The sequence below is a fragment of the Protopterus annectens genome, chromosome 13.part0 (genome assembly GCF_019279795.1).
Source record: "Protopterus annectens isolate FY-2018-M chromosome 13.part0, PAN1.0, whole genome shotgun sequence".
Lineage (NCBI taxonomy): Eukaryota > Metazoa > Chordata > Ceratodontiformes > Protopteridae > Protopterus > Protopterus annectens.
The window spans coordinates 994,689,051-994,761,139 of record NC_056747.1 but is presented as its reverse complement, the minus strand read 5'-3'; positions in this window follow the sequence as shown (position 1 = coordinate 994,761,139).

The window sequence follows — 72,089 nt, the reverse complement described above, 5'->3', positions numbered from 1 at the left end:
TAAATTTAAATATGTGTGTGCATCTCTCTCTCTTTCTCTCTTTGTATACATTTATTTATTTATTTTTATTTTTGTTTATCTGGGTGGTGCACTGATCAATATTCACCAATTTCAAGGCTCAGCCTGGATAAAATTCAAAACATTTCACAAATAAAAAAATACAGAAATATAAATAATTGTAGTCTATTTCAGACTAATTACATAGAAAAAATGTGTATATACATTCTAGTGAATTAGCATAGTGCAATGTACAATCAAGCAGAGGGTAATGTACAATATATAAATTTGTTTCTAAGGCAGTATGTACACACACATATATATATATATATATATATATATATATATATATATATATACACACACACACACACACACACACACACACACACACACACACACACACACACCTGTGTAACATGATTATATTTAGAAAAGCCAACTGGATTTTCATTGACTCACAGAATGTCAGTCTCAGACCAGTGAACCTCTACTAAACAAAACTCAGGAAATAATTTAATATAGGTATTGTAAGGGGCAATGCCCATAAATTCAGATTTGCTGGATTGTGGTTAATATTCCACTGTAGAACTAATGAGAAAATAAGGATTTAAAAGAGAAACATCTTCTTGTTTGAGTTAGAAACAGCAAATGGGATGTTAATTGGATAGGAAGACAGTGCTTCCATAAGTAACATTTGAATTACTTAAGTAACTGAAAAAGTGGAAGGCCAGGGACATACCTCTAATGTGTTCAGAATTTTATAGATTACCCAAATTTTTGCCTGGTATCTTTAGTCTGCTTCTCATAAAATTTGTGTTTTTTTTTGCAAATCATTGAAGCCGCCTAATAATAATAAACATGTAAGTTTCAAATTTTATTTACTTCAGAACAAATGCATGCTAATGCAACACCTGTTTTTTTAAGGCAACTTTATAAGATATTTTATAAAATCAGTCCCTAGTTTGTGGAATTTGCACCCCCCCCCACATATTATTTTTGGCTTTGTCCAGAATTCTAGTACCAATGCAACAGTGAAAGAGATGTAGGAAGATAGGACTGCTTTACATGTTTGAAAGACAGATAAAGGTCATGTGGGCTATAGCCTGTATATACCGGGTACAACTGCAAATAGCAAATACCTATAGCATAATCTGTCAAGATATAAGGCACAAATTTAAATTATCACTTCCTCTCACTGTTGTGGAATTGAGGGGAATTGTGTAAGGTGAATGAGAAGCTACTGTTTTTTGATAATGACTATTGGATGTATACAAGAAAAAAAAAGAGCATGTGTTTTGGTTGTTATGAGACAACCTGTGTAGCATGAGAAAGATTAAATTTATAATGTATTGTGAGGTGATATTCTACGATTTTTGTCTTGGCTGGATTTAAGATATTTACTGATGTATAGAAAATCATAAGAATGATTCAAATGTAGGAAGTTATAGTGAGTTATGAAAGTAAAATAACTGAAAAAGTTGTGCTTTGCACTATAAAATAAATTGCCTGCAGTGTGAACTAAAATGGCATCTTAAGAATAAATGATTGTTTCTTCAGAGGTTCTGTTTACTTATTTTTTCCTATTGAGTAAATTGCATTTAAAATGAAACAGAAAGAATATTATATGTTTTGACTAACTATGAATGCTTGTTTTTTTAGGCTGGATAATGTGTTTGCCACATCTTACTCTGGGAGAGAGTAGAGGTAGCTCTTGGTTCAGATATATCATACATACATACTATTTATTGGAAATGAAAACAGGAACATTCTCTCTAAATCTAACTGCCGAATCAACAGCAAATAATGTAGGTCACAAAAGGCAGATTATACAAGATCCTTGATTTATCACAAAGTTTTGAGAAATAGGGATTAAGTAAGAATATTTGACATTTCGAGTTCTGGAGTTGCCCTTGCCTAATAGCGCAGATAATAATTTGTAATGCTGGGTGTTTGTTGGTCACATTTTTAGAAAATAATATCTGTATTACTATAGCAGTTAATTAAACAAAACATTTTAAACATTGTTGTATAATTTAATAAAATAATCCAGAAATATGAAAATGTGTTCTGTTGGCTGCATCAATAGTTTTATTCAGAAATAATCAGTGTATGTTTATGAAATTAGCAGTGTCCTTTTAAGAGATTCAAAAGGGACTATAATTTGTATTATAGTCTATCGCTGAATACAGAAGAAGTTACTCTAATCCAATGCCTAGCAGTTAATTCAACAGATTATGGATCTAAGCTGTTAATGAGCTGCCTTCTGTATTGAAGGGTACAGGGCATGATTCCTTTCTTGTCTGTATGTCCACTGTGTGAGTCTAAAAAAGTCACTTAAGAAGACGGTTCTCCCAGATCACCCCTGAAAAGGCATACTTACACCCAGTGACCTTACGCAATCACAAATGAATAAGAAAAAATGGTTAGAAGAAGGGAGGGTAATGTTTGTTGCTTAAAACTTTAATGGTTTAATCAATGCAGTTAAGAAAAAGAAGAGTGTTAACTTATTTAAAAAAAAGCTTCAGTACTAAATAGTAGCCATTCAAGAGACAAATTTGGAAAATTAAGATCATGACTCTACAATAATAGGGTAAACTGGGAATTTTGAGTAGCCTTTTCTTTTTGAAGGGGTTAGAAGAAAGGTGTTATGTCCCTGATCTTGAGGCATTGCCCTTTTGCTCTTGAAAATTTGTTAATAGATGTTTGTGGTTGTTATGTTGGTTGTAGGGATATATGCATAGGGTTATATGGTGACAGTACATAATGCATATATCTCACTTGTCCACAAAAAAAATAAAAAATAAAAAATAGAGGTGATAAAGAGTATGATAGCATTCCATGAAGAGTGAATAGTGGAGACTTAAATGGAATGAATAGTGTGGTAGAAATGACAAGAGGACCAAGAATGTAATCTGTTTCCCAGTACTGGGAATTATTTAGGAATATACATACAGGTGATGGGGTTACCTCATGTTCTGATATAAAGCTAAACTCTATACAGTACACATATTCTTCAAAAAAGTATAGAACAAGTTCCCAGAGAGATGAGATATGGAATAGTAAATGAGCATGTTTAGTTTTGGGGATTAAGTGCATCCAATACAAGTTTTAGATAATGGTTTATTAGACTTTAATATGAGAGCTACAATAACTTTGAGCTTAAAGAAAAGCAGGATGTTTCCTACTTGTTTGTTTGGTTATTTAGTTATTGAGCATTTGATAACCAGATAGGAGTTCTTGTTCATGGACTCTGATCATTCACAACCCAGGCCATGTGACAAAGACAATATGTAAATGAAAAATATTAAAATAGACAGTTAAATACATGTTGAATTAGTTATACAAACTTTAATATAATAAACATGTACATAAAATACCCTGGGATTCACTAATCTTCCATGCAGGAATAAGTTATTCCTGCACAGAAACAATCGTTTAAGGGCAGCACGGCAGTGCGCCATGCATAGTAATGAAGGCGCACTGCCTCTGCTCCTAAATGGACATGGAGTATGGATGAGTGCAGGGGGTCTGTCTGAGAGCAGAGCCTTCACAATACACATGCCCCTGCACTCAGGAAGTGCCGTTCAGCAGTTACAATGAGCAAGAATGCTCATAGGAGGCTGCATACCTCCCAACTGTACAAATCATCATAGAATGTCCAAATTTGTCTCCCATACAGTACCCCATTTGTCCTGGCAAATCACTGAGGTGATCTCAGGATTGAAGTTGGTAAATAATGGCATACATTTCAGTTTCAGACATCAAATCCATCAGAAGATGTATATTAAAACAAACCTGTTACACTAGCAACTTTCCCAAGTTTATAAGAGCAATAATTAAAATATGCCCATAGTTGGACCTCATGTTGTCAAGCTTTGACCACATAATTTCCATGAAGATGTTGAGAGGTATGGGGGTTGCTAGGATGTTTGCCAAATGTGCAGATGCATGCAGGAATTCTCAGCAATAACTGAAACCTGTCCCTTCCTAGAGAAAATAGCAGTAGAGAATTTTTCTTATCACACAAATTAAATTTAACCATAGATGTACGTGTTTGCCCATTGCTTAGCTACGCATACTGTAGCTTAAATAGCACAAGAAGATAAATAGCAAGATACATTCAACAAAAGCAGTACTGCAATAGTGTGAGCAGTCATTCCCAGTTCAATTCTCACTGTATTAAATTCCATTTTCCATGAGAACTCACTTCTTGAACATTTTTTTGCTGTATAACCTATGTTAGGTGTCATTGTAATAATGTGGTAAAATCCACAGAATAAACATAAGTGCCTCATACAGTATATGTACACTTGAAACAGGGCAGGGTACTAAATGAAGATATAATGTGTAATTAATGATAAATCCATAGAGTGTCCAAATCTACCACTTTCCTAAGACCCATGTTTAATTTCTTTCTAAATTAGTGCAGGGGTAAGTGGGAGTAAGTACTATTAAGCAGTAGTAAGTGGGTTTAAGCCTGTTTGCATGGGGGTAAACAATGCACACACCGGTTAAGCAATTTTGAAGCTAACTCTCCGTAAGCATATTTAACTGGAAGTTAGCATTTCTTACCATCATGCAAACCCAATTACAACTGCTTAAACGTGCTTTAATCACTCTGTATCCAACAGCCCCTTTTCTGCCCAGAAACAAAATAAACAGGCCTTGCAGATCTTGAACCCAGGATCCTATACACTATAGTCACAGCAGTTAACCAGTAAGCCATCACAGCCATACATAAAATGGAAGTATACCCAAACAGATCCTCACTATAGCAAAGTCACAATGTACATGTGAAAGGAATCTATAAACAGTTTTATGTTGTATAACCTACTACATAACATATATATGTGAATGGGAGTACTGCATTAAGTCCAGATGTGAGGTGTCATTGTAATAAAGTGGTGAAATCCCCCAGTAAACACAAGGACCCCATACAGTGTAAGTAAACATGAATCACAGATACTAAACAAATATATAACATGTAAAGAACGATAAATCAATGGCAAACAGCAAATATTGTGCAAATTCAAAAATGAGCAATGCTAAGCATTGCACACCCCTGCTTACTAGGTGTAAACAATGCATAGACCAGCTAAATCAATTTGCTCATAGGTATACCTGGTTAAGCAATGCCAACCTTAGGTAAGCAAGTTTACCCATAGCTTAGCATTTTCAAAACCATCCAGTCACAGCAAAGTGTGGGAAATTGGCCCTATTTAAACCCCACAGGTGGGAATACATCTCATAACTGGTTGCAGCTTCGTCCTGTAGGCACTATGGCTGGTGTCGGAGAAGGATCATGTTTCTGAGCGCAGTGCTTGGGCATCCAGGAGTCCAAAGTCATGGAATGACTCCTTGTAAAAGACCATGACCAGAGACTGCTGCAGGACCAGTACCAGGGTTCCTAATAGAAAGCGGAAGCCTGGGACCATCTCACCTGTGACCTCACCAGTGCCACTGGCATCCCTCAAACTGGTAAGCAGGTCAGACATCACTATGCTGACCTAAAAAGGAGGAAGAAGGAGCTCTTGGATCAGTGGATCCAAGAAGCTAGGCAGTTGGGTGATGTCCCAGCCGTGTGTAAGTATCATTCTACTACCTGTTTAATAATTGCCAGATCATGTATATTATGGATAGGTATGGCTAAATATCCCTCTTATGTCTTTGACAGCAGCAGCAGAGCGGGTTGTGAATCAGGAAGCCCATGCCTGTAGGCTGCAGAGGCTGCATTGTGAGGCAGGTTAGTAATAATCTTGCATGTACTGTCATAAGAAATAAATCTAAAAGTAGTAGAAAGTTAATTGCCAGTATAAAACCTGTGTTGTGTATGGCATGTACTGAATAAACCAGACAATATGGCAGGAAGAGTCTCATATAGGTTGTATGTACATAAAAGGGAAACAGCCTGGCAATAAAGATCTAACTCCTGGACTGCTTGTGTTTACTCTGATATCATATTATAATGTAGTGTTGCATTCTCTTAATAGTACTGTTGTATTAAGCACTGTTACCCGCACTGTGCTACATAAATAAAATGTGTAGGAATGTCTGTATATGACTGTTGTAATCACAAGGTCATATTGTACAACTGAGGGAGACTTAGATAGAAAACAGTGAAAAGATAGACAGCATAATCCAAATAGCACACTCAACTGAAACATGAAGTATTGTATTTGTAGCACACACAGCCATGGTTCAAATCCTGGGAGTGGTAGTAAGCTGTATGCAGAATCATACTACACAACTGTACAGATATTGTCAGAAAGTCCAGATAATTGGCGTAATTCTCCTGCCTGTCACCCTGTCCCCCTGGCAAATCAGTGGGATGATCCCAGAGGTTTAGGCAGCAAATAATGAAATACAACTGATTGTCAGACATCATAACTGTCAGAAATATATCTATAAGAAAAAAACTGTCACTCTAGCAACTCACCAAAATGTTATGAGAGTTATAAACAAAGTATGTCCCATCTCCACCACCAATGTTGTGAAGCTATAACCAGAGTGTGTGCAGTAAAGGAATGAGATGTATGTACCTAATAATAATGTGGAATCTGGTAAAATGTGTGGCAACATTCAGGTAGTGTTAACAAACATTCCCCCCACAGGTCTGTCAGATACAAAAACTGTGCCTAGAAATAAAAGATTGAAATCCTGGACTGGTACTGTTTAGTCTGGTATTGTATGGCATTGTTAGTATTGCAGTTTCTCTGAATAATAAGGTATCACTCATCACTGACATCCACACAGTGCTACATAATAAAATTGTCTAGGAAACCCTGTATAAGAGTGTTGTAATTAAAAGGTCAGATTGTAAAATCATGGGAGACTTATAGACATAAATCAGAGAAGATATACACAGCAATATCTATATAGCACACTCAACTGTGATGTACACTGTTTTATTTTTAGAAGACACAGCCATGGTTCGAATCCAGGGAGTGGTAGTTTGCTGTTTGCAGAAGCATAACCCTGAACTGTACAGATTTGTCCAGAATGTCCAGATAATTGGTCCATATCTGTTGCCTATTACCCTGTCCCCATGACATATCAGTGTGATGATCTCTGATATTTAGGCAGCATTTAATGACATATAGCTGACTGTCAGACCTATAAATATTCAGAGAATGTATATAAAAACAAACCTGTCATTGTAGCAACTCACCAAAGATTTATGAGGGCAATAGTCAAAATATGTCCCAGTTTCACCTGCATGTTGTCAAGACTTGCCCAGAGTGTGTGCAATAAGAGATGAAGAGGTATGTGCATAACATCAACCTGGAATCTGGGAATATGTGTAGAAACAGTCAGGTAATGTTAACAAACAATACCTCCACAGGTATACCAGGTAAGTGGTGTATACTCCAGGTAAAACACAGTTCACATATATAGTTGTCTACAAACATACCACTGTCCAAACTAAGGCCATAGGGTAGTGTAATAATACCTGTAAGGTACAGATTACAGCACAGACTAAGAAAGTAATGAGAACTACAGGGATATACAAGTTGTTAATTGACATCTTTCTCCCCCCCACCAAATCTGCAACAATAATCTAAATACACAACTCAATGGGTATGTGTACAATTAAATCTACTGTTGGGACATATGTCCTATTATTTTGATAAATATTGAAATTTGTTTCTATGCATATGCCATGTTGAAATACTCTCACATTGGTGGCATGCTGCCATCAATGTACCTGCATGCTGTTGTAATGGTCACTGTGGTCCCATATATGCATGTGTTCTGTTTGCTATGCAACTGTTCCATTTCATGTGTTTTGGGTTAATGGGAATATCTATGCATGCTGTTATACTTAATCCTGGAATGTGTTAACTATTGCTAACCCACATATGTTTTAACATTGAAACGCCATAGCACATTTAGGAAGACTGGTCCCAGCAGACCCACCTCTCCCACATCATCTGGCCATGGCACCAGGCACCAGCATGTTTGGGGCCCACATCCACTGTTCCTCCACCACCTTCAGGTGGAACCACTTCAGGTGATGGGGCTTGCCCTCCAGGGAGTGGCTGAGGACAGGATACTATCACCTGTCATCAGGTCAGGGGTCTGGTGCATAGCGAGCTCCGCAGGGAGTTCAGAGATCTGCTATGCCAGCTTGAGGGCTGCATGGCACATCTAGGGGGTCAGCCTGCCCATTCTAACCAGTCCCCAGCACAGCCACCTTTGAGGCCATGAAGGTGCAGTGGTGAGTGCCCATGGGTGGGGAACTCAGTCCCATTATTTCCATTTGGGGGCTCATGGGATTCCAACTTCCAAACACCCCTCCCCATCCAATGTTTACCCCACACATGTCATATACAGCCCCTGTATGTTGTCTTGTTTGTCTTTTCTGTCATCCTACCCAACCTACCTCCCCAAATATACCTACTATCCCTCCCCCAACATCCCAACCTAAGCCTAAAAAAAAAAAGGGCAATCTCGCCCCATACATAGCTGTCCATTTCACACACATGTCCACTGGACACATGTAATCTGGTCTAATTGGCTTCACAACATATTATTGTTGTCCTCATCTCTCTCTCAGGGGTATGAGTGTTCAAATCTACCTACAAATCAGTGTATATGCACAGCTGTTACTGGAGAAGAAATGGGCAGATAAGGACCTTCCCTACACCCGTCATACACATCCCTAGCTATTTCCCCTACTGTCTTTACCTCTTTGTGCCCCTTTTTCACTACTTTCCTATCAACCCTTTTTCTTTTCTTTTAAAAAAATTAGCATGAGGGTAAGTGGGAGTAAGCACTTTTAAGCAGCAATAAGTGGGTTTAAGCCTGTTTGCGTGGGTGTAAGCAATGCCTACACAGGTTAAGCAATTTAGAAGCTAAATGAGTATAAGAAACTGTAACCGGACGTTACCATTGCTTACCATCACACAAACCCGCTTACAACTGCTTAAAAGGGCCGTACTCACTATGTATGCAATGGCCCTTGTTCTGCCCAGCAACAAAATAAGCAGCCTTTGCAAGTCTTGAACCCAGGACACTGTACCCCACAGCCAAAGTGATTTATCACTAAGCCATACCAGATATACATATCCCTGATGTTTTCACAAACATATAATCCAGCACAGTCATTCAACAGTACAGGAAATGTATTTATATATGTATGTATATATATATATATATATATATATATATATATATATATATATATATATACATATATATATACATATATATATATATATATATACATATATATATATATATATATATATATATACATATATATATATATATATATATATATATATATATATATATATATATATATATATATATATATATATATATATATATATATATATATATATATATATATATATATATATATATATATATATATATATATATATATATATATATATAAATATTTATATATATATATATATATAAATATATATAAATATCAAAATACACACACACATATATATATATATATATATATATATATATATATATATATATATATATAGATGGATATAAAACAGAACAAATACAGATATGACAAAAGGCACCGTTAATGGGGTTGAGCGGGCCATATCTAAGTACCTCTTGTAATTATTGATATCATGCCCTCCCCCAAAGCCAAACAGATCTGCCTTGCAACACAATATCAACACTTGCAAGTCCTATAACCAGGACCCTACACAACATAGCCATAAGAAGTTAATAGTAATCCATCCCACCTGTACGATGTCAGGATGGTATCAGTAACATATCATGCAGTACAGTCTGTTTACCATAGGGAACGTACAATGTGGAAGCAATAAACATTTCAATGATACATATACACACACACACACACACACACACACACACACACACACACACACACACATATATATATATATATCTATGCAGATACATACATATATATATATATATATATATATATATATATATATATATATATATATATATATATTTAGGGTTCCTATCAGCAGACCGAAGATGCATGTTTTTGAATGCGTCTTGGTTGAACTGACAAAACTGAAGCTGCAAAATATTGAAGTGGCATGTAAGCGAATTCTTTTCCCTGGGAAAGAATTTGCTTGGTCGCTTCTGTACTTTGCCGTTTTTGGCACTGTAGTGTGGTCTCTGATTTGGTATATTTAAGTAGGGGGGGTGTGGGGCACAGCCCCCCACGTCGGGGGTGTGGGGGTGAAGCCCCCCCACTTCATCTCATGTTTTAATGTGCTTTCTTTTTATTTTTTGTTGGAACAGCGATTTTGTTCAGACAGTTTGGTTTTGTAAGCTTTTGCTTACATGGGGTTGATTAATCACCGTTCGCTTACCTTACATTCGGGGATCTAATATAGACCTTATATATATATATATATATATATATATATATATATATATATATATATATATATATATATATATATATATATATATATATGTATATACATACATGTATATATAGATATATATGTAAATACACATATACACACACATATACATATATTACTACATATAGATATGTATAGGAAGATACATATGTAGTGGGTGCACAGCATATTGAACAGCCAGTATTCCTACAGTTGCCACCCTTTAAAATGGATAGTGTATGATGCTCTCATACAAAAGACAAGTATTGCATGAAACATATACCCACAGAACAGTCAAAGGATATGACACCACACACAGGTTTGCATACATAAGAAATATCTGTGTACTATTACAGTTGTATATGTCATACACATAAACACACAAAGACATACTCGGCGGCTCTGATCAAAAATCTACCAAAACAGCAGAGGCCACCAAAGCAGACACCCAAACAACCACCACCTCAGAACACAACACCTGCAACACATAGACCTCACAGTCAGAGTGTCAAACAGTCACAGCCCTTAAGGCCAAACACAATGCTAGACACACTAGTCATTGGTGACTCCATAGTCAGACACACTGACGTCCCGCTCACCAGACTGAGTAAGGAGAAGGTCACAGTAAGCTGCCTGTCGGGCGCTAGAATCCGCCACATAACGCAAGCACTCAGGTCTCTCAACAGCAGGTACAAATATGACTCAGTCATTGTCCATGCTGGGGTAAACGACCTGAGACGTACCTCCTTGGACTACATGAAAAGAGACATTGAGGAGCTCTCTGATTATGTAGCCCAGGCAGGTATGACCCTGACCTTGAGCAGTATCCTACCTTCACCAAGAATGATGCCACAATACAGAGATAAGATGATCAGCTTTAACAATTGGCTTAAACTCTGGTGTCATTCAAAGGGGATCCAATGTCTGTCTGCCTGGGATGACATGCTGGACAAGCCACGCTGCTTCGCAAGGGACGGCTTGCACCTGTCACCCCTGGGATTCCGGATATTGGCAAAGGCTCTTGCCACCCCCATAGTGCCTTTTTTAGGCAAGGCTCAAATTCTAAACCTACCACCCTAGAACACAAAAAGGAAAAAACTAAGGGTAATGCTGCTCAATGCCAGAAGTCTAAATCTCAAAATGCACGACTCGAGGCCCTTCTCAGTATGGAGAACATCGATGTCTGTGCAGTGACAGAAACCTGGTTCAAGGCTCCTGAGAGCACCCCAGCACTATCAGGTTTTACCTCTTATCATGCGTTCCGCCCCAAAATCCGGACAATACCAAGAAAGGAGGGGGTATCCATATTCATCAAAGACACCCACACCTCAAGACTGGTGGCAACGCATGCATCGGAGACCATCCAGGTGCAATTAACCATAGGCAAGACTGCTCTGCAAATTGTAGCATGTTACAGGCCACCCTCACAAACTCAGGAACCTCACATGGCCTTCCTGAAAACACTAGAGGGATAAATGTATCACCAAACACCATCATACTAGGTGACTTCAACTACCCTAATATAGACTGGGAACACTACTCAAGCCCAAACACCCTAGCCCAAAAGTTCCTGGAATTCATAAACTCAAATGCCATGGAACAACTAGTTACCATCCCCACAAGAGGAGATAACATACTTGACCTCATCATCACGAACATGGGAGCACAATGTTCAACACCGAAGTATACCCCTCACTGGTGAGATCAGATCACAAACTAGTCTCGCTGGAGGTCCTCATCCCACCCCACCTGAAATAAAAAGACCACAGTAAAGAACTTCTCGAAAGCCGACTTCACACTTCTAAAGACTAGTGTGGTCTCCTTTAAGGCCCCGAGCACGGATAACAGTACTCAAGCCGCTGAATCACTTACAAATGCCTTCTACCAGCACCTGCAGGACTGCATGGATAAGGCAATCCCAAGCAAAACAAAGACTCTTTGTACCAAAGGCAAGCCCCCACTCTGGTGGACCCCAGCCATAAACAAACTCTACAACAAAAGGAGGAAGCTACTACAAGATAGAGCAAAATCCTTAAAAGGTAAGACACCCTTGATCACTATAAGTAAAAACTAAGAGCTCTCATAAAATCATCCAAAGCAAATTTTGAGAGAAAAATAGCTAAAGACTCAAAAGACAATCATAAGGCCTTCTTTAGCTATGTTAGAAACCTGGGAGGAAACTCCCAGATATGCTCAGAACTAGTTCAAAATGATGTGAAGATTACTGATCCTACAGACATTGCCAACATACTGGCTGACAGGTTCAGTGCAAACTTCTCCCCTCCCCAAAAGGAGAGATATCTATACCAAGCGATTGCAGCCCCCAAACATCTCCAACGCCCAAGTGAGAACTGCTCTCCAAAGCAAAAACACAGCATCCATGGGACCTGATGGTGTCCCCGGCTGTGTGCTCCACGAACTCAACGAGAATTAAACCCACAGCTAGGACAGCTGTTTAATCATAGTCTTACCTCTGGATATGTACCCAGGAGTGGGCACTGCAACTGTGGTCCCACTTCACAAAGGCGGTGCCTCCACCGACCCTGGAAATTACCGCCCATTAGCTTGACAAGCCTTATCTGCAAAGCCATGGAGAGGATCATAATGGACCTCATAAATAAAGACATAGGGAATTTGCAGACTTTGGATCCATCCCAGTTTGGCTTTGTCAAAGGCAGATCATGCCTTCTAAACTTGGTTGACTTTTTGAAACAGTCACCAAAGCCATTGATGAGGGAAAGGCAGTCCATACAGCCTACCTCGATCTGGCGAAGGCCTTTGATACAATACCTCACTCGGGTATCATTGAAAAACTCATCAGCTTAAATGTTAACCCATACATCACAAGATGGGTTGCAAACTGGCTGAGTGACAGAACCCACAGGGTCAGAGTTGCTGGCGCCATGTCAGACTCAAAGCCTGTCACAAGTGGTGTACCACAGGGCTCAGTCCTGGGCCCACTCTTGTTTGGCATCTACTTTTCTGAAGTACAAGCAAACACAGGAGGGTTATGGCTGACAAAGTTTGCAGATGACTGCAAACTGGGCCATAGTAGAAAACACATCTGACACAGATATCCTTCAGAAGGGTCTCACAGAAACGGATAACTGGTGCCAGAGCCATGGTCTAAAGTTAAATGCCAAAAAATGCATAGTCATACCGCTCGGGAAAAACAAGGTTACCCCTAGCTACCAAATAGGTGGCAATCCACTGAGTACAGAAGAAGTTATCAGGGACCTGGGGACCCAGGTTGATAGTAGTCTGTCATTCGACACCCATGTAGCTAAAGTAGTTAGGAAGACCTTCTACATTGCCCACCTTATCATGAAGGGATTCTCATCTAGATCAAGGAGGTCATAGTCTCCCTATACTCATCACTCATCAGACCAATGATTGAGTACAATGCCCCATTGGAATGTATCTGACCCGACACTTGCAGCAGCTGGAGAGGCCACAAAAGTTCCTCACCAAAAGGATAAAGGGTCTCAAACATCTGTCCTATGCTGCCCGACTGAAAGAACTCCAGCTCTATTCAGTCGCCACTTGCTCAGAGGTGACCTTTGCCTAACATACAAGGCCATGTCAAACCCAGATTTGATGAATATGCTTCACCTCAAAAATCTAGATCCGTCAGAGCCACAAGGGCGGAGACTTAAACCTCGACACGCTATTAATAGGACGTGCTGGAGGGATAGATTCATCACCCAAAGACTCCCTATGCTGTGGAATAAAATCCCGGTATATGTGAGGCAGAGCACCTCGCTGGCCTTGTTCAAGAGAAATCTTGACCAATGGATGGGAGATCGCAGATATACCCCAGGGATTACCTCAGTGTCACTGCTCAACAGAGGCACAGCAAAATAATGGGTATAGTTCCCCATACTAAAGGGGTGGCGTAAGCCACAAAACTATGGGCTAGGCTTGTAAATGCCCTCGGGCAGATAGCCTAGTATGAACCTATGAACCTATGAACCTATGAACCTATGTCATATAGTTGTTAGGTGTTTGAAATACATACTAACTGAGTAATGCAACTCTCAAGCTGATCATTTTATACAGTAATCCGAAAGCATAGCATATGTTGCTGTCCAGGCCAAGGCCTTTAAGTAGTATAACAGTAAAGAAAGACTGGACCAGAAGATAACAATCAATCAATCAACAGTAAGTAATGCAGATGTAGTTCAACAGCCTCCAATTACACTCTGTACTCAACCCCTAGGGGAAAAGAATTAAGTTGTCACAATGAAGATGTATCTGTTACATAACAATGCTTAACTTAAAACAACACTATCACACTGACAAACAAAACAGTCTGTATGACAGTAAGCACTAGGCCACCAATGTTCCCAAGGTGAAATGTATGAAAATGTACAGCCATGTACCTTAAGGTGACTTACTACTGATATCCCTCACATGTTGTAACAGCCTAAATTATATTTGGTGCATACCCCTCCCCCATAGACTGACTTACAGGGGCATATAACAGTGTTACATACACTGACCTCTGGAATGCACAAGGGCACACATGTTTTGTCCAGCTGTAGCCCACATATATATGGACCCTACCCCATAGCATGTGTGAGGACTACAACATCACTGGAATGATGGCAGGAATGGCAGCACAACATAATCCCAGGCCACTAAATAACAACCTCTTACTGCATGTCATTTGGACAAAGCCTGATATATAAGTGGAGAACAGAGGCCGGAACACAGGGTCATATTTGCAATATTGTTGTTATACACTGAAAAAGTTGCTGGTGTTACAGGATTGTTTGCAATATACCCTTAGTCAGGAATATGAAGTCAGAAACACAAATGGATGTAGCCATGTACTGATAGCACTCAACAGACAGAATGCCAGTGATATATCTGTGACAAGCCCTGTGTGGTGAACAGACAAAACATAACAGGCAATCCTCTGGCCATCATGTGGATAGGCCCACAGCTGAGAGCTATGCAGACAGACTGCATTGCATACTAAACTAGTATGTACACACAAACCCTGTAACACTAGTGGTATAATGTATATAACAACACTACTCACACTGTCTGTAGGTCTGGAACCTTATACAAATATGTAGCTGGCCTGTGTCTGCAAGTCCTCTTGTAAGAGTTATTGCAACCTGCTGTCTGTAAGACTGCTGGCCACACACAGGAAGGATGTCCTCCATACAGGAAAGGTAAAGGCGCCAGGCCCACATGAATAAGGAATTTATAGTAGTGGATTGCCATGACAGTAATAATTGGAAGTACTACACAGCAGGCTGCATGTCGGTAGCAAGTGGTGGACACTGATTGGTGCAGAGGCTATCACCTGATCATGTGCATCACCTAAAAAATCAATGCTGCAATCTATTAAAGGCCGCTCATTTAGTGGAGAGAGACAGATATATACATATATATGTATATATATATATATATATATATATATATATATATATATATATATATATATATATATATATATATATATATATATATATATATATATATATATAAAGAAAGAGAGAGAGAGAGAGAGTAGAAAAAAATCCATCCATCCACACAGCAAACTGTATCCAGAAGAGATGACATTCCCACAACAGGTATGTGAAGCATATATGCATTTAATTGAATGTAGTACTTGGTCCATAATAATGGGATAGATGATGTGAAATGATATATATGTGCCATCAGGTGTTGTTGTTGTAATGGTGTCCAGCTGGACAATTGCTATGGACAATAGTGTCTGTCCTTGTGGGCAGTGGGCCATAACTGTCAACTATGCAGATCAGCACTGACTGACAAGATGTAAGTCGTCATAGTGTGTGTTGTGTACTGAAAGACATGTATATTAGTGTGGCCAATAGCTGTTGGTGGAAGTAATGCTGTTATGATAGACATGTGAGTATCAGAGCCCACCACTTGCAGGACAGTCATGTTAACATGTAATGTAGCATGCACAAATGCCATAGGTGTGTAATAGGCTTACCTGCAATCTGTCCCTATACATACCCCCCTAATGTTAGGCTGTGTTTACATGTGACACCTCTCTGTGTTGTAACAAGGCAGAACAGTGCAGCTGTGCAAGAAGTAGAGCTAGAGAGTGTGGACCTGATGTCTGAATGCACCCTGGTAGATTATATATATATATATATATATATATATATATATATATATATATATATATATATATATATATATATATATATATATATATATATATATATATATATATATATATATATATATATATATATGGATCTATATATATATGGATCCCCTACATAATGCCGACATTGCAGAATGCCGACAACCATATGGTTGACACAATATGATTGACATTCAGAATGCTGACATTGTGAGAAGTCCACAGAAAAGGAAAATATCATTTCCTTTCAACTGCTAGCAGAGGGTCTACACCCCCTGCACCCCCATGGGGGGCTTTGCCCCACACCCCCCATAACGTTAATATACAAACTCTGAGATCGCACTACAGTGCAGGAATGGAAATCTTTCCATTCTGCACAATAGTGAGATGCCAGTTCCTCATTGTCGGCATTCTGAATGTCAATCATATGGTGTCAGCCATATGGTTGTCGGCATTCTGAAATGTTGGCAAACTGAAGGGGACCTACATATATATATATATATATATATATATATATATATATACATACATATATATATATATATATATATATATATATATATATATATAAAATATATAGATATATATGTATATATATATATATATATATATATATATATATATATATATATATATATATATATATATATATATATATATATATATATATATATATATATATATATATATATATATATATATATATATACAAATATACATGTATGTCTACAGATATACAGACACCTATATGGCCATCTATATATATATATATATATATATATATATATATATATATATATATATATATATATATATATACATGTATGTCTACATATATACAAACACACACACACACACATATACACAAACACTCACACACACACACACACACACACACACACACACACACACACACACACACACACATACAAACACACACACACACACACACACATATTTATATAAATACATGTCCCCTACTGTTGAATGACAGTGCTGCATGATATGTGTGAGGGAACATCACACATATCAATACACACACACATATATATAATATATATATATATATATATATATATATATATATATATATATATATATATATATATCTATACAGCTAAAAATGGGTGCAAAATGGTCGGTTATCTCAGGTGTGAACCCCATGTTGGGAGCACATTGCCCTTGTTTGTGAAGGTGGGATGGGTAATTTGGGAAGGATAGTAGGTATATTTGGGGAGGTAGGTTGGGTTGGAAGACAGACAAGACAGCATACAGGGGTCATATATGACACATGTGGTGGGTAAACACCCAGGATGGGGAGTGTTGTCTGGGATATGGAAGCCCATGAGCCCACATATAGTAACAATAGGACCAAGGTCCCCACCCGTGGGCAGTCACAACATCATCTTCATGGCCCTGAAGGTGCCTTGACTGGGGGCTGAGCAGGAGGAGCATGCAGACCCTGTGAGTGTGTACTGAGGGCCTCAAGGTGCTGTAGCATATCCACCAAGTCTCTGTGGAACACCCTATCCACTAGACCCTGGATTGACTTCAGGTGACAGGATCTTTTCTGTGTGTGCTCCTGGGTGGGGGTGGGGGTAAACACCATCCCCTGAGGTGGTTCCACCTGAAGGTAGTGCAGGACCAGTAGATGAGGAGGTCCCAGGGTAGGTCTCAGATGTGATGTGGCCTGGTAACATAGCCAGATGAGGTGGGAGAGTTGGTTCTGCTGGCAAATGTTTCCAAAACATGCTATTGTGTCACTGTTATAGAAACTATGTGGATAGTAATATTCTACACATTCCCGGATTATGTCTAACAGCATGCATAGATATCCCCATTAACACAAAACAACAGATGTGCAGTAGTCCCATAGCAAACAGAACACATGGATATATGGAACCATAGTGGCCCTTACAATGGCATACAGGTGACATTTTCAGTAACAGGCCACCAGTGATAGTGTTTCAACATGGAACATGACTACAAACACATAGCACAAATTGTTGTACAATATGATATATGTCCCAACGGTAGGTCTTCTGTAGACATACCCATTGATTTTTGTGATCAGATTGTTGCATCAGATATGCTGGTGGGGAGACAGAGATGTGTATTAACAACTATAATAACCTTGCAGTATGAGGTCTTCAGACATGTTTCCCTCTTTATGTCTTTCAGGCAATATGTCCAGGGAATGCCTGCCTGTGTATCATCACATACTTGGTGCAGCACTACAACACCTTGTTTGGGCGTACAGCCCATGATCTGCAGAAGAGGACCGCCCTGTGGAATGATCTTGTTCACATGGTAAACGATGTTGGCCTGCATAACTGCAGTTATGAGCAGGTCCGACACTGATGCACTGATCTACTCCGCCATGCCTGTCGGCATGCTGCTGCGGTTAGGGGGGAACAGCTTGCAACAGGAGGGGTCATGTCATCCAGCCCCCCCCCCAGACACATGTTGATGAGCTCCTTGCCAGCCTCGGGGCACCTGCCCATCCGCAAACACAACACCTGGAAGAGAGCATAGTGGAGGTGGGTGATACCAAAACAATGGCAGAGCAGTGTGCAGGTAAGGCAACAGGGCACATCAGTAGACCACTGCTGAGAATCTATCCACATTTGTCCAGATAGATCATGCATATGTGAGATGAAATATATATAGTCTTATGCTACGTTGCAGTAATAAACAGATGTACATAATCTGTAGTATTGTGGGTTTGTACTGTTGATGTCCTGTAATGTTGCACCCACCCTGTACCAATGCCACAGGAGTGGCTACTGACATCACATCTCTCACACAGTTATGTAGGTCCGTCTGGTATACCTCCAAGGCAGCAGCCTGTAGCTGGTGAGTATGGTGTTTGTTCAGGTTTGCCAATACACCGGTCATGTTATGGCCATGGTATATTCCATGCAAACATTTAACACACCTACCCATAATGCATGCTGTACATGTTCACGTATTGTTGCTGTTAACTGCACTGTATCACAGTGATCACCATGATGGTGTATCTGAAGGGTATGTAAGACTCCTGCAATATAACTAACATCCTGTCATTGCATGATGTGTGCACAGAAATGAATATAATGGTGGGACAAATGGCCTACAGTAGGGACATGTCTGAAACATCACCCTTATACAGTGCTACAACAGTGTATATACCACTATTACAATGGCAACTGTTACAGATCTACACTATGGCATATCACAATACTGCAGCCCACAACCCTTACAACCTGCAATGTGGTCCTAACATGAGCAATGAATGTGTAATATGGAATCTTATGTTAGGGCAGCAAATATGGGGAATACATACCTTCTCAAACACTGGAAGCATATGTGTGCATACACTCCAGATAACATATAGTGGAAGCAGCTTTTGAGGTACTGACAGCATGCATTCTTCATGAGTATGGACCTTCCAGCAGTACAGGCCCCCAATGTCACACCAATAAATGGTTTGCTGTCCAAGATGTTTGGCCGTCAAATGTGCCTACTTACCTGCAACAGAGGCAGCTGTGGCTTGCACACATATTAGATGCCATGGCATGGATCCGATACCCAACAGATAGCACCCTGGAGTTGGACATGTAGAAACAGTGCAGACAGCCATGTATGTGTCAAGGGTGTATGGGACAGGATTAATGTTGCAAACTGATCACGTAGGCTGCCTAGTAACATGCCACAGCACTGAGGGAATTGCAGGAATGTCTAGCAAGTACTAGCTGTGCAGTACCTGTGTCAGCAATTGCCGGAACTCTGCATAAGTGTGGCCCATGGGTTAGGGTAATCAGATGGGAAAGTCGTACCACAGGAAACATCAGTCAGGCCTCTCTACAGATAGGGTATGCTTAACAGCAAAGGTCCCAAAAGGCATGCATTGCTATCTGTACTGGTATACCAAGACCACATTGGAAACCTACAGGCAGTATCAATTAAGATACATGTGCTGCACAACCAACACCTCACCCCACCTCAGGCCCACCATCCCCATCCGTACCTTGTCGGTGCCAGTGTACACCTGTATGCTTGCCATTCATTAGCAGGGACTAGTCTGGTACACACGGTGTTCAGTGTTTGGGTACTGCAAAATGACACACATGTGTAGGCCATAGTTGTCAAGCATTTGCAAAAAGCCTGAGAGTGGGGTGGGGTGTCATCATGACACAATAGTGCACTGAAGCAGGGATCCAAAGAATACTACAAATGGCTGTATCTGAACACAGTTAAGGTTAGGAACTATGGCAGACATAACCCTAAATCCACAGCAATAGTGATGGCACTTATTGACCTCCAAGGGATGTGCACATGAGTTGGCCTTGCAATCATGCAGAGTTGGGGGACATTTGTAGGGCAGACTGACCATATACTGGCAAATGCAGATGGTCCATGCTAGTATACCCCTGTCAGGAATAGTGACTGCTGTAGTACACATAACAGTAGGTGCAACAAACCATCATAATAAGGGTGTGCACACATATGCACTCACAAATTATATGCATCTCAGTCAGCATCTGCACAACACATTTGTTTGACACTGCATTTGATTGCACAGGTCATATGTGACATATCAGGTTCGTGTAATGTTAACATATGCAGTAATGTGATCCCATGGTGTATCAAGGAAGAGGGCATCATATCAATAAGGGTGTGTACACTCCCCATAGCCATGGTAAGGTTTGAAGGTTGTCAGTGCAATTGTATTGTATTGGCCATACATGCACCTCTGATGATGAGATATGTAAATGAGACATTAGGCATTCACAAATGACATCTGTCCACATGTCATCCCAGCTATGTGTCGGACAAACACATAGGGGCTGTGAGCAGCAGCGCAAACATAACTGACACAATAATACACATTCAGCAATGGTGTGTACACCTGTGAGGTATGGTGCACAGTGCATGCCAATGTGCTAAACAGGTGCACAGCAATACTGTGTACATGGGTGCAGTGTGTTACAGGGGAAAGGGCATCACCTACTACACAATCCATGCATCACAGAGATGTATAATGTTGCTAGCAGGGATTGACTATAGCTGCACTGCATGCTGTTGAGTGCCATATGTCATGCATGTTGACAGATGAGTAATGGGAGGTCTGTGTGTAATATCTTTGTGCAACCTCACCTGTAAATGTGTGTGTGGGGAGTGGGGGGTTATTTTGTCTGTAAGTGAAATCTGGTGGAGTGGAGGGGGATTGATGTATGTAGGATGTTATGTAGGATGTATGTGTGGGTGTGTTTGTGTGCGTGTCCATGTATGCACATGTGTGAGTGTGGGGTTGTTCATACTCCTCAACTTCCCTTTGAAATTGTGCAGTACAGGGACATGGACAGACACATGAGACACCAGGAATACTTTTCTGACATGTAATCTCAGGACAGCTGATAGTATAATGATATCTGTAGCATGAAACATGCATTGGGAGGGAAAATAGACACCAAGGATACTGTTTTAATTGCAATAAGCAGAAAGGTGAAAGAATATCCACATATGCAGCACTATAGATGCAATAGGGAATTACTAGACAACACCAGAGAGTGTTTCCAAATATTACTGTAGTCCACATAAAAAGTTAATAGAGCAACAGATCTTGCATCTACTGAACAATAGTTATGGATGACACTCCAGTGTGTGTGACATTATTGAGTGACTGTAGTAGCCCATAACATATGGGGACCATGCTCAAGATGTCTGGACAAACCCAGGGTGAACACTGGATGACATCACAGAGTCTTTGAAAAAACACCTCCAATCAAGTCAAAGAGGTAATGGAGTAACAGGTCATGTTTTGTGATCTCTTTTCTAGGCAATTAGAAGAATGATACATTAATGATTGGTATTATTGATTGTAATTATTCAAGGCTGATGCAGGATGGGGAACTTAAGAGAATAAACTAGGGACAGTCTGTAAACTCAGGGACAGGTAAGTAGTATGGTGGAATGTCAGGATCTGTGTGTGTGTGTGTGTGTGTGTGTGTGTGTGTGTGTGTGTGTGTGTGTGTGTGTGTGTGTGTGTGTGTGTGTGTGTGTACTATTAAGCAATGATGTACAGGTCTTAAAGTGCATTTCTTGTTTTCTGCTCACAGGTGGTGAGGTGGGTCAGGGTCCCTCCTCCAGGCAAGCTGATGTTGGTGTCCATACAGACACTGAAAATGATGATAGGTGTGTTAAGGTACAGGCAGGGTTGTCAGAGGCTGAACCTGCACCACCACATTCTGCTGTTATCCATCCCATCCCCGCACACAGTCACAATGCCTAAACATATCCCATCACTAATGGCCATAGCAGAGGGACAGTTAGCAGTTGGTGGCATGGGACAGGACAGTGTGGTATCTATGGCATGTGTTTCTGTACACAGCAGCCATAGCCAGATGTGCGGTGGGGTACCACATAGGCAGATGTACAGGGGTGCTTATTGGAGGGCTGCTGGTCATGGTGCCCCTGGCAGCAGTGCTGCATCTGGTACCACCAGACGCATGTTTCAGGCTGTCATGGAGGTGGAGGCACATATGGAACGGTACACCAGACAGGCTCTGAGGCTGCAGAGGGCTACTCAGCTACTCATTCAGCTGTTACTGACAACATCCATGATCTTGCAGGTGCCCTCTGTTATTTTTCAGAGGTCATGGATAGAAGGATGGGTGAGATGGTGGGACTCCTCGACCATGGAATTTCCGTGCTCGAGCATGTGGTGGGAGTAGTGCGATGGCCACGTGGATGTATTCCAGCAACACCAACAGCTGGAGGTCAATGTGGACATGCAAGAATACCAAGCCACTCCCATAGTGGCAGTACCAGCCGCAGCACTGCACGGGGGCACTGTCCACACCACAGCACAGCAGGTCACATGCACATGGTCCTGGTCAGTCCCAGGAGGGACCTGGTTCCAGCAGACATATATCATCATCAGGAGAGAGTACCATATCATGGCTTGTACCTGGACATGTCCGTGGAACTCCTGGCAGGCACAGTTCTCATATCTGTGGCCGGAGGCAGTGAACTGCACACCCTGTCAGGTATGGTCTGCAGCTGTCTGACAAACACCTGTATAGGGCAGCCACATTGAAGAACTGTCTGCATGCATACTCACACACAATACAAACACAGCTAGGGCAACGCCATACCTACACACACCACATCACCACTGCCATATCAATAATTAAGCCCCCTCACTCACACACATGGTATCAAACATATGGCTCAGCCTAGGTCTCTGGCAAACCAACAACACACCCGGGGAATATGATGATACCTGTGCCACATCCCTGTCAGCCATAGCATCGATGCAGGGACAGGCAAATATGGTTCTGATGTACATTGTGACTGTACTACAGTGTACCAACGTAATGCTGTGTAACATGTTGTCAGCAGTAAAGTTTAATGCTTACATGTCAGGAAGTGTAGCTGTCCAGCCATGATGCATTATAGCTGTTATTAACACTGAGTGATTGTGGTCTCCATAATTAATCCGTTTGTGTTGAAGTGGTCCATGTGTCAGCAAGATGATGGTCTGCTGTTGTATCCTACAAGGAGTATGGCACTGTGGTGACACCTTGGCTGTGCCATATTCTGGGTACAGGTGAACACATGTCACAGGTCTGTATAACAGTTACTGCATGTGCCACATGGCTGATCTGGTCTGGGAGGAGTTGTGTATACAGGTGAGTGCATGGTGGCTGCTGTCAGCAGCCCTTCTACAGTGGACAATGGTAAGTGTACTGGGTGGTACACACCTCATGTTTGTATATAACACACACAGAAGCTTTGGTGTTGATGCAATACACAGGGAATACTGTACACATGGATGTATTTACCTGTGCAAGGAACACATTGTAGCCTATGTAATTCCACCAAGCCAGAATAGGCACAACAACACATTGGGAAATAAGCAGTCCGCTAGTGTAATGTCATTGACTATGGTACTGGCAGGTGTATGTCCCCTTCCCCAATGTACTGCAATCCTCAACTCAGTAAACATAGGTGTGCTGGTGTGGGTGGCACAGCCCTACCCTTTGGTGGGTGAGAAGTGCTGTAGAACCACAGATAGTGTGATAGACAGCTACCTCACCTGTTAACATGAACTGTACAGTATTACAGCCAGCTAAGCAGTGGGATACACTCAACAGTAACTGCAATTATGGTGGCTGTGTCCACAACAGGCACACCCAGCTATATATACCAACTCCAGTATCGCTGCACACCTATAGGGAAGAGGGCATTTACACATCTACCACTAGTTGTGATGGAATGTATGTCCACAGCACGATACCTGTGAAATGTTAGCATATGCCAGGCAGTTCTCGGACAGATGATCTCCTGGGACATGTATATTCTGCAAATGGAAATAGATTCCTTCACATACACACACACACACACACACTCTTACTTGGCAACACTGGGACTAGACTCCTACCTAGGTATGTAGTTCTACTTATGTGTGTGGCCTTAATTGCACACACTACAGAGCTTTTAGGATGAGGCATGTTCCAGGTTACATGTTATGTGAAGAACATCCCCAGGCCTGTACAGTATGGTAATGGGGGCTGTACTGGTTGTTTTTGGACAATACATAGTGTGATATACTGTCATATACACATTGTCAAACACATAACAGTCAGACACACATCTGAGAGACGTGGGCTTATCAGCGCTAACTACCTTGTCAGTGTGTCCATTGTGTTACAGATATGTTGCACACATCACATGCATAACTGGGCTGGATAGTGTTATCAGTTACCTGTATGGTTGATGGTGACAGTCGTCCCCATGCAGTGGAACATGGGACATGTACCAGGTCTATATTAGAACATCGAAGTTTCAAAACTTTGAATGTTCTAATATCAACACCTATTCAGTGAAAGCTGAACACATAGAACATACAGAACAGCAATTTTTTTTCCTAGGGAAAAAAAATTTCTGTTCCAAAACACATAAACACAACACAAGCACACCAAACAAACAGCAATCCACACACATACACCTAAAATCTTACACCTAACCCTACACTAAACTATACACAAACCACTAACTATCCACTTACCTTGACCCAAACCCTAACCCTAAGGTCCGTCACTATCGCACACTCACCTCACCCATGCCCTAACCCTAACTCACCTACCCCACCCTAACCCTCACATCCACACAATCACACACATACCTAACCCGTGCCCTAACCCTAACTCACCTAACCCACCCTAACCCTCATGTCCACACAATCGCACACAAACCTAGCCCACACCCTAACCCTAACTAACCTAACCCGCACTCAGTCGCACATTTACCTGAACCCGACCCATAACTTTCCACCACAGCTCTGAAAATACCAAAGCAACAGAAACGGACAACCAAATTCTTTCCCTAGGAAAAAAATATGGTTTTCTGTTGCTTCGATATTTTCAGCTTTCGCTGAATAGGGGTCGATATTAGAACATTTGAAGTTTTGAAACTTCGAAGTTCTAATATAGACCCCATATACCGGGGGTACCATGGTGTAAAGAGTGTATACCCAGCACAGACACCCCACAGTGGATATTGTATGCACTGAAACCCATGATAACACTCTGACGTACCCACCATCACACATTGACCAGGACTGCAATACAACCCCTTGTCTATCCCAAGAGTGCAGTACAGTGATATGCATCTAATGCACATGCCACAAGCATAGTAGGGTGATGCATGATCATGCCTCTCCTGCGGTCAGTAACATCACTATCTCTAATACTGTGTGGCAAGGCATATTGTATTAGAAGAATGTGGCCTCAGAATGCTCTACCCTACATATATACACACATGCAGATATACACACACTTGCCAGAACTCAGTGGGTATCCCTTGCCTATCAACCCATTTGTACAACAGTGTCGAGCTGGTACTTCAAGGCCCAGGTAGCCCTTAGGGAGAAGAGTGTAACAAGGTACATGTAATGTCTGGTACAGCAGCAGCAGCCATATCTAACTATGGCAGTGGGGGGGGGGTGCAGTGGGTGTGAAGGACCTCAGGATATTCTCCACTACAGGTCTACAAACACACAGACACTGATATTCTCAGTAATGCACAAATACACATTTGTCAGTACTGGGGTCCATCAGTGCAAGTATTCATAGGTGTGTACCAGGCTATTATCCATGGACAGACGGGAAGTGTAGGGGATGTGTGTACAGTGGTATCATGCCACCTGCCATATGCCAGCAAGACATCTATCAACAGATACCACAGGAGTGATCCTCAGGGTGAGCGTTACATGCATCAGCCAATCATCTGGGTGCCTCTTGCAGAGGGCCAGTGAGGTGCTCCTGTTGACATGTATGCAACATGTATTACATAACATGGTCAGTGTCTGTCTTGGAGACCTGTACCCAAGCATGTTCTGTTGACTGTGGTAGTGTAGTTAAGGTATTCATGGCATGTGGGGCATGCAGGTTGTGGATTCCTAGCTGTGGCATTCATAAAACAACTGGGCAGACATATCAGTGTCAGTCAAACATAGATTGCCTGTAAGTAGCCAAGATGGATACCCGACATTCTGTACAGAGGACAGACAGACATCAGCTAGCCAACTAGCTATGCATTAGGATGAATGTGTTGACAGAAAGATGTCTGACACCGATAGGTATGCCATTACTATATGACAGCAGCCCTCACTGACATGCTATACACACAGTAGTCTACAGTTATGTTCCACATGTTAGATCATTATCCAGTAGGAAATATTTAATGAGACACAGCTCACACACCAGGAACACGACAGTGAAGACTAGGAGTTCATCTTTGCATGCAGGGGTGTTTGGTTCCAGTACTGCAATCTGCAATCTACTCTTACTTGGGAAAGCACTGTCAACAGTAGTAATATAATGATACATTACATGCCAGTGTGACTGCATATAACCTGGGATACTACCCATGCATGTAACACATTCAAATGGAAAGAGTGTTATACAAGCCATATATAGTCAGGTGTCCCAGATGGTAGTCTCACACTCCTAGCTACTGTAATGACAGCACATAGACACATGTTATGTACATGTTAAATACACTTATTAAATATGTCATTACCCTGCTATTTTATCAGACCGAAATGTGAGCACTGGTTACCAGGCCTGAGCCATGCTTAGCAGGTTTCAGCATTACTGCAATATAAATGCTAAGCACATTTGCGCACTGGCAAGCGAAGCCTACACTCTGTAAGCGCGTGTATGTTTAACCATATGTTAGCAGTGCTTACTGTCATGCAAACCCACTTAGAGCTGCTCAGAACTGCCTTACCCACTCTGTATCCAACAGCCCTTGTTCTACCCAGCTACAAAATAATCAGCCCTTGCAGTTCTTGAACCCAGGACCCTGTACATTATAGTCACAGAACTTAACCACTAAGCCATTGCAGCTATGAACACAGTTCTTATTTTTCTAATATATCTGTCAGTACACAAACTGTATAGTTTTAAACAACTGCTATGACTTCTACAATGGCATAGTACTTGTTAGTGATAATACTGTTGAATCATGTATGGTATTATATCTAAATATACACATATTAGATAAATACAGTATGATACATCTGGGAAGGTATACACAGCAGAAATGTTTACACATAACAAGGATATGGATATATATATATATATATATATATATATATATATATATATATATATATATATATATATATGCAGATATATATATATATATATATATGTATATATACATATGTAGATTTATGCGTACATGTACATACACATAAATATTCATATATATGTATTTATATACATCTGTATATTGCATTATATATATGGCCATATATAGATCTCTCTGTATATATACACATATATATATATATATATTTATATATATATATATATATATATATATATATATATATATATATATATATATATTTATGTTCACTTCAAAATCTTAAAAGCCCAAAATTCCGAATCTCAAAATCCTGAACTCAAAATCTCAAAAGCTCAAAATACTGAAAACTCATAATACTGAATCTCATAATACTGAAAAACATACAGGACACCAACACTGACTATATTGCAGCAGAAATACATACAGAAACATATTACTCATCTACAATTATAAACAGGGGGCAAGCCCCCATGCACTCCCCCAAGTGGGGGAGCTGTGCCCCTCACACCCCCTGCTACTTAAATATATCAACTCTGAGATTGCACTTCACAGAAGAAAATGGCAAACATACCATTACATGCTTCATGACTGCCTGTTGTAACCTTAGTCATGTTCCCTTTTAATGTACTATACTACAAAATCATTCATCTTAGTGTAGTGAAGAGCGATCTTGGAGTTGATATATTTAAGTAGCAGGGGGTGTGGGGAGTGCAGCCACCCACATGAGGGGGGGTGCTGTTGGTTTAGACTGATATGGTTTGTCTTTTCTTTGTTTCTGTATGTATTTCTGCTGCAATATAGTCAGTGTTGCTGTCCTATATGTTTTTCAGAATCATGAGATTCAGTATTATGAGTTTTCAGTATTTTGAGTTTTCGAGATTTTGAGTTCAGGATTTTGCTATTCAGGATTTTGAGCTTTCAAGATATTGAAGTGAAACTATATATATATATATATATATATATATATATATATATATATATATATATAAGGTCTATATTAGATAGTCGAAGTTCCTTAACTCCGAACACCTAATGGTCGAACCATTAAGTTTGAAGTTACAGAACTTCGACTACCGATAAAAAAGTAAAAATACAAAGGACAAAAAAAAATTGTTGTATGCAGGGGGGGGGGTAAGCCCCCCTGCACCCCCCACACCCCCAGCTACTTAAATATACCAACTTGAGATTGCACCACCTTGAAGTGAATGGAAACCCCTACTTATGGAGATTTCCATTCGCACGCTCAAACTTTTACAAATTCGAATATATGGTCTTGACCATATGTGGTTCGAACTTGTAAAAGTTCGACTACGTGATAGGAACCCTATATATATACATATATATCTATATAGATATATCTATATAGATATATATATATATAGATATATATATATATATATATATGTGTGTGTGTGTGTGTGTGTGTGTGTGTGTGTGTGTGTGTGTGTGTGTGTGTGTGTGTGTGTGTGTGTAGATATCTATAAATATATGTGCATATATATATATATATATATATATATATCTGTATATGTGTAAACATATATATGTGTGTATATGTGTATACATACATATATATATATATATATATATATATATATATATATATATATATAAATACATATATGTTTAACATGGAGTGGAGTCATACCTCAGCACCAATAGTTGCGACCTTTTAGTGCAAGGGGATGTCATGTAAGTATTGCAGGTATAAATATAGACTGTTGCTACTATAACAGGGGTTGTCTTAACAGACATGTTGTGTGTGGGAGGTCACATCTGCTATTGACATGTACGCCATCAGTTACTGACAGACATCCTAAGATCATCATTGTACAATACCACAGATATCACAGTAATGGTCCTGTGGAGTACAGCAGAGATATGACCAATAAATGTGGACAGTCTGACACACTCTGTTCAGTTCAGAGGTATACACAGAACCCCTTAGTGCAAGACGTGTGGACCAAGCCCGACAATATGGATGTTAGCCTTTTGAATGTGTATATCACATAAATACTGGAATACTTATGCTCACACAGTTTATGAATTCACACACTCCTGTCTGTTCTGACACATAATAACCGGTGGAGCAGAGGTCACAAGCCCACATACCACCCACTAGTTAGTGACATACATCTGTACACCATCCCACTGCTTTGTCAGAAATGGGTTGTTATCAGGTATGATGTCAATAAATAATAGTATACTGAACATATGCACCTCTTACTGCATGACATATGTACAAAGGTTGATGGAGTTGTGGCTGGAGGCACAAACACAGGGCCAATATTGACATGTTGCTGTGATAACCTCATACATTTACTGGTGTAACAGGGTTTGTTGTGACATATGTTTTATGAGGGATATGAAGTCAGTAACTCTCATGGCTGTCACCATGTACTGACTGCAATCCTCAGACTATGCTACTGCATTTCTAAAGATAGGTAATCTTTCAGTAACACAACACATGTAAGACTCCAAACACTGGCCAGTCTGCAGATAGCTCTACAGGTGGGAGTTTCCTCAACCACATAACACTGTCATAACAGGTATTAAATCATGTAGACCAGCCATATCCACACAAACCATGTTAAACCAACATTACTTCAAATGCAGAAGAGCAAGACTTACATTCTGTAGTCATATCTGGAACATCCCCCTCCTGTTTGTTGGCCTGACTCCACAGTGTATGTTGGTAGAGGTATGTCCCACTACCCTCTGTGATGCCTTTTGCCAAACACTGACATGAAATCCTGCTTATAAACTTAGAAGGTTGCTAGAATAAAACATCTTGTGTTACCATCCATTTCTGAAGGATATGAAGTCTGTAACTCAACTGGCTATCATTATTTAGTCAATTCATTCCTCATCAATGTGCCACAAAAATACATAAAATCACAAATTTTATGAGGAACAGAGCAAAACAATGAGGCAAAAATCTTGACATTCTGCGAAAATCTGTACAGTTGAGCCATCATCATTATATGGTGTTTTTAACATATTCTGTTATGACAGTGGTAAGCAAAGTTTGGATGTACAATTTCTTGTTGTGTTTCTAATGAGCAGGTATACCTTAAGAGACAGCTTGTGAAACTAGATGCAAACAGCTGTCAGGAATGCATGTAGCAGAAATGAGATATATGCAGTTCTGAGTTTTCTGACTATGTTATGTACATTACACATTTAAATTGCCATATGCAGACACAAACATAGTTTGTGATATCTGTGTGATCATGTTAGTGAAGAACTGCTGTCCACATTAATTAATACATGTATAAGATAATCGGAATGTCTATTGTCATTATAAAGGTGTACATGGTATGTAACTGTGCAGTTTTGCTATTTATTTCAGTAGTGTGGTTGAGATTTGGGAAATAATACTGACATACCAAGTTTCAAGTGAATAGGCACAGGTAACACATGACTGAGTGTAAATATGTGTTCAGTCATTAAAAAGTGCCTTCCCTTTGGTTGTGTTTTTGCAAGGATTTTAATGAGATGAAGACTAACTGGGCAGTATACATAGGTAATACATGTTAGTAAGTGATTTCCATAGTGTACTGCCGAGCAGCTGGTTTGCGTGATCGATGGCAAAGTGCTTGCATATGCAAGATATACATTTAAGTACATCTACTTGAATTTGAGAAGTACTTATCCACACTGGCTGAAGCAGGCACAACTAACAGATACTATGGTGCTTATAAGTAGTTCATATCGGAAATTTGTCATAAATTGTATAACCTTAAAAAATTATTTAGACTGCTTTCTCCATTTGCATGTAGTTAAGTGATGAACAAACACAGTCTCTGCTTCACTGAGAAACTATAGATTTCCATTGGTTTGATTTCATCCGCTCAAATATGCTAAGTGGAGAGGTGTGGCAGTCAGCAATTTGGACACTACTGAGTGGAAGAAAAACACCTGCTGCCTTCTTGACTCTGTGGCAGGAGGTGTGACAGCAGTGACCTCTTATTTTGACCACAGATGATAAAGGGCTTGAATCCAGCTCTATTTTTTTACCTATGTATTCATGATGTAATTAAATAGCTACATGTTATAATTACTTGAAATGTGATATGCAATATCTCCAGTGAAGTACTCTATGAAAGCAGACAGTACTCGTGATATATGCCAACAGTACACATATGGAGTTACATATTTATATAGTCATCAGACTAGTAAAAAATGTATATGACATTTTTAATATGAATGCTTTTATTCTACTTTAACTGTGTGCTTCCTTAGTACAGCAGGTTTAAGCAGCATTGGGTGCAGTTAACCACACCATGCCATAGGATGTGAAGAGCCATGTTTTGTCACTCGGCATTGGTGCGTGATGTGAAACCCCATTCCAACACATACAACAAAAAGTGAAGGGCTTCATTTGAGGACATTTGTCCATATGTCTGATGTGTGATTCTATTTTTAACCAGATTAAAGGTATGAAAATGGGGCAGATAGGAAAGTGATGAAATGGGAGCAAGCAGGGGGAAGAACAAAGGGAAAGCAATACAGGAATGTGCAAGAGGGAATTAGGAAATTAGGAAAGAAATATAGCTATCCACTTCTTCAACAATATAAAATGAACATTGATAGAATATTTGATGAATTTGGACTGTAACCTCAGCAAAGATGGGTGACAACAACACAACCATGTTGTATAGCCAATTGGACTGAATCAAGTGTGTCGAGAAGACACAAGTGTGAAGGGGAGAGCTTTGTATGGGACAATATATATATATATATATATATATATATATATATATATATATATATATATATATATATGTATATGTATATATATATATATATATATATATATTTTTTTTTTTTTATTATTATTTTTTTGGGGGGGGGTGACAGGTGCCCATGTTTGTATTTTTACTTCAGTAAAAGAGGAATGTTGGGTAAGGGACATAGGTATGTCAGGCTCAGGTAAGGAGAGCAAGTGAGGACACAGATGCAAACAAATGAGACAAGAGACATGGATCATGGACACAGGTTTAGAGACACTATGATTGGGGACAGGGAGGGGATATCAGATGCCCATGCACATCAAACATGGGGACAGTGAGAATCTAGTCCTCACCCTCAGAACTGTCATCATTGTCCCCTCCTCAGCTTGTTGTTAGAGTGCTTGACATTTTCTTTTGCCCAGCATTCTGGTGAGCATCTTCTCCATCCAGCTGATATGTGCACCAGTGATATTCTACATGACTTCACACACCATGCCTGGCATCTCCTGGTGGGTGACAAAATCACCACCTCTCCCAATACTCCCAGAAGGTACCACTGCACCCAGCTGCCAGGTAATGCTACCTGATATTGACATCACAGGTAGTGCTGGAGCTGCAGAGTCAGTACAGCCGGGTTGAGTCCCAAATGTGTTGGGCATTGGTGTGGTATCTGACAGAGATGGGGCAGGCTGAGCCACACTGGTTGGCCTACATCCCTGTGCTGTAAATCATTTTGTGAATAGAACCAAACACCCTAATACTGGGTGATTTTAACTACCCTGCCATTAAATGGGAAAACTACTCATGTCCCAACACCTTTGCGCAACGGTTCTTGGAATTCATAAATTCCAACGCCCTGGATCAACTAATCCATAGTCCCACCAGGGGCTCCAATATCCTAGACCTGGTCATTACCAACATGGGAAATCAATGCTCCATACCTATGGTCACCCCTTCGTTCGTCAGGTCTGACCATAAGCTAATCACCCTTAACATCCACATCCCACCCCCACCCCCCAGTAAAGAAACCACCATAAAAAACTTCTCCAAAGCCAACTTCATGCTACTCAAGTCAGAAGTGACAAACTTCATGACACCCAAGCAGACAGGAACTGAAAGTTCAACTGCTGAATCCTACACTAAGGCAGTGTACGAGCACATCCACTCATGCATGAATCGTGCCATCCCAAATAGAACCAAAATGCTCTCATCCAAAAAAAGGAAGCCAAACTGGTGGTCCCCTGCCATAAACAAACTTTACAACAAAAGGAAGAAACTTTTGCAGAAAAGAGGAAAATCCCAGGATGCAAAAAACTCCCTTACTAGCCTCAGTAAGAAACTGAGATGCCTCATAAAACCTCCAAAGCTAGTTACGAAAATAAAATTGCCAAAGATTCCAAAGACAACCACAAAGCATTCTATAACTATGTCAAGAATCTAAATGGCAATGCTCAGATCTGCTCTGAGCTAAAACAGAATGGCATTAAATATACTGATCCGAAGGATATTGCCAATATCCTGGCAGATCGATTCAGTGCCAACTTCACCCCCTCTCACCCCCTAAATGGCCCATCTCAATACCGGAAGATTGCCAAATTCCAGTAATAACGGCCACACAGGTACAAAACGCACTCTCTAAAGCCAAGAATACAGCATCCATGGGACCAGATGACATCCCGGGCTGTGTACTACATGAACTACAATATGAACTGGCACCTCACCTAAGTGTCATGTTTAATCATAGCCTCACCTCAGGTTTCGTGCCCACTGAGTGGCGCAGAGCTACAGTTATCCCAATCCACAAGGGGGGATCCACCTTGGATCCCGGAAACTACTGTCCCATCAGTCTGACAAGCCTTATCTGCAAGGCCATGGAGCGTATTATCATGGAACTTATAAACAAAGACATTGGCAACCTTCAAACACTGGACCCCACCCAGTTTAGGTTTGTGAAGGGCCGATCTTGTCTCCTGAACCTGATTGACTTCTTTGAATCAGTCTCCAGAGCCATGGACAAGGGTAAGGTGGTCCACACAGCCTATCTAGACCTTGCCAAGGCCTTTGACACCATCCCCCACTCTGGAATCATAGATAAACTTACTAAGTTGGGCATTAATCCCTATGTCACCCAATGGGTTGCTAAATGGCTTATTGATAGAACCCACACTGTAAAAGTAGCCGACTCCAAATCCAGCTCCAGACAAGTGACAAGTGGAGTACCTCAGGGTTCAGTCCTGGGGCCGCTCTTGTTTGGCATCTACTTCTCTGAAGTACAGGTCAACACTAAGGGACTCTGGCTAACAAAGTTTGCAGATGACTGCAAACTGGGAGCCATTATTGAATCCCCAAATGATGTGGATACTCTACAAAAGGGCCTTACAGAAACAGATGCTTGGTGCCAGAGCCATGGGTTCAAGCTCAATGCCAAGAAATGTATTGTTATCCCCTTTGGGAAAAAACATGTATCCATGGATTACCATATAGGTGGCAGTACACTAAACACAGAAAGTGTGATAAGAGACTTAGGGACACAGGTGGACAGTGGTCACACCTTCGAAACCACATCGCCACAACAGTCAGGAAATCCTTCTATGTGGCACACCTCATCACGAAGGGCTTTTCATCCAGAAAAAAGGAGGTCATTGTCCCACTGTACTCATCCCTCATTAGACCCATTATAGAATACAACGCCCCATTTGGTATGTACCTCTCAAGACATCTGCAACAACTGGAAAGGCCTCAGAAATACCTCACTAAAAGAATCACAGGCATAAAGCAGATGCCCTATGCTGGCCGCCTTAAAAAACTCCAGCTATACTCTGTCGCATATCGTCTACTCAGAGGCGATCTCTGCTTAACATACAAGGCCATGTCAAACCCAGAGCTGTTGGACATGCTACACTTAAAGAAATCCCAATCCCTCAGAGCTACACACTCCAGGGATCTAAACCTTGTCATCACAATAAACAAAACATGCTGGAGGGATAGGTTCCTGACCCAGAGACTCCCCAGACTCTGGAATAGATTGCCCATACATGTCAAGCAGAGTGCCTCTTTGGACCTCTTCAAGAGGAACCTTGACGATTGGATGGGAGAAAGGAAATTCACCCCAGGGATCACGTCAGTCGCCCTGCTAGACAGGGGTCCAGGAAAGTAAATAATGTGGGAAGAAATAGCCAGGGAATTGTTATGGCTAGGCTTGTATAGGCCCTAGGGCTGATAGCCTAGTACCAACCTATGAACCTATGAACCTATGAATTGTCAGAAACTGATAACAGCTAAATGTGACCACACATATAAAAATAAAAAAGAGAGATAAGGGGTGGGGCAAAAGACAAAAAAAAGAGGAAGATAATTAGTACTGTCATATGTGACATACCATAAATTACAGTATATCACTGATGATTGCTGTAAGTAATTCTTACAATATACATTTATTGCATATATGCTTGATCAAATAATACAGATTAAGTTAACAGCATGACATGTATTTCAATTTTGTTGAAATTATTATGTAATATTTTTGAATTATTTTATTATATTCTTGTTACCTGTGGGATCTGAACCCACAACATCTGAAGTCACTATTACAATAGACTCTTGTAGTTGGGTTGAGATACAGACTGAAGCATACATGCTTGATTTTATAGTTAAGATATGCATGCTTAATTTGCTAATAATGTAAACAAGAGCAATGCTTCAGATAAAATAATATTCTTTTGTGCTGCATATATACATATATATATATATATATATATATATATATATATATATAGATATATATATATATATATATATATAAATATACATATATATATATATATATATATATATATATATATATATATATATATACACCCCTTGCCTCTCTAAGTCTTTACAAATGCTCAGCATGGGCATCCCTGTTTGCTGCTGTCCCCTGGGTGGATGTAAAATAAAAATGGGAGAAAAAGAGAAGAGCATTATACATACCAGTCTTAGCTATATCCAGCTTTCTGTCTAATTTAAAGTATCATTATCTGTGTACTTACCCAACTGTGGGATGTCAGCTGTCCTAAAGTCATCCAGACACTGGTTGAGTTGTTCCTGCTTGCACCTTTTCAGGTCATTATATTGGTGCCTGCATTGCTCTCCAGTGCTTGGAATGCCAGTCACACTGGAGACAGCCTTGGCCAGACTATTCCAAGCCTCTGATGTATATGGAATGCTCTACCCTATAACAATAACTACTATGACATCCTTCATACAGTTCAAAAAGGCATTAAAACTGCATCTCACTAATAACTGGCTCTGCTCTTGCACTTCACCAGGCTAGGCCCTCCACTATGTTAGACTCTACACCACCTTAACTATCTCACACCTCAAGAGGAACAGATAGGTCTATATTTTATTACTGTAGAAATACCTGCAATATAATAAAATAGATTGTTATGGTTTAGATCCCAATAACCTTTAAGAAGTTGTTGGTTTATACATGACTCCCTCCAGCAATGATTGAGGTCACTATATATATATCTTTAGACTAATGAAACTATTACTGTAAGAATTCTCTGTTTTCACTAATTGTGACTGCTGTGTATGAATATATTACTATTATTTAAGACTCACTGCATTTTGTATCTAAATATACTTTGTAAACTTTGTAGTTTTTTGTTTCATGTTATTCATATGTGTGGAGCTTTTCTCCCCGGGCCTCCACTGAAAATGGACCTGTGTCCAGTGGACTATCCCGGTTAAGAAATGTAAAATAAATAAATAATAAATAAATATTGAGACCCAGTATAGTTCCCCTCCAATATGGCTGTATTTACAAGGAGTCCAGTGAATATTCTGGCCTCCTGTACACCCCATCTTTGAGCCCTAAATTTGGCACCTTCCTTTCTAGCTCCTGACTTGTTCACACAGGTCCAACAGCAACAGTTAGAGTGTTTTTCTGCTAATTTGAGATATCACATTTTATACCTAGTGTGCAAGGTTGTTAAGCAAAGCACAACAGTGCCAAACAGAGCAGAAGGCAGTATATGAAATAAGAAGGGTAATGTGACAGTTGCCATTAGTTTATGATTTGGTTGCTACAGTACCTGTTAGTTGCTTTAACTTTGCAGACATGTGTTGGGTGTATACATTTTATGACTTGACAGATTTTGTTTGTTGCCTTTACACACTGATAAAAGTAATTTGTACAATGTTGGATACAAACCTATATAGAATACACAAAACATATTCTTCCACACAGGTGTTTTTTCATCTTTGTCACAGAAGAAGTGGTTATCGGACATGCTCATTAATTATATATACAAATGACAGAGTGAGGGTTTAACCATGTATGTGTGTGAACTGACAAGGTCCTGGTTTATAAATTCATGTATATATGACTATCATTGAAGTATGAATTCCATCCATGGCCAGAAAAGACAATTTTAATTACAAAACCATAATTGTCAGTATACTCGCAGTCACACATATAATTCATATGAGCTCCAGTGCTATACAAAGTTATTGTTATTTAAAATTATGTTTACATTCTTCTTTATTTTTTATAATTGAGTGGAGAAGCATTAATAGCTTCATAGGCTAATAGGAGGTTACTAGGCTATTGACCCTACGCCTTTTATAAGCCTAGCCATGTTATACCCTTGTTCCCTTATTGACCAAGTTGTATAGTCTATATTTGCTGGGTGAGTCTATGATCAGACCCAACTGTCCTTATCCAAGTGGGACATAGGTGACACCCATGGGGGTAGATTTATGGTCTTCCAGCCAGTTATCTGAGTTACATTTAAATAAGGTCATTGAGGAGCTCTGTTTTACATGAAACTGGAAGTTTGTTCCAGAGGAGTGTCAATCTCTATGAGACATATCTGTTTCTCCAGTGTGTCCTGTTAACATTGCAGGGTAGGTTAAGATCCCTAGAGCAAGTGAATCTTGTCCCATTTGGTTTGCAGATGTGCAGCATTTCCATTACAACAGGGTCCAAGACTGCTCTATAGGCAGGCAGAAGTCATCTCTCAGCATCCCATAAGATACAAAATACAGTAAAAGGGCCTTCAGTCTGTCCATGTAGGTTATGTGTTTAAGGCTCTGAATTTTCTTGGTGAGAAGCCTCTGAGGTCTCTCCAGTTGCTGCAGGTGTCTGGTGAGGTACATACAGAATGGAGTGTTGCACTTTATTAGTGGTTTGATGAGGGATGGATGCAGGGGAGTTATAACATCCTTAGCTCTGGATGCGATGCCCGTACTTATCAGATGTGCAAAGTAGAAGGCTTTCCTTACCACTGTGGACACATGGTGATCAAAGTTAAGGTTGCTGTCAACCTGTGTTCCCAAATCTTTCACCAGAGAGTTTGTGCTAAGGGAGCTACTGTTAATATTGTAATTTGCAGGGACTTCACCTTTGTTGAAAGGAAGGATAACACATTTTTATTTAGTTTAAATCTGTGGCTTTGGCACCAATCATCTGTCTGCATAAGCCCTTTTTGTAGTACGTCAGCATCATTGGGGGACTCAGTGATTGCATCCAGTTTGCAGTTATCAGCGAACTTGGTAAGTGCAGTCCATCTATTTTTGCCTGGACTGCTGAGAAATAGATTCCAAACAGTAGGGGGCTCAGCACAGCTCCTTGTGGTACACCACTGGTAACTGGTCTGCTGGTAGAGGCATAATCCCCAATTTTAACTGTTGGCTACCCATCTAGTGGCATATGGGTTAATTCCCAGTTTTTTTTAATTTCTCCAAATCTTTTGGGTTTCTAATGCCATGATGGGAATAGACTCCAGTCCTAAGTCAAACTATTATTAAAGTTCATGAAATTAGTATTATGTCACTCTTCGATGTCAGCCAAAAGTGCTCTTCACAACACCCACAATGTGCCCAAAAATGACTTCTTCTGTAATTCTTTTGGAGTTACATGTATTGGTAGCATATCTAAATATGATTGTAGATTCTTTTTATAAGACCTGTTGCTCCTACTATTGCAACTATCTGGGTATCCTTCTACCACAGATGGGTGAGTTTCCTAATGATACCTGAGTGGGAGAGTTTGTCAAAAGCCTTGTTTAAGTCAAGATAAGCTGTAAGTAATGTTTTTCCTTCATCCAGGCATTTAGTGACAATCTTGAAGAAGTCCAACAGGTTCAATAAGCATGATCTACCCTTAATGAAGCCAAATTGGGTCAGGTCAATAGTTTGAAGGTTACCTGTGTCTTTGTTGATAAGGTCCATCATGATTCTTCCAATGGCCTTGCAGATAAGGCTGGTTAAGCTTATGGATCTATAGTTTCCAGGGTCTGTTGATGGACCTCCTTTGTGCAAGGGAATTACTGTTGCTGTTTTCCACTCTGCTAGAACAAAGCCAGTACTTAGGCTGTGGTTGAAGAGTGTGGCAAGGGGTTCCACTAGGTCCTGTTTTATACCATTTATTAAACAGCCTGGGATGTTATCCGGTCCCATAGATTCTTTGTTTTTGGCCATGAAGAATGCATTTATGACCTGCAATTTGGAGATGCTAGGTAGAGGACTGGTAACAGGTATGGTTTGGGGTATGTCTTGTGGGGACAGGTAGGTGAACTTTGACCAAAATTGTCTGCTAGCAGGTTGGCAATATCCTCAGGGTTAGTAGGAGTGGTACAGTCCAGTACTAGCTTGGCACAAAGCTGGGCCTTCCCTTTTTGATTTCTGTTGTAGCTAAAGAATGCCTTGTGATTATCCTTAGCTAGGGATGCTAGTTTAGCTTCATAATTTGCTTTAGAGGACTTAGCAAGAAATCTAATTTGCTTTTCAACCTGTGGAGGGTGTCATTCTTCTGCTGAGTCAGTTACCTGTTGTTCTTAGACATTAGTTTCTTCCTATTGTTGTATAACTTATTTATGCTTGATGTCCACCAGGGTTGCTTGTTTTTTTTTTTTTGTGAGGACCTTGTTTTGATCCATTCAGGTACAGCTAAATCTGTAGATTTTTAGAGGTGTTTATACAGGGCATTTGAATACACCTCTGTATAGTTGTCATTGTTGACAGTTGTAGCAGGGGGTTTGAAACTATTTATGCCATTGCTTAAGATGCTATAGTTTGTTTTGGAGAAATTTTTCATCGTTTTGGCTCTTGAGGGGGTCATGTATGATCATTACTTCAAACAAAACTGATTTATGATCAAATCTTACCAGGCAGGGCAATGCACAGTGGGTAGTGTAGAGACCCCCTATGTTGGTGAGTACTAAGTCTAGGACATTTGACCCCTTTGTGGGGATGTAGACTATCTGTTTCAGAGCATTTGTATTAAAAGTCCAGAAATCTTAGGGTGAGAGTGTTTGTACTCATGTATGACTCCCAGTTGATGGAAGGATATTTGAAATTACCAATGGCCAAAGTGTTTGGCTGTATATTCAGTGACTCAAGTAGGTCCAGGTAGGCAGAGTGGTTCTCATGGCTCATGATGGGCGACCTACAGCTACCAATGATATGGAAGAGGGTTTTACCTACAGTTAATTGGACTTAGAGTAGCTCTAGGGAGTCATACTGTTTGACTAGTCTTTGGTGTATTTGTCTTTAATGAAGATGAATAGACCTCTGTCTTTGGTTCTTTCATGCTCGTTTTGAGGTCTGAACATGTGGAAGGCATTGTAGCCTTGCATGGCCAGGGTCCTTCCAGCGACCTTGAACCATGTGTTTGTGACTGCACAGTCATCGGCATCTTCCAAGGTAAGGAATGCTTCCAGTGAGTGCAGTTTCTGATTTAGACTCCTAGCATTAAGCAGCATAAACTTGAGTTTGTATCTAGTGGATTTTTTTACATTGGGAATTTTGTTATTATGACATTGCCTAAAAAAGGTATTATGGGGGAGGCGAGTACCTCTGCCAGTAATGGAAAGCCAAGATTTGACAGGTGAAGACCATCTTTGGCAAAGCAGCATGTTCTGTCAACTATATCTACCCAGGCTGACAGATACTGGATTCCCCTAGACTGACACCAAAAGCTAAGCCAATTGTTGAAGTCAATCATATTTTGTCTGAAGAAGTTCGGCTATCAGTTGAACGAAAAGCTTTGTGGAAATAAATTGTTGCTTAACAAGTTTGACTTCAGTTCTGCTCTTGCCTGGAGTTCCTTTGGAGATTTCTTGGTGTGTGTTCCATAACGACATAACTGCCTGGAATACATAATCTGAGAGCTCAGTGATGTCTCTCTTCATATGGTCCAGTGAGGTGCACCTCAAATCATTCACTTCAACATGGACTATGACAAAGTCATAATGGTACTTGTTGAGAGACTTGAGTGCGTGAATGATCTGATGGATCCTGGCACATGACAGGCAGCTGACTGTGATCTTTTCCTTGTCCAGTCTGGTGAGGGGGACATCTGTGTGTCCCACTATTGAGTCACCTATGACAAAGGCGTTTGGTTTTAAGGTGTTTTGTCTTAGGGGCTTATTGGCTGAGACACTGGTGTGTGTGTATTATTATGTGCAAAGGATTCTGTAAGGTCTGCAGTGTGTGCAGTATGTTTGCGCTTGGGTAGGCTTCTAGTGAGTACATCCACATATGTTGGTTTATGTGTTGTGAGCTTGTTATGTGCAAGAGGAGAAATGTGTGTGCTGTCAACACATTTGATATCTGCTCTGTTGTTATGTGAGAGAATTGATTCCAAATTCATAGTATAGATACATCTTTCATGTTGTATTTGTATGTTATAGGAGTAACTGATCATCAGTATACATGAGGCAATTGCTATATTGCCTCAAGATGCCCATGTCAATCAGGTTGGCTGAAGAAATGGTGGGAAACTGTCCATCCATTATGGCAGGTATATACGGGTTTATATTACCTCATCAAAATTTTACTGCATCGAAGCAATAAATGTCAAACACAATTGATCGATGCAGTAAAATATCGAATGAGTATAAAAAAACAAAAAAGAACAAACAAAAAAAAAATAAAGGGCGTAGGCAAGGGGACAAGCCCCGCTGACTCCCCCACACCCCCGTTACTTAAATATACCAGCTCCAAGACCGCACTACATTGAAGTAAACAGAAATCTCCCACTATGGAGATTTCCATTTACCTGGCCGATATTCTTCGCTATCGATATTGTCGTGCCGACAATATCAGACCCGTATATAGTGTAGTAACTAGTGGGGAGTGGGCCAGATGGACCAGGTTTTCCTGTAAGACTAACAAGAAGTGGCTATTTTATGGATAGCTAGGGGTAGAAAAATGTGTCAGTGCTTCACAATGCACAACTGAGTTGCTTGCAGGGCAGCAGTGTGCAACTGCTTTGTGCACAGTGAAGCAGGGGAGCTTAGGAGGTTTCCCTAGCAGATATCTAGGGAAAATTGCCTTTCTAGGTGTGTGCGCTTCTATGCATGGCTATACACAGATGTGCTAAACCCCATTGCGTGATTTGCAGCTATGTGCAAATATGAGGCTTAAATACAAGTGAAGTTAATTGATTTTAAAACAAATTAAAGGGAAAGCCCAAGACTGAGCCTTATTCCAGTAATCCCCAACTCAGATGGGTCCTAGGCTGCACACTTCTGCCACAAGGGTGCAGGGGGCCTTCTTAATGTATGATGGCTGGTTTAAGTGCTTAAGTGATACCAACCAGTCTAGATTCAGCAAGTCTAAATCTAGCCTATACTATAAAATGCAGAAGTACTAGAAATTCAAAGTGCAGAAAATCATAGTCACAACAGCAAAAAAATGTTTAAATGAAGCAGCAATTCAGTAGAATACTGTTCTCAAAGTGCAATGTAGGCTTTAAAAATACTTATTTTTAGCAGATTTCATGGGTACCTTGGATTTAGTTCCAATTCACTCCAGATCTCTGGCTAAAGTCACCAATCTCTGAGCGGCCCCAGTAAACTGAGTGCAAACCCACATAAACACAACACTTAAATACAAGCAAAATGTAATGATTTTAAACAAAGTAACCAAAGGGACAGCCCATTCCTGAGCCTTATTCCAGAAATCCCCAACTCAGATGTGTATTTGCCACACACTTCTGCCACAAGGGTGCAGGGGGGGCTTCTTAATGTAAGATGTCTGCCTTTAGTGCTCAAATAATACCTGGCCCAGTGCTTCCTGGAATGGCCCAACTCTTCCTGAAATTCATCAGTTAAAATGCCCTGGACCAGCTCATTCTTACCCCCACTAGAGGAAGCAACATTCTTGACCTGGTTATTACAAACATGGGCAACCATTGCTCTACACCAATAGTCAGTTCCTCCCTGGTTAGATCCATCCACACACTAATAACTATAGAAATCAACATCTCACTCACACACCCCCGCAAAGGTAACCAGCATGAAAAACGTCTCCAAAGCTGACTTTGGACTCCTAAAAACAGGGGTAGCTTACTTCATGGCACCCATGTCAATGGAAAATAGATGCATGACTGCAGAATCATACACCAATGCACTGTACAAACATGTACATAAATGCATGGAACTAGCCATACCCAACAGAACCAAGATGCTCTCCTCCAAAAAAAATGAAGCCAATCTGGTGATCCCTGCCACTAATAAATTCTACAACAGAAACTGTTGCAGAAAAAGATGAAGTCCCAAGACTGGAAAAATTCCTTTATTAGCCTCAACAAAAGTTGAGATCCCCTCATCAAAACCTCTAAAGCCAGCTATGAAGGCAGAATTGTGGCAGACACTAAAAACAAACACAAAGCCTTCTATAGTTATATCAAGAATCTCCACGGCAATACTCAGGTTTGCTCTGAGTTACTGTATAAAGGTACTTCCTATACTGAGCCAACAGATATTGCCAACATACTGGCTAACAGATTCAGTGCCAACTTTGCCCCTCTCTCCCCCTGAAGGACCAATCACAATACCGGAGGAATGCCGGGCAGCGAGCATTATTGCAGCACAGGTTAAAGCTGCATTTTCCAAGGCCAAGAATACAGCTTCCATGGGACCTGACAATATCCATGGATATGTTCTGCATGAACTACAAAGTGAACTGGTACTACATCTGTTTGCCCTGTTCAATCACAGCCTCACCTCAGGCTTTGTTCCTACCAAATGGTGCACTGTTACAGTAATCCCTCTCCATAAAGGAGGAGTGACTACAGACCCTGGGAATTATTGCCCCATTAGCTTGATGAGTCTGATATGTAAGGCTATGGAGTGCATCATCATGGACCTAATTAACAAGGATATAGGGAATCTCCAAACTCTAGATCCCACGCAATTTGGTTTTGTGAAAGGTAGCTCATGCCTGCTCAACCTGGATGAATTCTTTGAGTCAGTCATCAGAACTGTGGAAGAGGTCAAGGCAGTTCATACAGCCTACCTCAATCTAGACAAGGCCTTTGATACCATTCCCCACTCAGGAATTATTGATAAACTCACCAAACTAGGCATCAACCCCTATATCACTAGGTGGGTTGCAAACTGGCTCACAGATAGAACCTACAGTGTGAAAGTAGTGGATTCCAAGTCAGACTGCTGACCAGTCATGAGTAGAGACTCACAGGGATTGGTCCTGGGTCCTCTCCTGTTTGGCATCTACTTCTCAGATGTCCAGGCCAACACAGAGGGACTCTGGCTGACCAAGTTTGCAGATGACTGTAAGCCGGGAGTCATTATTAACTCCTCAAGTGATGGAGACATCCTACAGAAAGGTCTCACTGAGACCAATGACTGGTGTCAAAGCCATGGCCTTAAGCTTAATGCCAAAAAATGCATTGCCATTCCCTTTGGGAAAAACTCAGTTCCCACTAATTAACATATCGACGGGAGTCCACTGAGCACATAAGAGATCTGGGGACACAGGTTAACAGCAACTTCTCCTTCGACCACCACATTGACACTGTGGTTAGAAAGTCCTTCTATGTGGCACATCTCATTACCAAGTGTTTTGCATCCAGAAAGAAAGAGGTCATCATCTTTGTCTACTCTTCCCTCATTAGGCCAATCATTAAGTATAATGCCTCATTTGGCATGTACCTCACTAGACACATGCAACAGCTGGAAAGGCCACAAAAGTACTTCACGATTAGGATCCTAGGCCTTAAACACATGTCCTGCATGGACAGAGTCAAAAAACTCCAGCTATTCTCTGTCTCATATTGTCTACTAAAAGGTGATCTCTGCTTGACTTACAAAGCCATGTCTGACCCCAGCTCTGTTAGAAATGGCTACAGCTAAAGAAATCTCAATCCCTCTGCACCACACACTCCAGAGACCTCAACCTCATTACCACAATCAACAGAACATGCTGGAAGGACAGGTTCATAATCCAGAGACTGCCCATGCTCTGAAAGAGATTTCCCATACATGTCAAGCAGAGCACCTCACTTGGCTTCTTCAAGAAAAATATTGATGAGTGAATGGGAAATAGAAAGTTCACTCCAGGGATCACACCAGTGGCGCTACTTGATAGAGGCACTAGGAACTAACATCAGCAGCACGATGCCAGGACACTTCTATGGGCTGGGTTTATAAAGTTTCCAGGGCCGTTAGCCTAGTACATACCTATAAACCTATGAACCGAACAGTCTAGATTCAGTACACCTGAATCTAGCCTGTGCTATAAAATGTACAAGTACTAGAAATTAAAAGTGCAGAAAATCACAGTCACAACAGTAAAAAACTGCTTAAACAAAGCAGCAATTCAGTAGAATACTCCTAAAGAATGTAGATCACAAACCTTCCTAGTGTGAAATAAATGGTGTAGAATCCAAGTGCTTAAACCAGAACAAAGACATTGGAATAACAGGCACATTAAGCCTTCACCAGCAATTCCCAGGTTAGAGGGGTGTAGGCTATCCTCTCCTGCCACAAGTTTAGACCACAAATCTTTCTAATATAAAATAACTGGTTTAAAACCCATGTGCTTAAACCAGAAAAAAGGTACATAGAATAATAGGCACAATAAGCCTTCACCAGCAATTCCCAGCTTAGAAGGGTATAGACTAAACTCTCCTGCCACAAGAGTCTAGACCACAAACTTTTCTAATATAAAATCACTGGTTTGGAGGCCAAGTGCTTAAACCAGAATTAAGACACTTTCAGAATAACAGACACAATAAGACTTCAACTAGCAATTCCCAGCTTAGGAGGGTGTAAGCTATTCTCTCCTGCCACAATAATTTAGACCATAAATCATCCTAATGTAAAATAAGTGATTTGGAACCCAAGTGTTTAAACCAGAATAAAGACATTTAGAACAACAGGCACAATAAGCCTTCAAACAGCAATTCCCAGCTCAGAAGGACAGAGGATGCCTTCTCCTCCCACAACAGTGTAGACCACAAACCTTCTTAATGTAAAATAACTGGCCTGAAGCCCAAGGACTTAAACCAAAACTAAGATGCTTAGAATAACAGTTACAATTTAATCCAGCTACTAGCAAACATTAATAAATGCAGCAGAATAAATGCAATTGAACACTTTTAAGAACAAGCAGCTAAAGCAAAATAAAGTGCTAAAGTAGGAAAGACTGCAAATACAGTAAAATCAGCTGAATAAAGTGCATTTGTTAGTTAAGCTGGAAGGGAGAAAACAGAAGACAATTCAAGGTTAAGAAATTTAGGGGTGGGCCTTCCCAAATGATCTCTCTGTACTCAGTAGAATGAGCTAATGAGACAGAACTGTGAGGATTGTCCAAAATCAGATTCATAGTAGAGGTGGGCATCTCAAAAGCCACCAAGTTTAAGACTACAACAACAGATGGGTGGCTAGGAAAAATAAAATGCAGACAGAGATTAGCAATATTCTAGCAGAGTACAGTATGCAAGCCAAACAAGCACTCCAGATAAATATAGATGCCTCCAAATATTTCTAGCTAAATGGAGAATGCTATTTCTCAGCTCCTTGCACTAATTAGCTGAAGTTATTCACTGTTTGCATATGAATTTTTTGCTAACTTTTCTAACTGACCCTAGCAAGCCCTCTTAAAACCCCAACAGTACAGAAAACTTAAAACAAGACACGTGATATTTGAAAAAGATAAAAATTAGAAGTAACGAAACCTTAAATGAAAAACTTCAATTAAAAAAAATGCAGAGATCAGCAATCCAGGCAGAGTTCATCAAGCAACTCAAGCAAGCACTCCAGCTAAACAGAGATGTCTCCAAATATTTCTAGCTAAATGAGGAATTCTATTTCTCAGCTCCTTCCACTAATTAGCTGATTTGTTCACTTTTTGCAAAGGAATTCCTTGCTAACTTTTCTATGATGGTAGCCAAGACCTCTTAAAATTCCAACAGAACAGAAAACTTAAAATAAAACAAATGTAATATGAGAAAAAGATAAAAAAGAGAAGTAACCAAACCTTAAATGAAAAACTTCAATTCAAAATAAAATGCAGACAGAGATCAGCAATATTCAGGCAGAGTACATACAGCAAGCAAGCCAAACAAGCACTCCTTTGGAATTTGCTAGATTAGAGCCTTGGCATAACTGCATTGTGGATATTTAACTTATACAAGTTGCCATGGGGAAGGTTGGCCTGCAAGTCTGGTTTCACAGTCATTACTATGCAGAGTGGTCATTGCAACTGAGAACTGGTTTGTCAGATCTGATCATTAGTTACACGTATATATTATTGTACTCTACCTCCCCACCCATTTCTAAATAAGCCCATATATTACTCCATCCTCTAAACTACTTTTATCCTACTCATATTCTTTATCTCACTGCACTCAACCATCATGTCCATCACAACTATTACTTTGATCTTGCTTCTCTCACTTACACTCTCTCCCCTAACAATAATCACAACTTTCTAGGCACCCAACATACCTCCTGCACATACCTGTACAACCAGCACCCATAATCCACAATTATCAAGTTACTCAGATATCCATCCTAGCTTATTCACAGCTAATACCTCTATACTATGCAAAGTGAAAATTCTACCTCTCCAAAGACACTCCCCTTATCACACCACCAGCAGCAACTGCACCATTTTTAGGAAAAAACTGAGAAGTATAACCTACACAATTTACCAAAGCACTATTTCCCAGTGTGGTGATGTGCAACCCAATCCAGGACCAGACCCCCCTCAGCTCCAGCAAACCTAGCAAATTTCTTATGCTATCAACCATAAATCTCCAAAGCCTTAGGAACAAGATACTTGAACTCCATGCCTGGATTTCTAAGTACAACCCAGATATTATAGCAGCTACTGAAACCTGGTTGAAATCATATATAAAAGACACTGAATTTCTCCCCCAAGCTACTCATGCCTGAGAGTCGATCGACCCAACAAGAGAGGTGGAGGAGTAGCAATACCTTTCCCTAACAATTACACATTAATCCCCTACTCAAAACCAACACCCAACTTGTCCCCAGCTGAAGTACTAATCTCTATATTAAAACTTAACAAACATAAACACATTTGCCTAATTGCTCTTTATATTCCCTCAGGAAACAACATACCAATATTAGAAAACATACTTGCCTGGACTTCCCAAAATATTGATAATGAAACCATCATTCTAAGTGATGTAAATATCGATTGGCTAGATATAGGCCACAACGACCCCTCAAAAAACATAAATCTTTACAACTTCTCCCAACTAATTGAAGACATCACTAGACCTCACAAAAATTACAACTGGGGCTCCACAATAGACTGCATATTAGTGTCCCACCCTTTCAATGTCATTAGTGCAGGCATACTACCTAATACCATTAGTGACCACCACCCAGCATATATCATATGCAAAACTACTCCAACCACAGGCCAACACCAGTATAAATCTTCCAGAAATTTTACTAAGTTCCAATCATCCATATTTAATGAAACCTTAGCTAAAGTAAACTGGAAATCCCTCAAATTCCTAACACTTAATGAGGCTGTTGAATTCTTTAACTCAACATTTCTAGACATCCTAAATAGGCAAGCACCCACCCGCCAAAAATGAATAAAACATAACCATGCATGCTGGCTCTCAAAATCCACCAAAGACGTAATGTCCACAAGGGATAAAATCAGGAAATCATGGCAGAAAAACAAAGACCCCTTAACCCTACTACATTACAAGCAACTCCGTAACCAGGCAAAACATCTAATAACCACTGATAAAAAAGACCACTACTTCCACCTACAAAGCCAACATAAAAATAATCCCCAAACATTCTGGTCTTCCATCAGCCAACTATTACACCCAGGCTCTCAAAGCAATCCATCCCCTGACCCACAAAATCCTCCCACTGAACTTGCTACCCTCTTCAATTCCTACTTCATTGACACCATAGCTAACCTAACCGTCACCTTTCCTACAGTTAACAGCTCCACCACCAAGACAGCTGATGACCAAATCATCCCAGAAAACAAGTCTACCCTTAACCCTAACCTAAAATCCCCCCCCCCATATCCACCAGCACAATAAAAGTACTTTTACTTAAGCTACAACCCTGTACTCTGGCCCCTGACAATCTACCCCCACACTTCCTGCAGCTAGCAGCAAACTCTATAGCTTATCCCATCAGCATACTCATTAACAGATCAATTAAAGAATCTCTTGTCCCAGACATCTGGAAAAAATCATTAATTCTCCCCTTACACAAAGGTGGCACCAACACAGACACCACAAACTTTCGACCCATAGCAATTCTCTCACCCCTCTTTAAAATACTGGAAAAATGCATCCATGCCAAACTCCTCAACCACCTGCATGAAAATCAAATTTTATCACCCACTCAGCACCAGTTTCAGACCAGGACACAGCACCACTACCGCCCTCCTATTCTTCCTTGATACAGTTAACTGGGCATGGGATTCTGGTAAAATAATTGCTTCACTTTTTCTTGACCTCTCCAAAGCTTTTGATACCATTTCCCACGCTATCTTACTCTCTAAACTATCCACCCTTCACATTTCTCCCCCTACCCTACAATGGTTCAACAGCTATCTCTCCAATAGGAGCAATCCACCAAATGGCAACAATCTTACTCTCCCTTCCTCAATACTTCCACAGGGGTACCCCAAGGCTCCATACTTGGTCCTCTCTTATTTAGCATCTTTATTAACAACTTTCACACCATTCTCCTACAATGCTCAGTAATCCAGTATGTTGATGACTCTACAATAATATGCACTGCAAATTCCAGCTCTGAACTCCAGCAAATTACCCAGAATGCCCTCACATCTACTGAATCTTGGATGCTTAACAATCATCTTGCCCTAAATCCAAAAAAAACTAAACTAGTAATTTTTACTCCTAGGAAAATCACTCCATTTGTTAAAAAACTCTTCACTATACAAGCCCAAGACACTACCACTATATAAGTTGTCCCATACACTAAATTACAAGGTATTATTATAGATGAAAACCTTAACTTTGACCTACACATAAACAATAACATCAAAAAAAGACACCAAAAGCTTGGTATGCTCTACAGGCACCAACACTTTCTTAACCTCTCTACTAGACAAACCCTTGAAACTACCTTTTTATTACCCTCTCTCCTTTATGGTACCCCTTTCCTCACTAATATCTGAAATTTTACAAATTCCAAACTTGCTATGTGTTACAACAGAATAGCAAAATTTGTCACCAAGGCCACATGCTCATCCCACCACTGTAAGCCACTGAAACAATTAGGGTGGCTGGAACTCCCCCACCATCTCTCATTCACCCAACTAACTACTGTGCACAAAATAATCTACAGACCCACAGACTGTCCTGCTTTCTCAACTCTACTTTCCAAATACCAGTCCAGCAGGCATCTAAGATCTGAAAATCATCTACTTCTAAAAGTAGATAAACCCACCTTACCTGCTGGTCAACTCCTTTATGCCTTTATCATCGCCAAACTATGGAACTCACTTCCGCCTTCCATAAGAAACACAGGCAGCACCACCACCTTCAAACAAATGCTGAAAAATCATTTCAACTCTTCCTGGCTATGTTCCTGCTCTATAACCTAACCTCTTCATTCTCCTTGTATGATTACTAAACTATATATTTTGCTACTAGTGACTGATGATATTTTCTCCATATTTATTTTTATCTTCACTTGTTGATACTAGTACAATAATACTGATCTCTGTTTATACCACTATGACTGAATTCATTGAATTCTGCTTTAATGTATATTTTCTGTATATATTACTGTAATCAAACTAGATCCATGCTTTTATGTATATATTCTGTATATGTTACTATATTTACTATCTGTAACACTGTTTCTGCTTCTGTGCTAATTAATGTTTATATTTTTTCTGTATCTCGTTGGAGCATTTCTCCCCGGGCCTCCACTGAAAATGGGCTCTTTTAGGCCCAGTGGACTTATCCCCGTAAACAAATGCAATTAATAAATAAATAAATAAATCATGCTATACATAGTTATTTCTATGTGTAATTATTTTTCTATTGTGAATTTTTATATAAAGTGGAACAGCAGTAATAAAACTTTTGACTTCACTGGATTAGAACTCAAACTGACCTGTATTGTAGTCTTTAACTTACACCAGCTGACACAGGAACTACTAGGCAGCAGCTGTATATTTTTTTCACATTCATTCATATGTAAGTGTGCTGATCACCGCACAACACCACTTGGCATGTTTGCACAGTGGCTAACCACACAAGATAGAATGTACCCATTTTGAAATTGACAAGTGTCTGCTTGTTCTCTACAAGTGTTCAGAACCTGCAGGTGTTGTGGAAGTTTGCTGAGCACCGCTCAATGGCGCTTAGTGGTGTTGCACAATGGAAAACAATACATGCAATAATGTATCCATTTTTAAATTGACAAGTGTCTGTCTATTGTTTGCAGGTGTTCTGGACCTGTAGTTGTGGAAGCTTGCTGACCATTGTGCAGTGCCACTTAGCGTGTTTCTGCGATGGAAAGCAAAAGGTGCAACAATATATCCTTTTTGAAACTGACAATGTCTGCTTATTATCTGGGTCATCACACCATGTTTGTGAGGTGGTGAGCAATGTGCAAATGAGATTGGCAAAGGTCAACATGCATTGTTATTGTAAAATGTCTTTATTACATTTCATCACTAAAAGTTAGATGTGGGACTTGAACCCTTATCTACATAAACTATGTGCCGTGTGATTCACCATATTTAACACATGGGCTGCACACATACACACACACACACACACACACACACACACACACACACACACACACACACACACACACATACACACACACACTTGATTCAAAACTTTAATTTATGCTGTCCTTATCATATGTCACTTTCATCAATTTTAATTTATTTTACCATATTTGCACTATGCTGTTCATTGCACAAATATTAATATTAAAAAAAATAAAAGGAAACATAACTACATTTTAACACAATTGATAGAATTTGACACAGATCTGAATTTAAACTGTCAGACTAATGAACCTACAAAGCACACTAAGGTTTATTTTGTGTTCATTTTTCCTCTTATGTGTGCTATACTCTCAGACATGCCGTCTATAGGGCATTTTGTATCATTGTCCTTAAAATGTATGGCAATATTGCATGACAGTTTTCATTAAAGGAAGGAGAGTTTGGCTATTAGTGCACAGAAACTGAGAAATGTGTGCTGTTCACTTCTATTTTAAAGCTTGCTACAATTACTTCTACACTTTGTAAGTGTGTGCTGGGTGATAGGCTGACTGCAGGAAGGGAGTCTGAACTGTTGTGTATTCCTTCTCCCTCCAACAAATCATTCACATTTGCAATCCATTAGCAACAAATTGTGAGGCAGTGCCTACACTATGTTCACACCTGCTACATGAAACCAAACGTTTGGGATTCAGCAATCCTGATGAGTTTGCACCTTATTGCAGCTTCACTGTGCTCAAAGGCATGGCATGAATCTACACCATAAGAAGGTAACCGTGTAGCTAGGGAACTTGAAGGTGATAGAACATGTGTTTGTAGAACACAGAGGATTCCTTTTGATTTATCTGCACCGTAGGCTTCTAATGTTACTAAGGTATACTTGTATTTTTCAAGTACATGCTAGATTTGTTAACATGTTGCAAAGAAAACTTTTATCTGTATGCACTTCTTATAGTTCACTCTTGGCATAGTCATTGTTGGCATGCATTCACTTTCACAGATAGACAACCTTATTAACTGTCATTGCAAGCGTTACTGTTAAAACTGGTTACCTTACAGTCTTCTATCTTATTCCATGGCAATGTAAAGTACTATATTGTCAATGACTCATACCTCTCAACTGTACAGATTTTCGCAGAATGCCCAGGTTTTTGCCTCATATTTTTGGTTTGTTTCTCATAAAATTGTGATTTTCTGTCAAATCACTGTCAAATCATTGAGGGTTGAAGTCAGAAAATATTGACAGTCATTTGAGTTGCAGACTTCATTACCTTCAGAAACTTCATACTAATGCAAAATCTGTTGTTATATCTACTTTATAGGTTTGTAACAACAATATTTAAAAAGTGTACCTATTGTTGGGCCTTTGTCCCCCATTATTTATTGCTTTGTCCAAATTTCTTGCTATAACAGTTTGAGAGATATGGTGGGTGTTATTCTTCTAAAATGGCCCATAGACACAGCCAGGGGAGTGCTGGATACAGTGACAGGTGACTAGCAATCATATGCAGTTGACTTTTGTGTCACAAATGTGTACACATTTTGTGAGAATTGTGTGGAAAGCATTTATAACAAGTTATTCATTATGTTATTCCTTGGACTGCAAAAACTGCCATTTTCCTGTTGTTTTGGACTTTGGAGTGCAAACTATTATATGTGTCTTGCCACCGCAAAAGTTGGGTTTCAAGAATTTTGCTCTTGAAATGGTGTAGTCATCCTCGTATTTCACTGGTAAACAATACAGTACTCCATTGGTATTTCTTGTTTTGGACTAAACAGTGGTTTGTGTGTTAGTGTGATATGTTGCAAACAGCAACTGTATATCAAACACTTTATACTTAGTTACATTATGCAAGTAACAGGATGCACGGATCTGCCATTCATTTGTGTTCTTAGACATTTATTATCATATTCCATGTTAAGCACTTGTCTTGATAGTCCAGCAGTTGCAAGTGTTTTACTTTGGGGCTGAGTCTATGTAATACTAGCAGTACACAGTCATTACATGGGTAGGTAATAGTTGTGAGTGTTGCCTGGTATCAATGTTACTGTATGTATGTACATAGGATGCTGGTGTTACCCCTTAGGTGGCGAGCCTGTCTGCTATCCATTGCCTCTTGGCCAAGGTGAGGACATATTGTGCACATCAATGTCTACTTACACCCACAGCAGCTGGTGGTTCCCCCTCTGACTCCTCACTTGCATTTGGTTGTGGTGACCTTGCCAGTGGTGGTGGGATGTGTTCTTCTTCCCCTTGGTGTTCCTACTGCAGCTGTTTTCTCAGAATAATATTGTGAAGGATGCCACAGGCAATGAAAATTTCAGCACATGTATGGTGATTGTACTGCAGGGCTAGCCTGATGTATCTAGGCACTGTAACTGTGACTTCAGCAGACCAAATACATGCTCCATGATATTTCTTGTTGAAGCATGTGCCTCATTATAGTGTTATTCAGTGGGTGGGTGTGCATTTCAGATGCGTGTCATCAGACATGGCTCCAGTGCATACCCTGCATCACCAGTAATTGACCCTGTGGGATATCCTCCCTAGCAAACCTCTGATAGAGTTGGAAGTTGGGCCAGATATGTGAGTCATGGTAACTGCAAGGGTTGCCAGCACACACATTCAGGATGATTCCCTTAGCATTATACATGACCTGGCAGTTAATGGAGTGGAAGCCCTTTCTGTTTATGTACACCTTTACCTGTTCCCTGAGTGGTGCTTTGATTTTAATATGCGTACAGCCTATGGCATCTAGAACATCAGGGAAGTGTACTACAGAGCAGAAACCCTGCATAGTTGCAGCTCTGTGTTCAGGTGTACTGGGAAACTGTATGTAATCACTGGCATGTTGTAGCATAGCATTCAGGAATTGATGTAGGATCCTGGATGCTGATGCCTGTGACAACCCCAACATACCCCCTGTTGGCCTCTGAAAGGTTTTTGTGGCTAATATTCTAAGTGCTATACATACCTTAGTCTCCATAGGTATTGCTTCCCTTCAGTTTGCCCTTGCTTTCAGTTGTGGATGACAGAGGTTGCAGAGTTCCTGAAATGTGTCTCTATCCACCCTGTAGTGCTCTACAATTTCCTCATCATACAGATCATGGAAAGTTAAATGGGGTCTAAGCACCCTTCTTCTTAACCAAGGTCTATTACCACCATCATCAGCAGCATAGACTTGAGCTGGTTGTACATAACACATGTTCAAAAGCAACTGCAGCCCCTGACATTGTTTATTTGTACAGTAGTTTCTGTGGCTGTATTCCAATAGGTTTTGGAATTGGCAGGGAAAACCTACACCGAGTCTACACATTTGCTTTATAGCTTGTTGAATAGCTCCTCCATCTTGGATTGATTGATTAGCATAAACTTCATCTGCTTATGCTGTTATCAGTATGCCACAATGTTTTCTGTATTTGCATAACTCTACACATCGTGTAGTGCCACTTACTGAATACAAAACTATGTGCTACCGTGTGTGCTTCATGCACCAACACACACACACACACACACACACACACACACACACACACACACACACACACACACACACGCACATGCACACGCACACACGCACACACACACACACACACACACACACACACACACACACACACACACACACACACACACACACACACACAGTCTTAGTGCATCGTGTAGGCTTTTCTAAATTTGCACCAGTGTCTTTAATTTATTTCTTTCAAGCATGTTTTGTGTCTGGCAAAATGGCAGATCACAATAAAATGCTTGCAAATATATATATATATATATATATATATATATATACACATATATGTATCTGTGAATTGTGTCTGCAATTCATACCTCTCAACTGTACAGATTTTCACAGAATGTCCAGATTTTTGCCAAATATTTTTGGACTTTTTTTCATAAAATTGTGGTTTTCTGGCAAATCAATGGCAAATAATTAAAAAATGATGTTAGAAAATGACATAAATTTGAGTTTCAGACTTCATACCCTTCAGAAAAATTCATGCTAATCAAAACCTGTTATTTTATCAACTTTCTAAGTTTGTAAGAGCAATATTCAAAAACTGCCCCTACTTCTGGGCCTTTGTCACACTTTTATTTATGGCTTTGTTCAGATTTCTTGCTGTCAGAGGTTGAGAGGTGTGGTCTGCATCTCTGCCCCCCCCCCAAATAAAATAAGATAGCTACCTTCTGTGTACCCCTTTGGTGTTAGACTGGGGAGAAGACAAACTGACACAGTTATATATTTCATGTAGCTGCTGTTAAAAATATATACTGCATGCTTTCTCACCTCTACTCCCAAAAGACAACCACCTTATGTATATCACCCCACTGTCAGGCTAGGGCAAAAACTCTTAGCTTTACTCCCCAAAATAACCAACCATGGGCTGGATTCCATAAAGTTTGTGGAAGCTATTTGTGGACAGATTAGCATGTTGAAGGAAGACTTCAGTGCACCTGCTGCGGATGAGATTCCAGAAGACATTTTGAAGGCAGACTAACTACTACTTAAACTATTTACCATAGAATAAGTAGGGATTCCGCACACATCAGTGTGATTCCAAAACACACTGTGCACACACAACGCAACTGAAATGCACCAAACAGTCACACTAACTTCATTTCTGAAATTCTAGTTGAATATATTACAGACCCCAAGGAATTCATACGAATACTATGGATTATGGCGAAATCCAAAGAAAAACTGAAAAAACAACATATAACAATGCCACCTGCTGTTAATATACTGCAACAGGTAGCAGTGATGTAAGCCATTAATGAAGATGTGGCTGTGTGTCCTAGAAGGCAGCCAGCTAGAGTCAAAGCAAGGCTGCAACTAAACCAGTTGTCAGACCAGGAAATAATCAACAGATACTGTCTAGACAGATAAATGGTGCAGGCTGTCTATAACGTGTAACACACACATATCTGTGCAGACCCTGCAAGGATACTTCATTCCCCCTTGAAACTAATGTGTGTCCCAGTCTGGATATACTTACATCTGGAAAATTCCAGAAACAGATTGGACTTGTTGAGGGAGTATCACAGGCAGCTGCCACTTGTATCCTGGCAAAATTCATGGAAGCAGTTGCAGCAAGGTGGATGATTACATTTATTTCCCATTAACACCCATGGAGCAAAGAAATGTAATGCACCAGTTCTAAAACATTGCACCCCCCCCACCCCGGTACTCAGTGCAATAGATTGGACAAATATACCTAACAAGACAGCCGTCCAGAAGCAGAATGATAATACATGAACAGAAAGGGCTGGCCATCCATCAACTGCCAAGTTGTGTGTGTGTGCAGCAGATGGCAGCATAGCAAACATCATGGCAACACACCCTGGAAGTGTCCATGATGATGCCATTTGGAGGGAGAGTGGACTTAGGGCTGCATTCAAGCAAGGCAAAATTCCTGAGGGATTGCTTAAGTACAGAAACACAGCTAGGATGTAACTTAAGGGTGCCATTTTCAACAATGTCCAGTCTGACCAAATGTATTCTAACTACCCACAACAAGTGTCTGTGGTTATTTTCTTTTGGTCTGGCTAATGACCCCATTCTGTGAAGCATTCAGACCTACATAGGAGGCCTACAATAGAGCACATGTTACAACCAGAAACACTATAGCGTGTGTACTTGTATTAAAAGCTAGGTTCAGATGTCTGGACACAACCAGGGATGCACTGCAATACAACCAGGGAAGGCAGCAAAGATGATAACAGTGTCTGCCTTGCTGTACAACATGCTAACCTGAGCACATGGTGGTCTTACAGCTGCAGATGTGGATTAACTATCACAAGAACCACAAATGTCAGAAGAAAACATCCCATAGTTATTGGAAGAAGAGCAGGATGACATAGGGGACAGAAGTCACAGACATAGGCAATGTGGGGTGTGACCACTAGTACAGGCCTAGGCTACATGGCAACATCTGACTCAGACATTTCAGTCATGACAAGCCACATGTACATGAGTACACAAATTGAACATTGATGTTTATATGTTGCCCCACCACAGCAACACACACATTGCATCTAATGGCAAGTACCAACTAGATGTACACACTGAGCATCATACGTAACATGAGCATAACATTTCAAACATGATCATATGCAAATGTGTAAAAAAAAACATGAACTCAAGGCACATCCGACACAGGTATGCATACATACTCAGTTTGTTTTATCACTGCATGGTAAACAATAAGGGACATACATCAGTGCTGCACTTACATATCTTTATAATATCATAACACAAGAAAAGAAAAATCACACACAACATCATGCAGACATTTTTATTTCAGAAACATATCACAGTACAGTGGTATTGAAATAATATGAGTCAGCTTTGTGTACTACACTGTTGGACACACTCTAATTCAGTCTTGGTTGACCTCACTGATGTCTCACAGCATGGTCCTCCTTGCCAAAACCACATATAGACACATAATGCCCTGGGTGATACAGAGAGGATATGGATGAGTGTACAACACTATGCTGAGATGAAGGATCATGACTGTGTGTTGTAGGCCTTGTCACTGGCAGGACCTCAGCAGATGTGCCAGCAGTTGACATCTGCGCAGGTTGGACCATGGACAGGGATTCCTGATGGCCAATGGTGGCTCTGTGGACAGGTGGTCTGCCTCTCATAGGTTGCAATCTGCTGTATGTAGTGATGGAATGCAAACTTCTGGTTGAAGTACGACACTGCTGCAGTAACATAGAGGTCAGGTTTACCTCTGACCATACCAGAACTAGCAGACTGTTATTCTGTGCGGCCAATGCAGCCATAATCTCACCATGTATGTGCTCTTGTCCTTCATGCATGACACATCGATTGTGTCACATGATTCGTGGCATAGACAAGTGTACAGATGTCTAAATGATGCATTGCTGCGACCGTTCATTTGCTTGCAGCAGGAAGTGGACACCCTCTGACACTTGAGCATGTACAACATCTGCTCGCCTGCGTCTATGGCAATACAGTGTGTCTGCTTGTTGTGTGTATCTACCAGCAGCAGTGCTCCCAGCTGTGTTGAATTGTTCAACAGTCTCACCCTGTTCAACATCCACTGTGTCATCATCTTTTGAATGCATCGACAAACTGTCCTCCACATCTGAAGACACATCTGGAGCAACATCAGTGTCAACCTCTATGATGAACTCTACAAACAACTCAAGGTCCTCTGTGTCAGAGGCCATATTACCAGGCTGAGACACATTATGGACAACATAATGATTCCTGTATGAGCAGCTGGATGATACAGGCAGTTAATGTGCTATAAGATACAAAGACACAGATCAAGACAATGTGTCTGCATCACATGATGAATATAAAAGATAATTGGCATATGTATTTAACTACAATGTCATGAATACTAATGACTTCACTTGCAGTTTAATGCATGTATGTTTCAGTGAATATACATACCATAACTATACAATCTATTAACATGGCCAACATACATGACATTTGTGATGCATAAAAATATAACAACACACCTGACAAACACTCACAGGATATTGTTGTTGTTCCACTGTGCTGAACTTCATCTAGTATAGGGAAAAATACATTATGGTTGACATAATTCACAACATTAACCAGGTGAACACAGTTAAAATATACTGAATGTGGACATACACATACCAGTCATATGTGCACTTGAGGACTCCTGTTGTGTAGAAGTTGTGGTCATTACTGTGGATCCTGCAGTGGGAAAGCAAAGAGAACGGTAGCACAGTCATATAGTTATTGAAGCTAATACTGACAACATCACATGTACAACACAGTAATATGAGCTGAAAATACTCACATGATGGTCATTACAACTGTACAGCAGAAGGGCCTGTACTGACAAATATTGACAAAGATATCAGTCATCACATGTGCTAAACATTGGTCAAAGCTCTGACAATGTCATGGTAAGATATCTTGTCTTTCTTCAATTGACATTGTGTGGCTTGCCTCTCCACTAGATGTACCTCTAATGTTCAATGTTATGGAAACAGCAACATAACAGTAAACAGCAGTGCCATTAAATGAGGTGTGGGCACTAACAAGGTAGTGTGCATGGCAACAGTAAGGGGACACTCACTTGCTGTTCCCTGCTGTAGGTTCAAAGTAGATGGGCTTGCAAATATTAATGCAATAAACATTACAACTGTAGTTCACACTGCTCTGTTTGTAACTCATATCTACCAATACATATAATTATACTTATGTTCATCATTCTCACTCTATGTGGAAGTGTGTTCATGGATCAACTCTGCTGCTGTAAATCAAACAGGAATACATGAATATGCATGCTAAAGCAATATGCAGTGAGGGTCAAAATACTCATCCCTATACTAAACATGGATACATACATGTCCATCCTGGAACCCCAGTATCAAACCCCCCACCAGAGATTTATCACTCCCTCTTGCTGTATGCAATGAGGCCAAAAAAAGTGTAATGTCATCAGGGTGGTCAGTGGTGGTCCACCACTGGTGGCATCCGGTGACCTCTCATAATATGTTTCAGTTGGCTGCATGAAGAGCAGCAATGTCTACAGTCCTCAAATCATCAATTGTGACCTCAAACTGCATTGATCATGTTGGTGAGGTCCAATAATATTTCTCTACACAATATCTGTTGAATGTCCTAAGTCTCCTTCTATGTTGGAGGAGAGCCTCAATTTTGATGTAATTTTCTTGGAGAAATGTTGTCACCCCTAGGATGGTTGGTCATCTAGAAAACATTGATATGCAAATGATAAGACTCATGGATGAGCACATTGATCTATTTGATTCTGTAAACAGCATATGTCAAAATAAATACTATGTAGTCCTGTGTAATGCAAACATGTGAATAACACTGTCTGTAAGAAATACTAACATGAGATATGAGAATCACCTGTGGCCTCATAAAACATATGTTCAATCAACATAACTAGCAATATATTCACAGTTCATGACTGTGATGAGAACCCCTGACATTACATATATAGAGCAGAGGGGTGCAAAGAAAAGCATCATGCCACCACAGTCTGCTTGTACTTCACATTAAAATACCACATCACTTAACAATTAAACACCTTAAGGAAAACATTGGACTACCTCAGGATCTGTCAGTAGTACAGATCCATAATAAATTGAGACAGTAGTGATAACACCTTTCTTAAGAAGCATCATTGAAGAAATATCCATAACAGCAACAGCAACAGCACATAGTATAACACTGTTTTAGGAAACGTGATTTAAGAAATATCTGTAACGTCTTCATCGCATACTAGATATGGATACTGTAGTAATCCATAGATTTCTGTAGTTAGACTGCAGAGTACAAGGAATTGCCAGTAAGAACTGTGCATGATCAGTAAATCCTCCTCCATACGCTGTTATCATTTGCAGTGGAAGTCTGTCTATACACTGCATAAAACAAAATATTTAGAAGAACAACACCTGTATGTATACATTCCCAGAAAACATGACTCCAGGAACTTTTAACAATTTCCATTAAAATTAACATTTTGATTAAATGACTTTAAACAAGTACATTTTGAAATGATTAACTTTAACAGATGTACTAATTTTACCACTAAAGAAATTTCACCGCTTACTAATGTACATCACACAGAATCACAAAATAATCAAAGTGCACCTTTTGTGCACACAGCTTTAAGTACCATTTGCACCATACATAATAAATGTGGTCAATTAAAATTCAAGTTCTTTGAATTCCATTCATGCACATCCACATAAATTGCTGTTATGCAGCAAAACAACCAGTTGTACTGCATAAATACCCATTAGATATCAATAAACAGTGCCATGTGTGACACATCCGTTATTTTCCAATAATCTTACAACATAACATCAGCGCCACTTTCAAAGATTGATTTTAATATATTTACTGATCATGCCATTATGAACTGTGAACTGAGTGGTACCTCAGTGAGCATGTCTGTTGTTTTCTGTTTTTCATATATCTAGTCACGGAAAATCAGGATGGTGACTTTTAGGAGGCTGCAACCTGCCCATACACTCAGATGGACCGAGAAGGAACCAATGCAGATGTTGACTGTATACACCAGATTGGAGCAGAGAATGAGAGCCAGGCCCAAGAACTTCACTATGATTGATGTGTAAAACCAGATCACAAGGAACCATTGACAGAGGATGGGAATTTACCTCACTGGATTGCAGGTTCATCACAGCTATGATGACCTGCATCAGAGGGATGCAGTCAAACTTCAAAGGAGGGTCAACAAGGTGCGGAGAAAACTTGTAGATCTCTACAGTAAGTACCAACATTCTATATATTCCTTAGTATTCCTGTGGCTTTTACATATATTTATTTGACTTATATAAAGCATATATATTTTTTATAACCATGTTTTAGTTGCTGTAGAACCTAGCTTGTGGGAATAATTCAGTGGACATTGTACTTAGTACCCAGGTGTCAATTTATTTAATAATTGAATAATAAATCTAACTACATAATTTCACATAACTACTTTCCTCATGAATCACTGATGCTTATTGCACTTAAGTGGCAGATGACTGCACATTTCATAGTTTTCCATTATAGTCCCACTATTTGACATATATATATATATATATATATATATATATATATATATATATATATATATATATCATATAGATGTTTTTATAATCATGTTTTAGCTGCTGTGGGAATTAGCTCATGGGAATAATTCAGTGGATGTACTACTTACTGCCATCTTGACTATGGTTTTGATACCAATGTTGTTATTTTATTTAATAATTGAATAATAACAGTAACTATGTCCTTTGAAGATGTACATATGCTTTACAACATCTAACTACATAATTTCACATAGCCACTGTCCTTATGTATCAGTTATGCCTATAGCTCCTAGGCCTTGGATGACTGCAGATTTTATAGTTTTCTGTTATAGTTTCACTGTTGGACTGTTACAAGGTGGAAGACATACAAGTATATAACTTATTTACATATTTCTTCCTACATAAGTACACAGATGTTGTTAAGAGCTTTAAAGTAGCTGATAAGGGGTGCTAGTGGCAGTGATAACTATTTTATAGTTTGGGCAGAAGGAGGGCATAGCTATTAAACCTGTGCCAGCCTTTCCCAGGTGTGTGTGTGTGTGTGTGTGTGTGTGTGTGTGTGTGTGTGTGTGTGTGTGTGTGTGTGTGTGTAAAACAAACCTCCAAGTGTGTGTGTGTGTCAGCTACATGCGCAGGGATATAAAGCACTGGTTGGACAGAAAGAGTGTTGAAGGACTTGACATGGAACCCTGGCTAAGGACACAGCTTTATAGCTGTGCCAGTGGGTTGTCTTACTGGGGATCTGGAGAAAGAGGGAGAAACCAGCTCCAGACAGACTGTGGACCCTGTGTGTTCTTAAGGGAAATTGCACTTTACTGTGTGTGTACTTGTCATCCTCCCAGTGTGCAAGTTCCCCACTGTTGCCAGTGGTGAGTATTGAGGCTCCTTTTTTACTGGTCCAGTGCTAGGGTGTCACAGCCTGTACAGTTGGTTAAACATATTTTGTTGCATATCTGTTGACAGCTGTTATGCCTTCACTTTGAAAGATGTTAAAATTGTATGTATTTCCTGTAGTCTGCCATTTATCATAGGATTTCTAAGAAACACCTGCAGTATCGGTTGTCTGTAATGATGGCCTTGTTGAATGTTAGCTTGGCATGTAAAGCAACTAGCTAGTGTGTCTATATTTTGACATATTGTGTGTTCAAAACTGCACAGGGAAACCTGTTACCTTTATTACCTTCACCCACATAATTTTTTTTAAAAACATATTGCAATGGTTTATATTAAAGTTTATGTTGTGCATGGCAATAATTCACTGATCTAGTCTTTCTATGAATAATCTCATAAAACAAAAATGAACTAACAAAAACAAAATACAAATAAGCTGGATAACAAAAAACAAGCTCAAAATTTAATAGAAAAAGCATAAAACAGTAAGCGCTTTCATATTTACACACAAGACTTCTTCAGACTGTAAAACTGCTTTAGAACAAAGTCACTTAAATACTCATACAATTAATCACACGACTAATTAATGCTTAATACTCTTCCTTTTAAGGAAGGCTGCAAAATCCTCTCTGTCATTCAAACATGGTGGGTGGCAGGTATCCAACTTTACTTGTCATGAATATTTTAGCCACCCCAATTCATCTTCAGCATTAAACATCTTACTATAATATTTTATCTCCGCAATACTAAAAATCTGAAGTCAGCCTTGCATAAGCCAACTATATAATGTTTGCCAAGTGCATTCTTTTCATCTTTAACCATCACTGCATATTTATGTTCATACAGCCACTTATAAAGCTCTCTAGTAGTGCGTCCCACATAAAATGAGTTACAAGAGCAGCAAATTACTAAATAAACAAAACGTGATTTGCATGTGTAACTGCCCTTCATTTCTATCTTATAACCATTTATACACAGTTCATAACACCTGTCAACAATAAATGACATAATGCACAGTTATGATATTAGATGATGATAGTTATGATAGATGATATTCCTTAAAAGGAAGAGTATTAAGCATTAATTAGTCATGTGATTAATTGTATGCATATTTATGTGACTTTGTTCTAAAGCAGTTTTACCGTTTGAAGAAGCCTTGTGTGTAAAAATGAAAGTGCTTACTGTTTTATGCTTTTTCTATTAAAATTTGAGCTTCCTTTTTGTTATCCAGCATTTTATTTGTATTTCTATGAATAATACCATAATCCATAATGGCCCGATAACATCAGTTGTTGAACAATAGTGTTTGAAGAGCAGTACCATTTTGCTGGTGAAAAGCATATGCTGAATGTTAGCTCAGTGTGAAAGGATGCAGGCAAGCAGCTTTAAATTTGGTGTGCAGTGTCTTCAAGCCTTGATGGTGGATACATACATCTTACACTGTTATACTGACTTCAGATATTCATAGCATTCTTTTACCAAAGCATTTTACACTTATTAATATTATTGTATAATTTATGCATTGTTGTGAATAACTCAGTTATTCATCAAATTTCTGCTGATATGTCTGTAATTGGTAACATTACATTAACATCAGCCATTTAATAGTGGGGGTCAGTAAAGGACTGTATACTGAAAGGCATAATAATGTGGTGAGACTGCTGCACTTGGGATTGTGCAAACATTATGGTACTGAAGTGGTAGAAAAACACTGGAAACATAAGCCACAAAGCATCATAGAAAATGATGAAGTTTACATCGCATGGGTTCAGCCATTACCAACAGTTGAAAAGATAGATGCCAGAAAACTGTATGTAGTGGTCCAAGAAAAGAAGACAAAAGTAACATTGATCATTGAAATTGCCACACCCAGTGACTACAGTATCCTGCATATAGAGAGACACAATGTCATAAAATATCAGGATTTGGAAGCAGAAACGAGAGTAATGTGGAAGAAAGATACCCAGATAGTTAAATAGTAGCAGGAGCAATGGGTCTTATAAAAAAGAGTCTACAATCATATTTAGATATAATACCAAAACATGTAACTCCAAATGAATTACAGAAGGAGTCATTACAGGGCACATTGCAGGTGCTGCAAAGAGCACTTTTGGCTGACATCAAAGAGTGAAACAATACTAATTTCATGAACTTTAATTGTAGTTTGACTTAGGAATGGGGTCCATTCCCATCAAGCTATTAGAAACCCAAAAGATTTGGAGAAATTAAAAGGGGGTCAGTACATCTTGATAAATCCTGAACAATTTTTAAGTTAATATTGTATTTTGTTTAAAATGCTATGAAGGACTATTTTGTCATGAAATACTGAAATCAATTGTAGAACAGAATTGACCTCTAATTTTGAGGGACTGTGATGGAGCCACTAGAAGTTGCAATGAGGGGCTGAGAAGATGTATGTATTTAACTAGATATGTGCAATTTAGCAAGGAATAATGCCCCTCACACATACCTTTCTGTGTCCATAATGTACGCAACAATATGGTTCTGTTCACAGATGCTGGATGTTACATGGCACTGTCAGACTGTCTGAGGAATGAATTATCTCAGTTACTGCTAATTTTTCAGAGCACAGTGCTGACATGAATGTGATTTGAAAACGGTTTAGCTACATGAGCAACACATATTCATAGTTTGTAATCTTAAACCCAGATTATTCGAGTTTATATCACAATAGCGAAAGCTGACATCAAACACGAAACCATGAACGCTGACAATAGCAAAGCCGCAGAACATTGAATTCTTACCCAGGGCAAGAATTTGGTGGGCTGTTCCGTGGCTTCACTATTTCCCCCACTGTGGTGCGATCTCGGAGTTGGTATATTTAAGTAAGGGGGATGGGGGCAAAGCCCCCCACATTAGACATAGGTTTTTGGTATGCTTGTGTTGTGTGCGTGTTTCTCGGAACAACAATTTTTTTTCCCAGGGGAAAAAAATTTGCTGTTCTGAGCTTTCGAGTATATCACATTTCGAACTTCCAAGTTCGAGTTTATGATGTTCAATATTTTGGAAGTTCGATTATGTAATATAGACCCGATTATTCTTAGTAGATCATTCCACAATCAGGATGATGCCATAATATTAACTCTTTTCATTGCCTGGAAAATATGCTTTTACAGTTGAGATGTGTTACATAGGCAGACAGGTCTCCAGATTAGTGTTTGGATGTAGGTTACATCTGTAGATTTGAATCTCATGTTCCCCAATCTCTGCTTAAAGGTCTTAACACCTAAATGTTACAATGTCAATTGAGCATTGTACTTATCTAATGTTCTTCAGAATAGCAGTCTACAAAGTGTGTTGTGAAATGTTTATCCTTGTTATTTGAGGAAAAATTTTTATTTTTAATTTCAAACAACAAAGACCACAGTCACAACAGAGCAATGTGCATCAAGCGGATGCACAAGCTTGAAGAGCAGCAGAGAAAGAGAGGTTTGCTGAATAATTCACATATATTTTGAACTGAGATACATATTCCACTGTTTTTGGGCCTGTATTTTTCAAAATTACATGTTATTGATTAGAATGCAGGAATACTCAACATGTATCTATAAGGTAAGGGAAATCAGCAAATGGTAACTGTCATTACAACTGTGTATAAAGTGTATAGTGTCAATGTATTTTGTGTTTTTCATCCATTTTGTCAGCACATATTTTTAACAGTATGTGCACAACCTAAATAACAGTTTGTTGTGTGTATCTGACACACAGTCTGTATGTGAAATGTGTTTGTATACAAGCATAAGTGTTTATGATGTATGGTTTGGTTACACGTTTATGTCTGGCTATGTTTTCTGATGACTGATCTGCTGCACATAGCCAGACTGAATTATAGTGATGAAATGTTAACTTTGCTATTTACAGATTGTGTTGTATGGCCTTCAGTTCAATATGGGTCCTGCACCTGCCTCACACACCATGGGTGTGCTTGTAAAAACACTGTTACAGGTTGGCTGATACTTGAGCAGGTACTCATTTGACAGCAGCATTTCAAAATGAGCACACCATGCAGGTCAATATTGGTATTGTTTCTTTCTCCATCCCATTGGTTGTTTTATTTAAAAAATAACACTCCCATAGTATAGCCTAGGTTGGCTGTAACTTGCCCAGGTACCCATTTAATAGCAGCATTTCATAATAAGCACACCCTGACGGTCAGCATTGGTATTGTTTCTGTCTCCAACCCCCCCCCTTTTTTTTAATACACTACTATAGCCTCTGTTGACTGTCACTTGAGTGGATACCCATTTGATAGCAGCAAGTTATAATCAGCAAGCATATTCCACAATATTTGTTTTGTAAGCCTTCTGATTCCTGATTATTTCTGAAGAGAATGCATACTGTTGTGCACATGCAATACTATTATTAACAGATATATTACATTCTGCTATGTCTACAGTTGGTTTGACTGAACATATCACATTGTTTTTAGTGTTGTACTCATTACATGGATGCGTGTTCCTCCAAATATCATGCTGCTTGCCTCAGAAGGTTGTCATATGTTGCACCTATTATCCACAATAGTGTCCGATATCTTTCTCCTCATTTATACAATGACATGCTGTGTCTGCTCATATATATCAATGAATGTAGACAGTAAAATTTGTTTCTTGACCGTTCATAAATTTTACAGTGCTAATGACATGTGTGTACATGTCTAAGCACATAGAATTGCTCAGGAAATAATACTGTTGTCTTTTTTAGGGATACAACATATAGGGTTATGGGTAATTGTGACCATAATGAATGTGTCTCAGTACCTGTGTAAACTGTCATAATAAAAATATTGTGTTGTGCTCTGATTTTCTTGGGAGTGTTATGCAGATCAACAATTTGTTTTTTTTTCTGTTGTGTTTTGCAATTACCCTTTAAAAAGCATGGTACTCAAAGACGTTTACCAATCTGAAGACAACGACATGCACATGCAAGACCACTGCCCTAATCATCCAAAGAAGATGGTGACAATGAAGACAATGATGGCAAGGAATCAGGACCTGTCCCTGCTCAAGACATCCTTCCTGCACCTTGGAGGAGATGTGAACACAGCCATGATAGACAATTTTTGGAAAGAGATCAGGGAGGTCATGACTGATGAGTTCCGAACACAGATAAGTGACATGATGGGAACCTCCTTCAGTGAGATGGCATGGACTATGCAGGATTCATTCAGGATGATCGCTCATGAGATCATTCAAGAGTCTGGTCCATATCAGCCTGGTCTTGCCAGTTGGTAGATACTGTTTGTGTGTTCCACTTGTGTTCTGTTGCCAACGTGGTGATTGACATTTAATTGCTTGGACTGTATATGCACTCTTGTGCATGCATAGCATGTATCTGTCATGCTTATGTGCTATTATCGTGCAACATTTACTTTGGTTTCAATGTGTGCATGACACACATTAACACATGACACTGGCAATGCACATTCACCTGTCCATGCATTGTGATACTTAACCTATTGATAGTTATGCCAGAGGCAGCCTGTAAACATGTGTATTGTTGCAATGACTGACAGACAACTTATACTGTCCATAGTTCAACACTAACAGTGTCATATGCCTTGGATGTCTGTTTTGCCATATCATGCATATGCAATATACAGACATGTCATTCCACATGGTTTTGGATGACAGTTGTTATGATGTCCCACTCTCATGATGTGGTATTTTGTCATGTTTTGGCAATATTGATGCCATGTGGGATCATATAGAGGTATAGCCTGTCTCTCTACAGTCCTCTTTATCTGACTGCATCAAACAGCAAGGTAATGTTCATCTGCACACAAGGTTACAAACTGCGCATTCTTTCAAAGTACATTACAATATGTTTGTTGCATGTAGCATTTCCACATCCACGATGTAGAGACATTGGTGCACACTTTCCATAAATAGTTGTACACATGATGATTATACATGTGTATGCACATAGTCAGATACATACTGACACAGAAATGTACCTTTGACAAGTGTGCATTCAGTGATGTACTGCAGATGGGCTGTAATGATGCTCACAGGGGTGTCCTCTACTCTATAATGAGCAATGTGGTTGACATACACACATTTCTTTATTTGACATTTGCATGACAGTATATGTGTATGTGATTGCACTGTTTAACTTACTTACCTATACATGCTGATGTGACATGAATACACATTACTGTATATGTGTACTTTTTACATGTCCAGTTTTGTGGACATCAGTAGTCCATATAACATACATTTTACATTTGTTTAAATGCATGTCTGTGTGTTTTCTACAGCATCCTGCATGCTTTAAATATGTATTTGCATTGTGTCAACTTACCATCTCCTGCTTTGCCATGATGTGGTCACATGTTGTCCACCTCCCTCCTACCTTAAAATGTCCCTAGTATTTATTGCAGGTATGTTTGCCTTTGTTACAACTACTGTCCATTGCCATTTATTAATCTGACACGACGACCATGTGCCAAATGTATGGGCATTTTACAATTTGGGACATGTGCACACTAATTGCTGGCTAATGCTTGCAATATGTCCTTGTTCTCAGTATACTTGTGTATTAAACAGTGTAGTTCTTTCATATCCATGTGCACAACCTACTATATTCATTATTCTATCCTGTTATATTTTTAACATGTTATTACATCATTGGTGTATGTATGTGTATTGACCTTGATTTCATGTACATTCCATTTGGTGCCACTGACACACATACATACACATATTCACCTGTGTGATGCCTTTGACATGGATATATGTGTAACATACACACATTTGGTTGTATACTACAACTTGTGTATGTAGCAGCCTTTGTTGATCTTCTGCAGGACTTTTGTTTGGCACTGTGCTTGGCTGTTTGCCTTTCATATGCATGGTTGCAGGTTTGATTCTGCCCTCTGGAGTTATGTACCATTTCTTGACCTGCGTTTGCTCATCTGTGATGTGGCTTGAGTAATGCCTGCACTGCTGATGAACTATTTGGATATGTGTTTATTTATCCAAAGTGTAATGGATGGCTCAGTGGAGCAGCGGTAGCATTGTCACTTCACAGCAAGAGGTTCTCTGGTTCGATTCTCAGCCAGAGTGCCCTCTTTGCGGAGCCTGTATATCCTCCCTGCATTCATGTAGGTTGTCTCCAAGTACTCCAGTTTCCTCCCACATTACAAAGACATGCATCTGTAGTGTTTCTCCCCAGGCCTCCACTGAAAATTGGCTTAGTTCCAAGTCAGACTTTCCCGGTAAACAAATATAAAATAAATACTGTGATCCTTATTTATTACTCCACAATGCACATTTCACATTGGTCATATACATGCAGGTATGACTGTTTGCAACATGTGCTAATGTGATAGTGCATGGGTAGATTTGTTTTTCTGCATTTCACCATGGCTGGTATGCATCTCCACCATGGAAACCAAACTCCTCTCTCCTTCACTGCACACAAATAAAAAAACAAAAAAACAACATAGCTCAAAGCTCAAAGCAAAAGAATGGTCTTTAATTCCACAATATTCAGCGTAAAGCAAACAAAAAAACAATTGACTAAGCACTTTCACCTACCTTAATAGCTGAAGATGCCTGCACAGCTATTAAGCTAGGTGAATGCGCTTAGTCAATTGTTTGTTTGTTTGCTTTACGTTGAATATTGTGGAATTAATGCATCCCCACCCTGTTTATAAACTTTCCATTACC